This window comes from Brachyistius frenatus, unplaced genomic scaffold (genome assembly GCF_029030835.1).
Source record: "Brachyistius frenatus isolate BFR_SWC_R1_liver_20210118 unplaced genomic scaffold, ASM2903083v1 Contig_74, whole genome shotgun sequence".
Lineage (NCBI taxonomy): Eukaryota > Metazoa > Chordata > Actinopteri > Embiotocidae > Brachyistius > Brachyistius frenatus.
In genome coordinates, this window is record NW_027210673.1 from 1,722,366 (window position 1) to 1,778,995 (window position 56,630).

At 40.4% G+C, this 56,630-nt stretch overlaps 3 protein-coding genes across 5 annotated transcripts; all 3 read right to left on the reverse strand.

Annotated features, from left to right (window-relative positions):
- Positions 1-738: 738 nt before the first annotated feature.
- morf4l1 (mortality factor 4 like 1) lies at positions 739-7,824 on the reverse strand. 2 transcript variants are annotated; one of them, XM_069708303.1, is made up of 12 exons: positions 7,700-7,824; positions 6,369-6,415; positions 6,194-6,261; positions 6,011-6,097; positions 5,539-5,616; positions 5,412-5,437; positions 5,100-5,191; positions 4,742-4,843; positions 4,526-4,614; positions 4,182-4,354; positions 1,322-1,406; positions 739-1,233 (listed from the first exon to the last, which is right to left on the reverse strand). In XM_069708303.1, the coding sequence occupies exons 1-12, from the start codon at positions 7,737-7,739 to the stop codon at positions 1,149-1,151; spliced, it is 972 nt and encodes a 323-aa protein (XP_069564404.1). In that variant the 5' UTR covers positions 7,740-7,824; the 3' UTR covers positions 739-1,148. The 2 variants fall into 2 exon arrangements, with proteins under 2 accessions (XP_069564404.1, XP_069564403.1); XM_069708302.1 differs by lacking the exon at positions 7,700-7,824 and having other exon boundaries at positions 6,369-7,693.
- Positions 7,825-9,050: 1,226 nt separating this feature from the next.
- pias1b (protein inhibitor of activated STAT, 1b) lies at positions 9,051-19,604 on the reverse strand. Of its 2 annotated transcripts, none has more exons than XM_069708306.1 (14): positions 19,538-19,604; positions 17,017-17,449; positions 16,750-16,834; positions 16,491-16,538; positions 15,617-15,707; positions 15,402-15,536; positions 15,157-15,262; positions 14,222-14,295; positions 13,799-13,959; positions 12,993-13,126; positions 12,732-12,891; positions 12,485-12,624; positions 11,708-11,745; positions 9,051-11,063 (listed from the first exon to the last, which is right to left on the reverse strand). In XM_069708306.1, exons 1-14 carry the CDS (start codon positions 19,559-19,561, stop codon positions 10,725-10,727), a joined length of 1,968 nt encoding a protein of 655 aa, XP_069564407.1. In that variant the 5' UTR covers positions 19,562-19,604; the 3' UTR covers positions 9,051-10,724. The 2 variants fall into 2 exon arrangements, with proteins under 2 accessions (XP_069564407.1, XP_069564406.1); XM_069708305.1 differs by having other exon boundaries at positions 12,732-12,906.
- Positions 19,605-20,423: 819 nt separating this feature from the next.
- Positions 20,424-50,018, reverse strand: skor1b (SKI family transcriptional corepressor 1b). Its single transcript, XM_069708304.1, has 9 exons — positions 49,974-50,018; positions 27,757-28,019; positions 25,624-27,371; positions 25,197-25,290; positions 24,984-25,088; positions 24,797-24,856; positions 24,140-24,214; positions 21,868-21,942; positions 20,424-21,203 (listed from the first exon to the last, which is right to left on the reverse strand). Exons 2-9 carry the CDS (start codon positions 27,989-27,991, stop codon positions 21,106-21,108), a joined length of 2,490 nt encoding a protein of 829 aa, XP_069564405.1. The 5' UTR covers positions 27,992-28,019; positions 49,974-50,018; the 3' UTR covers positions 20,424-21,105.
- Positions 50,019-56,630: the final 6,612 nt, after the last annotated feature.

Below are 56,630 nucleotides of genomic sequence, written 5' to 3' on the forward strand. Positions count from 1 at the left end.
GATAACACAGCTGAGCTGAGATCACCAGACAAGCTTAATGTTACACATAAACGATAAAATATAAATGGCAAGGAACGAATGAGTGGAGTCGCAACTAACTTAATGATGCAACAGTTCAAAACAATAGGTGGAATTATTTCTACTAAAATATCAGCGAGTACGTTGGTAAAAGTACCAATACAACAAAGTAAAAAATACTCCTTTACAAATAAAACTCTGACGTGACAAATACGCAACCAAATACAGTTAAAGTATTTAAGTAAAAGTTTTGCCCCTCTGACTTATGTATGACATTATTAGATCATTAATACTGAAGCATCAGTGTGTAAGCAGTCAAATCTTCATTCCAAAAAAATTGTCAGAAGTGTGAAATAAATGTAGTAAACCAGAAAGTACAATATTTCCTCTGTAATATAGTGGAGTAGAAGTGTAAAGTACCACCAAATGGATAATACTCAAAGTACAAGTTTAAATTGATACACATTTCACTTGAAATCACTAAAGATAAAAAGGCATTTTCAGTCTTCAATTTAAATAATTAACTCCTGATTAAGTGAAGTTCCTAAACGACTAAAAAATACAGGTCCTCTATGGAGCAACTTGGGTTTAAGAGAGAAATGCTCTGCTTAGAACAGTATATAAACAACAACAACAACAACAACAACATAATATGAAGAGACGGACATCAGATTCGATCTTGATATCGAATTATCTTCAAAGCAAAGTCGGACCACCTCCTGGAGAATGAAAGACTTTTATTAGAAAATGATGACAGCCTACAAGACAAATTTAGCCAGCATCTAAGTCCAAACAGGAAACAAAACGATAACCATGACGAAATCCTTTTTTCAGAAGGTGTTGGTGAACATCGGACAAAAAAAATATACTGTATCATAGAAACTAAAAAGTGGTATTCAAAAACATACCAATACAGGAAGAGCGTACTCAGCAGCTTTCCACATGAAAGAAAATGAATTTGTCCATGGATTAGTGTGACATCTCGCTCTGATTCTTCCATAATAAAATCGACAGATCTCGCACAATCCGTTCTCCAAAGGCGTTTTTGTGAAATCACATCCTTTCGACGGGTAAAAGTGTCGTCTCCGAACTTCAACACGCAAAGGCTTCGGATCTGAAAATAAAAAACCTTAAACTGCTTTGCGGTGGTACTCTGGAGGGGCAACTTCATAGTCACTTGCATTGAAGAGCGATGCAGAGTTCTTTACAAGATACCTGGAAAGGAGCAACATTTTTTTTTTTACTCATTTCTGCTGCGGATTAAATTTCCAGGAGCCTTTTTCAAAGAAGTGCGAATACTCACTTGAGAAAGTCTTGTAGATAACTGAGCAGCAGCGCAAGGCTCTTCTCATCCAGGGGAGTGTACGCCAGCATGGCTCCGATTCTCACTTTCAAAACCAAACAATGACAGAATTTAACAGACCTTCGTGACCACCGACCGCCTTCTCATTTCTAATAACCTTGCAAAAGCTGAAATATTCCCACTTCACGGATACCTCGCGGGAAGGAAACTTCAAGCGTTTAAATTAAAGCAGCAGATAAGAAACTACTCTTTGTTTTTTTGAGTTTTTTTTTTTTTTGATGCAGTTCTGGTTGACACTTGTAAGAATATTTCTCTTTTAATGCGCGAGGGTGATGTAATCGAGCTTTAAAGCAGGTGAAATCATATTTCGCGTCTACAACTTCTGAAACGAGTCACAGGGGAGACCCTCACATCGGTGTGCACACCCTGCCTTGTTTTTGCTCGATAAGCAGGTGCTGCGCTGCCTTTTTAGAGGAGCCGCTCTTTCCCGCCGTGCAGTCGATTTTTGTTTCGATATCGATTTAGTTTTAGCCGTTTTACAGAAAGGTGTGTGACTTTTAGTCAAATTTGATCATTTGATTTTTATTAGTTTAAGTCAACAAAAGCTGAAGACGCCGTCTCGTTTTTGCCAGTGACGGTCTTATTTTTATCTCTCGTTGCCATGGATACAGGTGTCGATGCAAATGATCCCAAATGACAGAGCGAGATTAATGGACAAACAAAGCGGCATCGCCCAGCATGCCTTCTTCCTGGGTAACTTCTGAGAATACATCGACCACGTTAAATAGGCCAAGTAATGGGGAGAAATACCAGCCTATTTATAAAAAAAAAAAAAAAAGTTTTGGAACATTTCAATCAAGACAAATGTAGTTACTTAAAAGTAGACAATGACTCAAAATCAGAAATGTTGTGCGCAGGTGGAAAGATGGTATATACAGTGGGTACGGAAAGTATTCAGACCCCTTTAAATTTTTCACTCTTTGTTTCATTGCAGCCATTTGCTAAAATCAAAAAAGTTCATTTTATTTCTCATTAATGTACACTAAGCACTCCATCTTGACGGAAAAAAACAGAAATGTAGAAATTTGTGCAAATTTATTAAAAAAGAAAAACTGAAATATCACATGGTCATAAGTATTCAGACCCTTTGCTCAGTATTGAGTAGAAGCACCCTTTTGAGCTAGTACAGCCATGAGTCTTCTTGGGAATGATGCAACAAGCTTTTCACACCTGGATTTGGGGATCCTCTGCCATTCTTCCTTGCAGATCCTCTCCAGTTCCGTCAGGTTGGATGGTGAACGTTGGTGGACAGCCATTTTCAAGTCTCTCCAGAGATGCTCAGTTGGGTTTAGGTCAGGGCTCTGGCTGGGCCAGTCAAGAATGGTCACAGAGTTGTTCCGAAGCCACTCCTTTGTTATTTTAGCTGTGTGCTTAGGGTCATTGTCTTGTTGGAAGGTGAACCTTCAGCCCAGTCTGAGGTCCAGAGCACTCTGGAAGAGGTTTTCTTCCAGGATATCTCTGTACTTGGCCGCATTCATCTTTCCTTCAATTGCAACCGGTCGTCCTGTCCCTGCAGCTGAAAAACACCCCCATAGCATGACGCTGCTACCACCATGTTTCACTGTTGGGATTGTATTGGGCAGGTGATGAGCAGTGCCTGGTTTTCTCCACACATACCGCTTAGAATTAACGTTAAAAAGTTCAATCTAGGTCTCATCAGACCAGAGAATCTTACTTCTCATAGTCTGGGAGTCCTTCATGTGTTTTTTGGCAAACTCTATGCGGGCTTTCATATGTCTTACACTGAGGAGAGGCTTCCGTCGGGCCACTCGGCCATAAAGCCCCGACTGGTGGAGGGCTGCAGTGATAGTTGACTTTGTGGAACTTTCTCCCATCTCCCTACTGCATCTCTGGAGCTCAGCCACAGTGATCTTTGGGTTCTTCTTTACCTCTCTCACCAAGGCTCTTCTCCCACGATTGCTCAGTTTGGCTGGACGGCCAGGTCTAGGAAGAGTTCTGGTCGTCCCAAACTTCTTCCATTTAAGGATTATGGAGGCCACTGTGCTCCTAGGAACCTTGAGTGCTGCAGAAATGATTTTGTAACCTTGGCCAGATCTGTGCCTTGCCACAATTCTGTCTCTGAGCTCCTTGGACAGTTCCTTCGACCTCATGATTCTCATTTGCTCTGACATGCACTGTGAGCTGTAAGGTCTTATATAGACAGGTGTGTGCCTTTCCTAATCAAGTCCAATCAGTTTAATTAAACACAGCTGGACTCCAATGAAGGAGTAGAACCATCTCAAGGAGGATCAGAAGAAATGGACAGCATGTGAGTTAAATATGAGTGTCACAGCAAAGGGTCTGAATACTTATGACCATGTGATATTTCAGTTTTTCTTTTTTAATAAATTTGCACAAATTTCTACATTTCTGTTTTTTTCTGTCAAGATGGGGTGCTGAGTGTACATTAATGAGAAATAAAATGAACTTTTTTGAATTTAGCAAATGGCTGCAATGAAACAAAGAGTGAAAAATTTAAAGGGGTCTGAATACTTTCCGTACCCACTGTATAGTATCGTATTCCAATCAGACTGAAGTTACGTTGTTGAATGGTTTCCCTAAAAACTGTGCGATGAGCAGAGCGCGACAGTCTCGCGTCGGGCCCCCTGACATCTTCCGGGCTCCACGCTGTCGACAGTTACGTCCTCGGTTATCATTCCCAAAACCTTGAACAGAACCACCGTCCGTTTTAACACTAAGATCGAGGTTGCGTCACATCGGTCTCATCTTGGCGTTTTAATTGCCGCGGCTTATTTCTACAAGACGCTACAAAAGCGGGATGTCGTGCGAGTGTTTTTACCAAAGAGTCTGAGTAGATGAGGAGCGCCGTAGATCTGAGACATCGACGTATCTGGGTGGTTGGCCAGGACGTCTGCGTACTGAGGCCTCTCAAATTTGTAGAGAAGTTGTGTCCCCAGCATAACATTGAAATATTCACGGATACCAGCAACCACTTCGTTCACAGCAAACTCCCTGAGCAGGGACGAGAACAACAGTCGTTAGGAAAATATATTTATATTATATATATATACACACACACACACTTTTATAACAAGCATGTCTTTTTTTTTTTTTTTTTTGCATCGCATGTTTCATCAACAAGAGCTTTGTAAGAGAAAATGACAAGAAAGAGTTTTTTTTTACTTGCTGTCAGAGTTTCCTCTTGATTTCTTGTAGCTTGCATAATCTTCGAGGACTGCGTCGACATTCTTTTTGGCAGGTAGGTGGAAAAGCTGAGGACGGACAGCAGAAAAACCCAAACAGGCAAATAAATAACCGCAAATGTTTCTCGTGTGAATACGTGTGAAAATACGAATGAATAAAGTGCTGCGAAAACGTGGAAACTCCAAAGTCACTGACCTGTTTTTGTCGCGTGATCAGGTCCCAGTCGTCCACGAGCCACGGTTTTAACTCCTCCGGGATTTTCACTTTAACCTCGACTCGATTTATGAAGGTTTCCTCCTGCGCGTACGAGAACAGATTTAAAAACTGAGCAACACCGAGAAGCTCTTCACCAAAATGTTCGCCCGCCCGGTCGATTCCGTCCGAGGCTCGGGCACGTCGCAGGAATCGGAGCGTTGTGGTTTTCGTCGTACAGCTGCGACCGCCGAGTGTTCGACTTTTTACTCGGTTGCCGTCGGTGCAGCCGCGTCTTATTTGACATTAACTGGCAAATCAAAGCAGGAAAGTCGTTCCTGAAAGCACTTCGTGAACTCACACTTTCCACAGTTGGATCAACACGTGCTCTCTTCTTTCGGGGTGGATGGGTTGGATCTCCTCCTGAACTCGTTCCTTCTCCTGCTCCTGGAGCTGCGCGCGCACGCACACACACACACACACACGCACACACACACACACACACACACACACACACACACACACACACACACACACACACACTAATATGTCATTCTTGACTATTTACAACTTCTATGGTCAATGTTGACACAAAGCCTGCAGTCATAATTTGAAAGAATTAAGTTCATGGAATTGAACATGGTTAGTTGCGTAAATATCGTGATATACTCACTCTTCTGTTTGTTCTTTTTGGTTTTCCTACAAAACGAAAAAAAAAAAAGGATTATAAGTCAAGACATTATACGTCGTAATAATTTAAGAAAGCGGTTTGGCAGATGGCATGAAAAACAAGCACCCACACATCATTTTTCTGCGATGCAGCAGGTATCTTCTTATTCGGCGCAGCTCCCCTCATTCTTCCTTCTACATAATGGTCTCTAAAATAAGAAAACAAAATAAGTTCAGTGACTTAAGAATACATCAATTATACAGAAGTCAGTCAATGTGTTTCCAGGAGAATTCAGGACACAGGCTGCAGGGAGTTTATTATTCGATATTTTTGGAAACCCGGCATCTGTATTTTGTTCTCGTTTCAGGAGTGCCGTCAGATTATAATGACAATGAAAGGTTAGTGTGCAATAAGAGCAAAACGTCTAGGAATGCATACCGTGTTTTTACCATGTAAAATAATATGTTCCATTGATATTAGATGATGAAAAACTTTGCCGAGGTGTGCTCTGTCTGCCGACTTTGGTCATAAGGAATTTGAAAACAGTAACATTGTCAAAAAGTAACGTGATAAAAAAAATAATAATGAGAGAATGGACTTACTGATTGGCCCTCTGAAGCTCTTTCTGTTTTTGCAGATTACTGTCCACATACTTAAGTACTCTGCTTTCAGGAACCCATTCGTCCCAGCTGGAAGAAAAAAAACACCAACAAAGACAAGTCAAACACTTGTGAAATATTTACTGCACAGATGTCGATCTTGATGCATCCGAGACGAACACTTACTTCTTATTCCACCCACTGTAATGAATAAAGTATTTGATCTGTTTGTCCTTGATGTTTATCTTAACACACTGCAAAGGGAGGCAGAATTCATTGTCAAAACATGGACAGATCAGAAACACAGAAGAGGATCACATGATCAGAGAGAGAGAGAGACAGGCTAACTAAGGCAGCCTACCTTAGCTTCGTAGAGCAATGGCCCATGAAAACACAGCACTCTTTCACCTGAACAGAGTGTTGGTCGATTAAAATCAGCATGCGAGTAGTCCATGTACAACAATTAAAAAAAATAAAATAAATAAAACTTTAAAGCCAATGAAAAGATCAGCATGCATTACTCTGTGAATTTAAATGATTGAACACTGATCTCTCTCAGATATCCAACAACAACAGGGAAGTTCAGATTCATGAATGGCTTTTAGCAGCAGGTGGGACTTCACACAGGCTGATGGGAGTGACGTGACTTCATGAACTTATCCCGGCGTAAAGCTGGGCGATATGGACACAATCAAACACCGTGATGTGGATGTCATAAGAGACGATAACTGGGGGCTTTTACAAGAGATTTACACGAATAAATCGACGTGAATAAATCATTAGCAAACGTGGCAATAACGACTAAGCGGGTAAAGGCAAATTATAGAGCAGGTAGATAAGTATGGTAAGTTGAGGACACGACATCACATTGCTGTGACGTGGCCTTTAAAACCAGGACAAAGACATCCAAAACACGAGACAAGTGGACAGTCTCGTGTCACAGCGTGACAACATGTCAACATATCGCCCAGCAACACTCCTGCACACTTTAAAAAAAAAAAGAAAGAAAAGAAAAGGGGGGGGGACCGAGTTAATCCTCTCTTCTGCTTCAAACTCCTACTCAGCTCCATCATATCGGGATGTGATGCACGTTTAACTTCACTAAAAAAAAAAATTAAAAAAAAAAAAGCATTTGACAGTTATAAAATATTTACTGATGAACTGACAGATGACAACACGTGACGTATTTTGGGAGCAAAAAAAAATTGACACGGTCCCACACACACACACACACACACACACACACACACACACACACACACACAGAGAGAGCTGCAGACGTAAAGCACACGATGACGTAACGCACACGATGACGTAACGCACACGACGGTTGGTCAACACAGTCCGGCTTGGCTAACAGTTAGCACAGCTAGCGCTGCATGAATGAAGCCGCTGGTTTCAACGAGCTGAAACGCGGCTGAAGTTCAAAACCACAAAACGTCGCGGTCGCTTTAAATGAAACGACGTCGACAAAAACAAAACCGAAGAAGTAACTGAACCGGCAGACGGGATGGACGGAGACCCGCTTTTTGTTTTTCACAGCAACAACAATGAAAAGCTAACGACGCTAGCTGACAGGCGGCGGCGTTTGTTTCGGATCGACAGCTAGCTAACATGGTTGGACCTTTCCAGCGGCTCCAGCAGCGGCTGCAGCCGCAGGTCCGGCGCAGCGGGAAACATGCGGCGTGTTACCTTCTTGAAATTTAGGTTTCGGGTCCTGTTTCGGCGCCATTCACGGATTAAACTATCAAAATATGGGAAAAATCGCCAGCTCCCATTCCAATCTGCAACGGCGCCGCTCTCTAAAAACGTCATGACCAACGCGGTGACGCTGCCTACCAACGGGGGTGACGCTACTTACCAACGGGGGTGACGCAGAAAGGCTGCGACCAAGCGTGCACTAAATATATATATATTTTTATACATTTTATTGCAAATGTGAACAATACATGAATACATGGCTGTGGGCACTTTTTTGTTGTTTTTTTTGTAAAGAAAAACAAGCACTTCGGACAAATGTACAGTTAAGGTGTTTCATGCTTCGGGGGTTTATAGAGTGTGAAATAATTTGTATGTATTGGAGCATTTCATCTATTAAAATTTTGAATAAAGGTTTTCTGTTATAAAATTTACTTTAGTGAATGTAACATGTTGCTGAGATAATAAAAGATATTCATGATATACTATTGTTTTTGTTCTGATCTGCTGACATTATAAAAAAAAACAAAAGCACACACTTTGAATAGTTAAAATATTGTTACAATGAGTATTATGGGAAAAGTCTTTCCAACAACTAACAGTATAATAAAAGCCCCAAAACAAGTCTATTGTTGCTTCCCTACTAAAATTGCAAAAGGGCAATTAATATCAATGTCCTTTCTTATTTTTTTGCAAATAACGTTTTGATGGATCGCATCGGTGGAGAAGTCTAAAACAAACATCTCAAGGCTCGTTTGTAATGAATGTATCCTGAAGATAATGTCCATCTTTTTTTTTTTTTTTTTTACACTGGATATTTAAAACAAACCTTCCAGTCCAATTAGTGACATTGTCTCGTTTACCTTCCGCGTTTCTGTCTTCTGGTCAAGTTTTTTTAATCATCGGTGTGCATTAAGAAAAGGAACTTCCTGGCAAAACAAAAAGCAAAGAGTTGCGTGGAAGACTTGGGCGTTTGCAGCATCAAATATGACTTGCTCTCACAACAACACTCCTAATTTATCTATCGAAGTGTAAGGTGTAGTGTAGGTGTGGTGTTTACGTGTCCACGCGTAATAGCCGTAGTTTAGGTGTAGCAGCTGCTGTATTCGCCGGCTGAGTCGTGAGACACCTAATAAAGAGTCCGCAGCTTCAGAAACTTCAGCTCTCCAGGATTCACAGGTGTTAACGTGTTTGCAGGTGCACATGTTGCAGGGTCGGAGTATTTTATTGTAGTTTGGGGAACGTTCTCAAAACTGACCTGTGTTTAATGCTCTTTGCTGCATCCTGTAACAGAGGGACACGTGGAGCTGAATCAGGACTGTCCTCAGACCAGCTACGAAGAATGCACTTTCTTGTATCGGTTTAATTCTTACAAATATCAAACAGCACAATAGACCTTGTAGCCGTTCAAAATGATCAAAGCTTCTATTGAGTTATTGACATCATCTGATAGCAAAACGGGACAGAAACAGAAAATGTTACAATGCATGTCAAGCAACAATGACATCTTTAAATAGCATTAATCATATAATTACAAAAGAAATATCACATACAATGACAGCAATGCATACCCACGAATCAAACAAATGCTGAAAATAGATATGATAATAAATAATCCTAATCGTAAGCACAGGTCAAAAGAAATCAAACAAAGGGAGGAGAGGCATCAATAATAACTTCAATGGTTTTCAACTTCTGGGCCAAAATGCATGTTGTGATTCACTCAAAGACGAAGCTATCACAGTTATCTTAAAGGCTGTTGCAAATACACGGAACACCAAAAAATAAAAGGCTGTGCGTCCTGTGGCCTCACTAAGATACAGCATAGCACTCAAGACAGGTGAGCTTCCAGGTAAGAAGCCGAGCCACGCAAATCAGAGAACTACTCTTTAAGTGCGAACCGTCGCGCTCAACTGCTCCACAGACTTTATGGAGGAAAAAAAAAAAAAAAAGCAAGTGCTAAAATCAATACAATAAAGACATAATGAAATGTAATTAACCCACTTTTACTCAGTGAACACTTTTAAGCCTTTCAATTAAAGGATTAACTTCAAGTGGACCAGAAACTAGCCTCGTCTTCATAGTGGAGCAGAAATGTGTCCGCTGGACACTTCTCTGTGAAATAAAACAGCTCTACTTTAAAAGAAAAATACATAATACTGTAAATCTTAGATGTCCATCAATTGTGGGTGCTTCCAGGACCAGTGTCATTGATTCACACACTGGAAAAGGCTGATCTTACCATACTAACATATTCCCAATGTATGTGTTTCAGGTACGGTCTGAATAATAAAATATTGTTCATATTAATTTAGCAGGAAAAAAGAGTGCAGTTATTACAACAAAAGGATCTAGGATTTTCTTTTGCATTTCTAGTGGCAACAGTTCCTAGAGGCATAGGGAATGCTTCTTTAAAAAAAAAAAAAAAAAAACACACATCCAACATAACTTACATCATAAATAATTCCTTAAAAATTATGACCACAGCATGAATGTCTTACAGAATAACATCTACAGTGATGGCAGAAATGGCCAGATCTTTCTCCTGTCAAAACATCTTGACAGAAATGATGCCACTTAGAAAATAAAGAAAGTGTTACATATCTTCTGTTTTGCTGTGACTTGTCTTTTGTACATCTGTAACAATGCCCATTTTCTTTATATTCTAAATATCATGTTCCATAATGTGTCACCTCATACGGTTCTGTGCATGTATACTGAAATAATGCCATAGACATGAAATATTGAAACAAAACTGTAAAAACCAGGTACAAAAGGTACAATATAATCAAAGGACCACATGAAGAGGCGTGAAAAAGTCTTCAGTATTCACAGAAAAATATCAACTGAAGTAACTCACCGGACAAGAAGCGTCCTAAGTTTATATACATATGATAAGTAAAATTGAAAATAGATTTTCCTCTCTGTACATAGCACTGTATTCTTTCATCTTCCTCTTCCTTATTTACAAAGAACTCCCGTTCTCGAGGTCTCCCTTGTCTCTCAGTTCCGCACGGATCTAGTCAAGAGAGATAACGTCAGATATGGAGCCGTAAATGGCTGCTGCTGCTGCGGCTTCCACCGAGGACCTCGACAATCCTAAATTGGCGTGGGTGTCCCTGTCCCTGTCTCTGTCTTTGTCGCGGTCCCGCAGACTGCTGGAAGACACCAAACTACTGGTGCTGCCACTGTTGCTGCCTCCGTTGGTGGCTGCCAGCGTGCTGCTCCCAGGGGTTCCCGGCGGCTCCCGCAACATCGGAGAGGAGCCGTAGGGGAGGAAACGGTTGAGGAGCAGGTCGTGGTCCTCTGAGGCGGACGCCGACGCAGCTGCTGCGGCTGCCATCACCATGTTGTAATGCTACCAAGACAGAGAGGAGTGACTGTTACTCAACAGCCTAACATACCGTACAGCAGCACAAGTTCAGGGGGCTGTTTCGCACAACATCATGTACACTAATGGTCGCTGGTAACTGGCTGAGTTGGAAGAACCTCTTGAAAATAAGAGTCGGTCTGAACTTTAAGACGTTGGCCGAATAATCCACGAATCATTTGAGCTTTAAAAGTAGCATAAGACTGCGAGAAGTTAGAGGTGTTGAGTATCTCAATGACGTGAGAATAGAAGTGCCATTAAGTCATCAAGTGTACATTAGATGCCAATAACAATAAAATACCAAACACTTACAGAAATAAATGCACAAATATAGCCAATTCTAGAATTATACAACCATCAATGGATGACTTGGTGACATTTATCCAATCAAAGGAAGTAGATACAAGTTTTTGGAGAAAACATATCACACTAAAGATATGCACATTGTGTTGATGCCAGGCACCACCATGTTTTCTCTAGAAAATATTTGTCTACATGAGCTCTGTGACTTGCTCTTACAAAAGAAACTTGTTTTCTAGATTTCTAGAAACTTGTAGAACTACTTAGATGGATTCCTGGCAGTAGGATAAGATACTTGACGAATAAGACTCCAGGTGTCGGAGTAACTGTACCTGATTGTCGCCTTGGAGGAAGGAGAAGAAACTTAGATCTGTGAGAAAAAGAAAAAGACTCCATTTAGTTCCTCCCGGATAAAAATACATGACAATATTCAGTTACAAAGTGATTTATCGAACAAAGAACACCTGCGTTCAAAAGCAGGTTTGTTTGGATTTGGTCAAGTTTGTCTTCAGACAACACCTGCATGACTTGTGTACACAGTGAATGTCTGGTTAATGTGATCATTGTCCACACAGTGAAGCATCTCCCCTTTTAACTACACTGTACAACATCAGGGACAAAATCCAGAGTCATGTTTCAATGCTAAAACGCAGCTTATGTAAAATTGGGGCTTCAGCAGAAAGGCCTGGTGTGCGTGTTCATCCTGGTAGTCAGGTGATATGTTCATTGCAGGTGTTTTGCCTCAGCAACGAACCTGCATGCAACTATCGGGACATAATCCCTTCAGCACATCTCAGCAAGCAAACACTGTTTGTGGAAATAAAGGGAAGGAATTTTGTGCTACACTGACTGTAACTTTGATAGATAACTAAATATGTTGGCTAATTCAGTATGCTTAAGTATCATATTATCTCCAGCTAAACTTTAGAATGGATTATTTCCAGAAATACACACTGTGGTTAACAGACACACACTTTTTTCTTCCTTTCAGTGTGGCTGCACTACAGAGATATGGCTTCACAAGTCAGTTTGAGCAGAATGCCAAAGAGCTATTAATGCTTTAAAAAAAAAAATCTGAACCTATCCTTTATGGTAACTGACAGGTCTACCTGGCAGGTCACTGGTTGTGTGATAGTAGTGGCGGTAGTCCTGAATAAGAGGTGGAGGGGGAGGAATGTAGCTGGTCTCCACAGACGGCATGCTGGGAGCTCTGGTCACAGGCGAGTCCTGGCTGTGCAGGTTCAGCACTCTGAGAGGAAACAACGCCACAGGAGGTCAGGGATAAAAGAGGCAACCCAACAGAGCAGAAATAAATGAGTTTATGGCCCCTTCCTGTTTTGTAGTTTGGAGACATACCCCTTGCTTGGAGGTGGAGAGACAGGCGACAGCGAGGGACAGGGCCTTTTAGGAGGCGACTCGTCATCCAGCTCGTCCTCCGAGGAGCTGTCCAGTGTCAGATCGATCACGTCCACTTTCTGGTTGTTGTCATGAGATGACCGTTTCTGCTCGTGTGGTTCTGTTCGAGACAAATCTACAAAATAACAGGAAACTCACACTGTGCTCACAGATCCATCTGAAAACTGAACTGTAACAGTGCGAAACCTGCGAGCTACATACCGCTGTCTACACCATTGTAGGAAGCAGACACCTCTTGCACCTCTTTCTTTGACCTCATGGGCGCCCAGCTTCCGCATTCTTTGAACTGAATTTCATCACAGTCAGAACAGCTATTCAAGATTTCCATGAACAACCTGTGAAAGCACCAGCAGTCGTTTCAATACTATTCACATAAACTTCAGTACTTCAATATCACTTAAAACACAGTACACATCAGACTTAATGCCACCATGATATTATTAGATTAAACAACTGATACTGTCCTGACATTTAGACCAGAAACAGCACAGTGTCAAACAGTAGGGGCGTATTGCTTCAGGTGCCCATCAGACAACAATATGATGAAAAAAAAAAACTGTTTGAGGCAAGACATCCAGAAATTTGAATGCTTATCAGATGGCGCATTTTTCATCTCGACAATTGGCAAGTTGACTGCATAATTATCCTGTTAAAACGTGATCTACGGGTAATGTGTGATGTTAAAATTAAGCCAGGTTTTACTTTTTATTCCGACGACCCCATGTGTTTTTGCTGGGGCCTTCTGGTCAGTAACATAGAGGACTTAATCCAACATCGAGGATCTGTGAGGGTTTTTTTGGGGTCACAAATAAACATTTCTAAAACGCAGAGGAAGGAGAGCAACTCTGACCACATTCCACGATAACAATGGACACAATAAACACTACAATAATAACAAAAACATCACATATTTCAGCTGTAAGGGAACAATACACATTTCTTCTGTCACATTTGGAAACCAGACCATCTTAGGAGGAGAATATCCGATAAATCAGTGTTGTGCTCACCCGTCAATAATAAGGTGCTCATACGGTGCCTTCTTGTCACAGACTGGACACACCCAGGTCGGCTTCTTCTCATTCATTTGGATATAAAGTGTAGCATCGAAGCACTGAAGGTGTGAGCATGTCAATGCCCGGCAAGGGATCGTCAGCCTCATCTTCCCCAGCTTTAAAACAAAAGACACACAAGACACATGTCACTACTCGGGACTGCAGGAGAAAGTCAGTATTCAGTAAGAAGTATGACCCCGGAAGAAACAGTCCCCAACACTGTATAACCTCTTTGACTTTTTGTTGTCTCTCTGCATATTTAAATATAGTTCCTGGCTACTGAAAAATTTGGATTTTACTGGAATGATGATTTAATTTCTTGATTGCAAACTGACTTTTCACAAATAACAAATTATGACAGTGGTAATAAGTATTTACAGGACACAGGAGAGAGACTCGTAGACTTGTGGTGGCGATCTCACTCTCAGGATCAGCCGTCAGCTTCTCTTTGACTGTGAGAGGGAAGAAGCAAAACACAAAATTGAAATACAACTGTTACAACTTTTTAATACAAGCATGCAGTGCGATTTGTTGAACATTACACACCAAGTGTGTTTATTTGTTGAAGATGACCTCCCAAAAACTCTATAACTCTTTTGTGAAACACACCGAATACAACTTTTGTAAAGAGAAATATCCCTCTGCGATTACAGTAGAGGTCTACATACAGTGAACTACACAAATATACAAAGACGAAGGAAATATGAGGCGTTAGGGGTCAGGCAAAACCAAAAAAACTGCAGTGGAAGGAACAAAGAAACATTTCCAGGGACGTCCAAGGATCTATGCTGTCCTTTTCTCTCTCTGCTCTCCTCTCACCCCAACCGGTCGAGGCAGATGGCCGCCCACCTCTGAGCCTGGTTCTGTCGGAGGTTTCTTCCTGTTATGAGGGAGTTTTTCCTTCCGTCTGCTGGAGGTTTTTCTCCCTTAAAGAGGAGGGTTTTTTTTTTTTTCCCTCCTAGCTTATGTGGGAAGTATTGAATTGTTGGGTTTCTCTGTATAATATTGTAAAGTTCTGCTGGAAGGACTTTAATGTGTTAAGTGCCATGAAAAAAACCGGTGTTGTGATTTGGTGCTATATAAATCAAACTGAATTGAATTATGGAGCTTTTTAGAACTTAGTTCCTTTTTACATCCTAAGTTTAGTTCCTTAAGACTTCTGATTTGCTGTGACTATTACGAGAAAAATGCCAAAATTATGTACAGGAGCTAAAATACAAATTAATTCATATGATAATCTTTAAAGTTTCCTGCTCACAGACAGCAGCAAAGGAAGTTCTATCTATTTACAACCAACTGAAGTGGTGACTTACTCAGGGCTCTCGAGTGGTCGGGGTTCCTAATTCCTTTGGCCCGTAGTCTTTGCAACAACACTGCAGACGACTGCTGTCTCACCAAATACACGGCCATGGAAAAACTCTGGCAACAGAAGAGATGAAGAGCAAATAAAGTCAGCTCATGACCTCCTCACAGCGTCAGAGGACATTTGTTAAAACAGGCTCTGACACCTGTTTGATAAAGTTTTTTCTTTTATATCGTGATCCAGTGCTCTTCTTACCCTCCCAATTTCTGATGTCCACGAGACCACAATTGTGTTGGGGACTGTGGTGGAGAGTCGGACAAGAGACGTTATGTTAATGGAGCGACTGGGCCTTTTTGGTTCAACTCCATTTTTGGTGGGAGGAAGATATCCCTGCAGACAAAACAGCAAAAAGGATCAGTAACGTATAATACATTTAAAATATGACAAGACACCAGACAGAGTGCACTCACCGGGAGATTACAGGGCTTTCCATTCACCTTCACACACAGATTGGGGGGGAAATGGTCTTCCTGGGGACAGCTTGTCTCCGATAAACAAAATCTGAAGACGGAGGAAATGAGTTACATAGATGATACGCCCAAATGTTGAAGGGCAAATGTCAAAAGCAATGTGTTTCTGTTAAGTTATCAGTTTCACAAAAAGGTTGGCTTGCTTGCTTATTTTACCATTTCAGTTGTGTCAAGTACAGCCACCTCCATCTATGATATAGGAGAGCATTGCTTAAAGGATGTCATTCATCACTTTTTATGTCATTAGGTATTCTTTCTCAAGTTAAATAAAAGTGACCCTGTTAGGCAGGAATGTTTAGGTGTGAAACTGATCTGAATCAAGATTTTATCTATATTGTACTTTGCCCCGATTGTTCGGTTGTGTCCAAATTTGAACTGTACTGTAAGGCTTTTCTTCTCTTCTTCTTTTAAGTGTCTCAAGTTCAACGTGAATACAAACAAAGCCTGAGCAACTGGGTGACAAACATGCCCTGCATTCTTCCTTTTATAATTCAGAACCTGTCCTCCCAGTAATGCGTTTGAACTCTTATCTTTGTCATTCATTATCACTGTAAGCTAACAAATGTTGTATGTTCAAGTTAAAACGTAGGCAAGGGTTTTTAACTTCTTAGAGCCTAAAGAGACATTTCTAAAATATGCAGATATGCTTTAAGACCAAAAGAAAGTGAAATGACAAGAGAGTGGTATTCAAAGGACACTGCTATTTCTGGTTGCTTCAAAAAACAGAAGCTAAAAACAGACCCACTATTCACTTAACAACAAAAACACTGATGATTTACAGCAGATGCTCAAACAAAGAGTGTGTAACACATACCTTAGCTGGACTTGAACTACAAAGTCACATTTGGTCCCAGATATGTCCCTGAAGAATTTAAAGAGAAGTCAGGTCAGGCTGGTCAGAACAGTTTAAGTATTTATTAATACCTCATTTTACTCAGTTTCTGTCTCATTGTATTGAGCAGTTAATCGTCAAAGTGTGCGAGAGTGACAATGCTTTCACAGTACGAGTTCTTCTTCCCCCTCATCTCTTTGACAGCTGAAGACAGAACACACCAGGGAGCTTTTTCACTTACATGGAGCTGCTGATCTGTTGAACTTGCTGCGGTGTTAATGCAAAGGCGTAGCACGCTTCCTGGAACCGCTGACTGTTGTCTGAAGCTACGAAAGTGAAACCACAAACAGAGAGTCAGCGGGGAGAACTACAGATATTACTCCGTACTCAACGAACTTTTACCGAGCATGTCGTGATTCAGGTGGTCACAATACTTCATCGGTATGTGCACAAGGGAGAAGAAGTGTTGTCATTGCACGCACAACCAAGCACGAAGCTGTAGACTCACCCAGGCTGGTTGGCTTAATGAGCTCGTCCAGCACGTCGTAGAAGGGCAATCTCTGGAGCTTGACATCGGGGTGTACGGGGTGCAGGGCGGAGGGCAGGTGAGGCAGACTCAGCTCATGCTTCGGCCCGAGTAGAGAGACGGGCAGCAGCGGTGACGGGGAACCGTGGCTGTCAAATCCCAGCTGGGCGAGGCCAGTGGGCAGACTGGATGGAGAATGAACACTGGGAATCGCTAAGTCCACTGGCGAAACCATTTTGGTCGGGAAGCGACGTCTGTAGAGCTCTTTGATCTTCATCTGCACTGCGGGACTGCAACCAGCCTTGAGTAGGTGGAGAGCTTTGGTCAAAAGTTCATGTTTGCGCCCGTGCTTATTCCGGCCTGCATATCCCAACAACACTTGGAGCTCAGAAACTCGAAGGCTCATTACCATTTGCTGGTGAAAAACGAAGAGTGGAAGAAAAATGGTCTATAACAATGTGAAAAACACATTTTACTAAACCGATATCATTAAAAAGCAAGGTTTCTTTTCTCATTTCGACCTCGCACTTTAAAAGATTATTATTAATGCATGTCTGCTTCAAATTTTAAACAGGAAAATACTTCACGAGCTCGCAATTTACCCACACCCATAACAATTTCATTTCTCACACGCGCTTGGAACAGGAAGACTAAAAAAAATAATTTTTTCTTTTGTTTTTTTTGTTTGTCTGGCTGCAATTGATTTTCAATCAAAACATAAAACCCAAAACATCAAAGGCCTCATCATAGAATATATTTAACAAACACGGCAACTCTGAGATGACTTTGGCAGAAACAGCCTGTTGGATAGAAGCAGAAATCCACATCAGGGTGTGGACAATATAACATGGTTATTTTTTTTTTTTTTTTTATAAAATAATGGAATACAGTGAACCCTCGTTTTTCGCGGGGGTTACGTTCCAAATAGAAACTGTGATAGGCGAAATCCGTTAAGTAGTAACCTTTATTTTACAATTGAAATAGATAGAACTGGACATTAAATATATCTACGTTACATATAGTCGTAATGTGATTTCAATGCACGATGCAAATCCGTGAAGCAGCGAGACCGTGAAAAGTGAACCGCGTTATAGCGAGGGTTCACTGTATAACACCAGATATTTCTTCTTTAGGCAGCGTTAGAGAGTCGTTGATTTGACTCTGGCGATGTTTAACCAAGTAGTTTGCGATATTGTGTTGAGTTTGATACAGATATCGGACAGACTGCATTATTATGTTGTCGGAAATCTTTGAACACGGTACGGTCTCATGACACAGGTTTTCTTTATGTTCTCAACAAAATAAAAAATAAAAAAAACATCCTACAGTACACTCAAACAAAGTCTTATCGACGTCAACAGAGTTGAATAAACATCTCTGCGACACGGAGGGATTGAAATATAAACATTTTCAATTCCACAAGGGGTAACATCAACGGATCATGTCACATTACGCTGTCCAGATACTTGGGTTCTTATGTTCACTCTGTGTGGTAATCCGATGTCCCTACTTGCGGATAGCTGTAGTTAAATGTGCGGTGTGGCGTCAAACACACATTGAGCAATGTCAGCATTAAAAACTCCCCAATTATGAAGCCAATGAACTACAAAAGTAAATATTTTGGTGACTGTAAACATCCTGCTGATGCGTTCAGTCTGGCCAGTCAACACGTGTGGTACTCCTCAATACAATCAAGAGACGGGCTGAACTCTTTTCATGAGTTTAAGTTAAACACCGGTGAAGCTTCACAACTATAAAAAAAAAAATCAGATTGACTGTGGCAAGAGAGGAGAGTCCGTAGTGCAGATATTTAGTTGAGCAGGAGAGCAGATCAGAAATGAAAACGCTTTAATAATTAATTACAATGCCAAGTGTTGTTTGTCAATTAGCAAGTAATTACCATTATTAAAAACAGAAGCAGGTGAAAGGAGACAGCCTGCGTTCAGATTCACTTTATCTCGTGTGTTTGGACGACAACAACAACAACAACAACAAAACAACAACCTTCAACACGGGTTACATTAGACCTCCAGTGAGTGCGGACTAACATCACGTGTCGCAGGTAACGATAACACAAGTTAAAGTGCTGGTTGTGTCCCAGAGAGTAGACACGTCCCGTCAGGAGAGACTCTGTGATCCGGACCGTGAATCTGACGATAATGTCACGTGACTGACGTATTAGTGCAGTCGGGTTTCTAACGCTGCCAATGACGTGGGGTTTTTAATCTTTGATATAAGATGTACACGGGCTCAATCTGCAGGTTGAGCCGCAGAGACAAGAGACACGAAACGTCGGCAACAATAACAAAGCTAATGCTAGCGAGCTAGCCAGCCAGCTAACTGTTTGTCTGGTCTGTTCCGCTCTGCTCTTTTGTGATTAAATGCTTTGATAACAATAGTCTACGGGTTTCTATGTCAAGTAACCTCCGCGCTATCGATTTGAAAGTCAAATCTCAGCGTGTCAAACCTCTATTTATCAAGCTAATGTAGGGACTAGCTTTACCTTCAGTTCCGTACTTTCCGCCATCTTGTTACACTGGGTGCGCACGCGCAACGGCCACCCTCAGGGGACAGAGGTAATTCAAATTCGCGTCTTTCTCCGCAGCGTACAGCAGGGGGCGCTGCTGCAACACAGGAAAAAAAACAACACTCCAATTAAGGGCCATCAAGGGTGTCACCGCAGAAGCAAAGCACTCACTTCCCATTTCATTTGTTTCAAGTATTCTGTTTTGCTGTTACCAAAGTATACCAGAAATAAAAGGGACCGCTTGCTCAAGATGTGAAATACTTCTGTTCTTTTTTATGATTTTTTTTTTTTTTGATTGGTGAACTGACAGAATGAATGGCCAACTATTTTGATATTTTATAAAATGAGTTATAATGTCATTTATCAACCACAAATGGCAAACATCTGCTTGTTATTTAAATGTGAGAAACTGTCACAATGTTATCTTCTTATTAAATAAATCTAAGAGCCGTTAAATAATTGATCATTTCATGTCTCCTTAGGCTCTGTGAACTTAAAATGAGCTGTTTCAGATATCCTGGACAATCTATCGATTCCACAGAAAATATCCACAACTTGCATTTTTTTCCCTAGATGGTTGTGTACAGGAAGCGGTTTTCTCATGTAGGCTATATCATATTAGTTATAGTGATAATCCAAAAAGAGTCAAGTACAACATATAGTTTCAGCCATTCAACAGAAAAAGGAGAAAGTTGCACTCGCATGAGGAGAGCGATTCTTTGCTTTTCTTATAATAAATGGCTAAATTAATAGTCTGGCTAGTGGGATCATATTTAGCTGTTGGATTGATTTATGAGTTTTCAGAATAACTTTTTGAAAGCAAAACAATAAGGAAGGGAAACATGCCTTTTGACCACTGAGGGCAAGAATTCACATTTCTTTTAATAAAATGATTTATTCATTAGCGATGAAAACAAATATTACATGGACAAATAGGCTACTCTCAATAGAATATGTCGCTACTTACAAGGTCTCAGATGCACTATTTTAGCCCACTGACTCCTGTATTTCTCAGGTCTTCAAAAACAAATGGTTTGATGGCTACAAATAAATATATTGTAGGCTTATTTCAATGCAGGATTTTTATGGTAATTCCCATCACTCGTTTAAAGTGCATAACATCCAAAGTAAGCTACCGGACTGCAAAGAAGAACACAGTAAAAGTAGTAGGCTCATTTACATTACTGAGAGGATAAGGAGCAATGAATTGGCTAGTCAAAGCTGCTGACAACAAGAACAACAAAAAAAAACCAAATAACAACGCACCATTACAAGATACATACATTGTCATTGCACTTTGCCACAAATAATAAATATAATCAATGGTATAATTTCAGTAAAACAAATGTCACCAGATGCAAGATGGTTACATAAATGCTGAGGGTGGAGATACACATTTTGAAAATATTACAAGTAAATTACAATTGAGTCCATCAGGTGGATTATTCAGAGTGTCTGCGGAGGTTTTCCATTTTCCATGTTTTGGTGTTTGACAGAAGCTGTTTGTGTCCTTTGATCTCTTTTGTCATATGAATATATCTGCTTCATGGTGGCAGCAGAGGAGATTTGAAGGAGCAGGATCCGCTGCAGTGGCGAGGAGTTAGCATCTTACAGGAAAAATGGTGTAAAGCGTCGTGAGCTTCTATGAAGAAGGAGATCAAACAATCAATAGTGTACGTGCATTTGAGTGTAAGTCGCCATTGAAATGGATCTAGTCAGCTGTTTGAATATCTGCTGCATCAAGCATGATTCACTTCAACACAAAAATATGCTGAAATAATTCAAGGCCGATCAAAATTAAAGTGAAGAACATTTGGAGAATGTTTTAGGGGCTGTATTCTGCATATATGACAGTTAATCATCAGTCTGCGAGCATCTGGGTACAGAAATGTGCAAAAAAACATCATTTAAATTGTGGTAATGGATGTTTTTTTCTCTTTAAGTTTAAAAAATGTACATTCCTATCTGTATTTTAATCACAGACCTAAAAATATATAAAACTCCGGTGCAATTTAAGATAATTTTCCAGGCTCCTTTGCATATCAAAATAGTATAAATAAATATTTTTTAATCTATCTTATTTCTGATATCTTATACATATTTGTAAATTTGTTCATGTTGCGTGCACTTTTTGGTTTTCTTTGCTGCTGTGACGACCGAATTTCCCCACTGTGGGATTAATAAAGTCAAATCTAATCTAATCTAAATAGGAGATGATACCCAGACATACTGAGCAAATCTGTCATCAATCATTTACTGAGGTCGCTGCATTGCTGTATCCGCTCCCTCTGCTTTATTTTTCTCACCTCTGACGATGTGAAGCTGCTGCACCATCTCCTCCCTGTAGGAAAGTTCCCTTTTCATTTGATCCTGAAAATTATCTGAGGAACAAATGGCACATATAGATATTTGAATCAGGGATGTGGTAGGTGAGCCTCCATTAAATACAAAACAATAACAACACCCCCACCCCCCCAAAAAAATCCACCATTTCCATCATTAAAAACCTAATTTCACAACCATAAAAGCATTACATTAGAGTCATCCTCAAAAATGCTGACACTGCTTTGTAATTTATATGAAATTGTAACTCACATTCACATGGATATTTTGCATATATATCCACGTGAATCCTAAAAACAAACCAAGGATGAGATGATTTAAATGAAAGTATCCCTTGGCTTTATGAGACTGATGACATTTATAACACTTCCAACATATTAATGTCGGACGGTTAATCAGGCTATAGAGGGCGCTGTTCCCAAGACAAACCAGACAAACTCACAAACCCAAGGCTCTTTGGAAAGACTCTGATACCATGCAGTGGAAATACATAATTTCATGTTTTATCGGGGAGATAAGGAATTGGTATTTGTATGAAAAAAAAGCAATTTTCTATACTTTTAAAACAATTGAATTTAATCTTACCTATTGAATTAATGGGGCAAAGAGAATTACCATTTTTTTGTGTGTGTAAATGACAATCGTTCACTCAAGCAGGCCTGCCCCTTTTATATTTAAAAAAATAAAATAAAATAAAAATCTAAACATTTTCTAAATGAGAACCTGTTCAGACATTTTGTTGATGTTATAATAAACAAGTTTTTGTTAGTATTTTAACTGTTTAGTTTGCAGACAAGTTTTCATCAATTTATTGGGAATAAAAATGTGAAACACGTGTATATAAACAGATTTGTTTACCTTGTCACTGGATCAAACTTCGTGTAAATTAAATTCAAATAAAACCAATAAGTTCATAAATAATATATTTGTGGTTTCCAGTGTTCAGTGTTTACCACAGTGCTTTGCATTTTAAAATGACACCTCACCATTAATTCATATCATATTCACTGATATTGAGATGAACAAATATTTCCTAAATAGCATTTTACTGAGTCAGAGAAGCGCACACTTTACAGTAATTTTAAACATCTGAAATTTGTCATGTCATCTGTACTTTGACATTTGTGATGTTGCATAAAGATAAATCAAATTTTAAACAATAAACAACATGTTGAGATATTTTTACTGAAAAAATTATCCAGAGTATCCAGAAAGTATTACACCCCCCACACTGCTGCTTAGCGGAAAAAAAATTCCCCTCGGGGATTAATAAAGTAACTACCTAACCTAACCTAACCTAAAGTTTATTGACACCCAAACCAAACTGGATTATATGTGTTGGTCCTCAGTGATGTAATAATTTTAATAAACTACCCTTCCACAACACTACCCTTTGTTTTACCTTCTTGGAAATCTGAGATTTTACACATTTAAAATGAATGAAATTTTACTGACAACAGTTTTTCCGACATATATCGAGGGCTGCTTCTGCTGATATTACAGTCCTGAGCATCACACCAAATCTCCATCTTAATATGAGACTCTCCTTTCAAAATATTAGAATAAAGAGTTAAATGAGTGGGAAGTTTTTAAAGATTTAGGAAAGAGGATAGAGGTTGTTTCTGATTTTTTTTTTCTTTTTTTCCCCCAGTTAAATATACAGCAGCAGTCTGAATGTGAGTGCTGGGGTATTTTGTGTTGTATTTCACCTGAGATTCAGTTGATTATGAACCTCCAGTTGCTTCTTCTGGGCAGGGATACAGTTTTATTTTAAGAACTTTGATCTTTACGGCACCAGTCTGGAGTTTTAAGTGTACGTTATCCAGATGGTTCGAATGCAATGCAGATGGACATTTTCTTTCATATTTTTCATTGTGGTGTAGCCTACTGAAAACAGTCTTACAGTAAATCATCATATTATTCAGTTTGGTAAAAATTACATTCTCAAAGTGTCATTGTTTGTTTACATTAACCTTTCCTTATTAATTTGAATTAACCTATTTGAACTCACTGTATCAATTACATTGCAGCAGATAAAAGCTAGTAAATACATAAGTGTATAAATATTTTGGGATGAGTTTCATCACAGTGCACCATTGCTGAGGTGGCATGACATGTTTTGGCATGACTACCAAAATAAGAGAATTACTTCACATGCATTTTGGGTCTATGAAATCACCACTGTGGTAAAAGAAAGGCAAAATTAGTGGGGCACGGCTGCAGAATTTAGCTTACCTTTCAAGTGTTGAAATTCACGTTCCAGCTTTTTCCTCAGCTCAACTTGCTCCAACAACTGCTTTTGTAGATCCTCTAAAAAAAAAACAGACAAAGTAGAGGATGTTGAAGGAGAAATGATACAGGCCTTTGGATCAGCTTCCATCTGGGGCAGTTTTCTATTTTTAATGACAGTGATGAGGACATCATCATTTACAGTGAAAATTCAGAGCAGGTCTTCCTGGACCTGTAGTCAAAAAAAAAAAAAAAAAAAAATGCCCAAACGTTCAAGGCAAAAACAGACCAAATGGAAAAAAATAATAAAATTCAGTTTAAATTCAGGAGGAAATTGTTTGAGCTTTTGTAAGTGACGGTTAATTAAAGGTCGCTCAGAAATACTGGTGTTTACAGGGGTTTGGCCCCAGGGCTTTAGAAGTGAGCGATAGGACGTTTTTATAATAAAGCCTGATGAAAAGTGTTTTGGTTTGCAAAATTACAAGACAACATTTAATAATATAATGTAAGATAATACTTTTTTTAGTTATATCATTTTATATAAAATATGTAAACACATAGGTGAAATAAAATAAAAGTCATAATAATAATAATAATACATACCAATAATTAAAATATTATTAATATCATTAATAATAATAATACTCTGTCTACCTGTCTTACCTTTTGCCAGACTTTGAATGACTCCTTGTGTTGGTTGAGCTCTGGCTGGCGTGTCCTCACCTGAATACACACATAATAAATACAAAATGTCTAACTGTATACAAATTATAAAAATTATCTCTTGAAACAGAGGTTATCACACAGAAGAAAAAAAAAAATCTCTTTTCCTGACCTCGGTGTAATTTACCTTCATCGGGCTCTCGCTGGTTCTCCTCGCTGCTTTGTTCATTAAAAGATTTCGTTTCGATCTCCTCCACTGTGGACGACGGCTCTTCTTTACTTGCACTCTCATCTTAAAAGAAAATAAATCGATAGGATTTTTCCCTCCCTTGTCGTTTTCTTTTTTCTTTCTTTTTTACAGCTAAATGTTTTTAGAAAAGCAGAGAGAAAAAAGTCTAACCATTTGTTGTGAGCACTCCAGTCAGGTAATTGGCAGGTCTGAACTGATACGGACTGTTCCTTTGTTGCAGCTCACTCCTCTCCGGTGTGTAAACCTAAACAAGAGAGAATCACCGCTTCTTTGAGAATTGGTAAAATAATTACAAACGAGTAAAACAAAATAAAAGTAAAATCTAAAATTAATAATTTAAAAAAACTTTGAAATAAATATTTTTATTTAAATAAATATTGTGGGAATGTTTGTGAATGATGTGCACATGCTGTTTGTTGTTACACTGCTTTAACATAGAAGACAAATGCCCCCACTGGGACACATTTATCGAATAAAAAGTACACAGAGGAAAGAAAAGAAAGCCACTTGCAGAAAACTTCAGGGAAATATTACAGCTTGTATTATCGCCAGTGTTTCTCAGTTAGGAGTCACTCACTTCAGTAAAAGACGCAGCTATGTGGGGCTCTGATATCTGCTTGCTCTGCAGTTCTCTTTCAGAGGACTGGGCCACGTGCAGACTCATTTTCTGGGAATCAGCCAGACTGCTCTCCTGCATGCCTTTGGAGTCTGAGTCGTTTGGTGACACCGTGTGTGTCAAACCGGAAGGAGTCCGAGGACACACCGAGGACAGAGGCCGGGAGTCTTCCTCCTCCTCCTCCTCCTCTGGTGTTTTGTTTGTCTCCACGTCCACGTCCGGCTCGCCCTCACTGTCCACGCACGGGGACATGGACCGGTAACTTGAGCTCTCGCTTAAAAAATCGGGCGACAAATAACCGGTTCGACACCCATTGTAAACGCTCCTGTTGCCATACAGCTTGGCGATACAGTCAGCGTCTTTAATCACGGGTCTGAACGCGGAGACGTAGCTGATTTTCCGGGGAGGAAGTGTGACCCCCTCCATCGGCCTGCCCTCGTCCCCTGACTTGTCGTCTTCGTTGCGCATAGACTGCGTGCTGGAGCACCGGTCGTTATCAACCAGGCTGTCTTTTGACGTGTTGGTGCTGCGGTCACTGTGCTCAGAAATGTCCATGTCAGTCTGTCTCGGAGGACACAGCAGCTCTACTGGGGGCTTGTGTTGAGTCTGGGGGTACGGAGGCATGGGCAGCGCGCCCGCCGCGGGCCAGAACATGGGGAAGGAGTGATAGGCGCTGTCCTTGGTACCAGGCCACAGGACGCCCGGGAGGCCCGCTTTGCTCTGCTCGCCCGTCATACCGTCTTCTTTCTTCTGGCACAGGCCGAAAGCTGGGAACCCGTACGGATGAGGGAAGAGCGGCGGGGGGATCTTTTGCAGCATCCCAAAGCCTTTGCTGGGCACCGGGATGACCGGGTAGCTGCGGGTGCTCGTCATTCCGCCCCGGTTGTCCTCGCAGCTCAGGATTTTTGCAGGTATCTCGGGTGATTCCCGGGGTCGACTGGGCCCTTGTGACTTTAACGGAGAGCAGGACGTTGATCTGCTGCCCGGCAGCGTCCTCTTGCGACTGCCCCCATTGAACATGGCCTTCACGTCCTCCCACGCGTGTAATATATCTGTCTGGCCGGTTTTATCTGTAAGTTTGAGATGACGCCTCCAAGAATTAAAATTAGCTGCATCTGGCTGCGTGTACTTGGACTCCGGCGTGCGATGTGAGTGAAATATGAATTTATTGGGAGAAAAATACATGTTGCAGTAGAAGCACTTGATGCACTTGGCCCTTGAGCTGTTGTATCTGGCCGGGATGAAGTTGCCTCGACTCCCCCAGGAGCACTCGTGGGACACATCAAAGGCGAAATTTTCTGGAAGTTTAGGAGGCGAATGAGCTCCTATAAACGATTTACAAAGTCTCTCGGCCTCGCGTTTAGTGATCATCCCGCAGCGCCTGGAGGAGATCGGCATGGCCCCGGCTCTACGCAGGATCTCCAGCTGAACAGGGGTGCACTGGACGCAGGTGATCCCCAGCGCCACGCGCCGGTTGTGGATCTCGTTGTAGCTGTAATTCTTCAACAAGGTGTTCGATATCTGTGCAAGGCAAAGTCTCTCCTGGCCATCTATCACCAAAGACACGATGGGTATTCCGTACAGCACCGTTTCCCCGACCTGGTTAGGCTTTAAGTTGGTGCTCGGGTAGGAAAGTTCTTGTTTGGAGCTTGGCGAGGAGCTGGAGTCTCGCCCCGCAGGTATGGAGTCCATCCTTGGAGGCCTGTAAGCTGGAGAGACAACGTTTGATGTAAACGGGAGTCAAATGAATAACAGCATGAAGTTACTTACATATTAATTCTTTACTATGGAGATCAGTTAGAGGCCTGAATTAAAAAAAATGTATAAAGTTGCATGAACGTGACTTTTTTATTTTAGAGATAAATCCTTAAAATAAAAGCAGATCCTTATTAAGTAACTAGGCAATTATTCCATACACAAACTCAACTAAAATGTATTTTATTTGCCTGAAACTTCAGCTTCAGCGTCATTCTGAAAAAAAAATCTTGTTATAGCTATTTTCACGAGTAAGGTGCGCACAAAACGTTAACAATATCCTACAGTCACAAACACAAACTGCATATCTGCAGTCAGAAATCTGTTTCCAAAACTCACCTCTAACGTCCGTGCAGCTCCCCTCTTCGGTGAATGCTAGAGCTGCGATCAAGTGAATGTCGGAGCGAAATCTGTGAGAAATCTGTGTTGAAGGACGTAAAGATGGTTGTTTTAGGAGGAGTTGTCCGTGCAGCACCGCCTCCCTCCTGCTCGCTGTCCTCCTGTTTCTCTCTGCTCCGCTCTCCGTGCGTGCGGACCGTTTGTGTTGCGCCACCAGCAGCAGCAGTGTCCACATGGCAGGCAGACTGTAGTACAGCCCCCCTCTACGACAACGACAGCAATCAAGTGACGGCAAAACTTATGGCAAGGCACTCCCACTCACACAGGCAGTCTGCGTTAACTATGGATTCATGACCAATGAAGATGGTTTGATCTTGAGTGTTTGTTCTTGTCGCAGCCTGAAGGCCTGTATGGACAGGTGTCTCCGAAAGGAGAGACATTATTACGAAAAACTAAACATTCAATTTAGAGCAACCTGTGAGTTATGTTTAAATTAATTATTTTACAAATTTAAAATATATATTACGCTATAGTGTCCGTCATAATGCATATAATTAATTCTTTTGCACTTTCTCAGCGTTATTGAGATTATGCACGGAGGAGGCTGTAGGGGGATTTGGCATTCCGCTAAAACAGCAGGGACCCAGCGACACATTGTTTTGTGCATGGAGTCGGGTCCGCTGATGAATACGCCATGCCGGCCGTCATCATGTGCTAGGTTCCCACGGATGCACCGTTTACAAGCGATTTGGCCCATACACGCGTTATGACAATAAGCAGCTGCTATAAAGGTCAATCTGTGTGATCTGCGCTTAGTGTTTTCCCCAGAGCTGAAAGAAAAGGATCAGGCACAAGAACAATGTGGAGCCCTGCGCCATACGCGACGGTCATTTAACTTTTAAAAGTCAATAAAGGTTTGGGTTAATCATTTTCTTCTGGCACACGCGCAGCGACAGGCACTGATGTAATATTGATGAAGGTAACAGGACACGTCAATGGGGCCAACATTAGAGGCTGTTGGCCCCATTGACTTCATTGGGACAGAGCTGTACAGCGTTTATGACAATTTGTCCGCAATAATCCACTCATTTTAAGAGAGCAAGTTGCACTGTCAAGAGTATAGGTCTATTTAAATAATAATAATAATAATAATAATAATAATAATAATATTCATATAATTGTTTGCTTTATTCAGGTTTTTTTTTAAAGAAAATCTTAGAACATTTTGGTTTGCATTTGGCAGATGACTAATAGTGAATTCATGAATTTCACATGTTTATGTCAGATTATAGTTAGAAATAGAAGTAGAGAATATGTATAAGATTGACTTAATATCTATTTATTCTTTTTTACATTTTAAAATCGACTTTATGAATAAATAAATACATTTAAAAAAATGTGATTCTTAAATGAAAACAAAAATTGGTTTGCCAAGGAAAAAAATGTGAGCAGGCGGTGGTCCAATTTAGTTTGAAAAACTCCTTCTATCGATGATATATTGATCATTAAAGGTCTGTGAAACACATTAACATAAACATCTTTACAGTCGGATAAGTTATACATTTATTGACGGTGAGAGCCAATTCAAAGGCGAGTTGCTTGCTCAAGTGTTAAAAAAAAACCTGCAAATAAACCTTTGAAATTATTAACCACCTACTATCAACTCTACAGATTTATTTGGAGACATATTTTCAGACTGTATGTAACACTCAGACTCACTCCCTGCAGGAAAAGGTGTGTAACAAGTTTGTCTCAACCAAACCGACAGGCGAAGAAATGAAAAAAGCAACCAAAAAAGTCAGTGAGGTCATCATCCGGCTCATGCTTACTCTACCTTTTTGTGCAAGGGAGAACAGCTCATTTAAAATTGTGTCTGCATTAATCACAGTGCTGCATCAAAGTATGATAATCACCTGAACACTCTATTAAAATAAAAGTGCCAGCCCCGGGGAAATCTTACCTTACTCTTTAATTGTTTTGAGGCTTTGATAGGCTTTTTAATCTAAGATTAATTTATGCATTCTTAAATAACTCTACATATGATTAATAAGCTTGAAAATTAAAAGGAGACTGAAGCAATTATAACAAGTGGTTGGTCATCACCTCATTAGATGGTATTAGAAAGATGCAGCTCGTGAGTGTGTGTGTGTTTTCCTGATTGGGTATCACAAAAATTAGCAGAGCAAAATGTGGATAGACTTTTCGATGAAGATCACTGGAAAAAGGGCTGCAGGCTAATTATTCTGGATCTTTCCAGTTTGCTCTCTGTGAGTGAGTGAGTCACAGTGATTTATTAAAAAGACACAGGATTCATCAGTCGTAGCAGCTCAGATAATGATTAAGATCAAGTTTAGGACTGTTAAGATGATTCCACAGTTTTGATCCTGAACAACATCAGCTGTTCGAGAGGCCACCGGAGAGACGCAGTGCAAACAGTGAGACTTACTAAATGGTTGCTAATGTGTAAACAAGACATCACCCTTCTCCTGCTCTGATGTTTATTTGTCTCCTAAAAGCCCACCCCTGGGTCTTGACCCCCACATCCTCCACCGCTAAACGGAACATTTCTTCTCGCAGGAGGTGGTGTGTTATGTGTGTGTGTGTGTGTGTGTGTGTGTGTGTGTGTGTGTGTGTGTGTGTGTGTGTGTGTGTGTGTGTGTGTGTGTGTGTGTGTGTGTGTGTGTGTGTGTGTGTGTGTGTGAGTGTGTGAGTGTGAGGGGGGAGTTCATCACTGCATCAAATGAGGCTGAGCGCAGGGACCCTTTTGTCACAGTCAGGGACTCATCTGCCAATGGTGAGCTGTGAGGTCCTAGGGGAAGGGAGGAACAAAGGTGCTAAAAGGCTGCGTGACAATGAGGGTGCTCCGAGGAGAGCCTTCAAGTGTGGGACACAGGCTGCACGGGACAAGCTGTGCCAATCACTCTGCAATTACTTCTTTTTTTTTTTGTGTGCAATCCAGGGGCCTTGTGTGGGCATTCATGGAGGGATGCAAGGACACGAGCTGCCATGTCTCTCTCAGATTTTCTTGTAATATGGAGCTGACCTGAAACTCATCATGGAAGAAACATATAGTAAATCACCTGGTCGAGGAGAAAACCTGTGACGAATTTAGACCCCTTTTCATGACGGACTCCACACCCATCAGAGAAGAAATTTTACATCAGAGGTTTATTTGTCCCACATTCGACGTGACATACTACTAAAGCATTCACTGAAGATAATGTGTATCATGACTGAGGTTATCAGAAGATCAGAGGACGGAGTTCACAATCTTGATGATGGGGAAACAAGCTTTGTCTTCATCCAACTATGTCAGAAAAATTAATCAATACATCAAAAACAAAAAAAAAAACAAGGTAGCAGCATTTAACTTTAATCTCCCATTTTAGAAAATGTATGATAAACTATACAGAAAATAATCATGTCTGTGCAAAATGGAATAAAATTTGTTTCACACTGTTACGTTCGAGAAAACTCCTCACTTATATAAAATAATAACTAATTGTATTGATTTTATTCTTTACCTCAGAAACAATATTGAAGAAAAAAAATCTCACCAGAAGGTCCCTTATTAACTAATGTATTTAGTTTTTTTTTATTCAGTATTTGATTAAAACAATCAATTAGGACAACAGCGTTTTGCCAAAATAACACAATATGATCAAATTGTAATGATACAATTACAAGGAGAGGCAATATGAAATCATGTTTTTTAATTATTTCCTCTATCTACAACGAAGTTCAAATGAGCACTAATATTACAGCACACAGGCCTCTGCTGTTAATCCATGACAAGAACTCTTAAATTTAATTGTCATTAAAGCGACTGCTTGAGTATTTAGGGACTTTAAGTTTTGTGTGCTCCCACTGTATGCTACAGTGTAATAAAGGAAGATGCAGGAATTTGTCTATATCCAACCTCGAGCAGTTTCAATAGTGTAATGAGGAGTCAAGTGAGAATGGGAATTATCGTAATGATAACAAAGGTCTATGCACCATAGCTTGGGGCTGTATTGTAGGGCATTACCATAAAGATGCGATGTGCTTGTATTGCAGGGTTTTTGTGAGGGAGCAGGCCAAAGCGATAATAACTATTAGTAGATGACAGTGCTTTGTGGGATTCCAGCTGTGGAGCCTAAATTTCCATACAGATAGAATGGCTCTGGGTGGATAATATGTGTATGTGGGGGGAAGGGCTGGGTGACTCCATGGACTCACACATGTACACACATACACACGATCATGGTCTGGAAGCGGCAAATCTCAGAGCTGGACTCAGTGTGGGTGTCCCCAGTAGGGGGGAGGTGTGAGCCTCCAGTTCGAACACCCTGCAGGTCTCTGTGGAGCGACTGTCCACAGTCCTGAAACAGCCCGCTGTTGCTCTGCTGACAGCTTTCAAAGTCGGGAAGTGCAAAGTGTGTTTGTGTGTGTTTGTGTGTGTTTATGTGTGTGCGTGTGAACAGAGAACCAGAGATTTCCATCAAGATCACATGCAGGTGAGGGGGTGTGCAACATATTTGTCAGCACCATGTCTGACAAAAAATAAAAGCCCCCTCTCCTAAAAAACAACCCCTGCATTTTCAAGGTTACAAACTTTCAAAAGCAAACACATCCCAGAAATACACAGTAAATCCAACATGAAGTGGAACCGTTTAAAGCAGGGGTGTCAAACATACGGCCCGCGGGCCGGATCCGGCCCGCCAGGGGGTCCAGCTCGGCCCGCCGGATGACTTTGCTCAGTGTGAAAATTACAGAAAGACATAAATTGCATTTCTATGAGAATATGGAGGTTTATGAGTACAATTTTTTTAATCGATCCAGTAATTGCTTCAAAAACAGCGTAAATGTGACATCTTTACTGGTCTGGCCCACTTGAGATCAAAGTGAGCAGTATGTGGCCCCTTAACTAAAATGAGTTTGACACCCCTGGTTTAAAGGAACAGACCGACATTTAAAACAGAGACTCTCATCAGACCGCTATGACCTGCAGGGCAATAGTCACATGACCAACAGGTTGGTAGTGAAGGATGGTGAGCTAATCTGAGGGCATGTTTACACTGACTGCATATTTTACGATGTTGTTTTAAAATGATTTTTTTACATTACAATAGCAACTATATTTCAGTGTATATTTTATAGGGAAGTTGTTTAATCGCACGAAGGTGCTTGTGCTTCATTATCTGATGTTCTTCAACACTGAATAGAGTTTGTGGAAGTTGTTTTTCAGACTCTAAAGTGAAAGATTCTTTAATGAAAATTCAACTGTATAAATGGTCAAAATCGGTTGTTGTATCTTTGCTGTAATATTCATTAAGAATTTATATTTTGGAGGGAGAGCAACTTGCTAGTCATTTATTGATTTCTCTTGTGATAACTTTTACACCTGACATTCAAATTATAGTGATAAGAGACTGTTTTGTCATCGATAGCCAGAGGTGAAAAAATAAAAATAACTTTTTTCACTTGCTTTACATTTTTTTTTTTTTTTTTTTTACACGCGTCTTCACGTATTAGCGACAAGTTGGCGAGTCATCCGAAAAACAGCCTATTTATCGGTGGACCTTCACCTTGCAGCTGTCCAATGAGTAATCTAGCTCTTTACGATCTTTATGCGAAGCTAAAATAACTGGCTGTAGTTTCATATCTGAAGGACAGACATGGAAGCGGAACTTGAAATAAGAAAGCAAATGTGCGTATTTCCCAAAATGACAAACTATTCCTTTAAGGGTCAAAACTGGAATTGGTTTTACAAAGTAATTAATTCAAGTTGAGCAGCAGCTTGCGAGAGTTTGTTTTATTATGACCCAGAAAGGACATGCAGATGTGAGGAATCAGGGCTCAGAGACAGAAAAAGATGTGCTTTTGGAAGGTAACTGTGATGAATTATCTATGCGAGGAGGTGAGGTTAATAATAGCAATGCATGTGGTGGTGGAAAACTTAAGTCTGCTGTCTCTTGTGTTCTACTTAGTGCGCTGGTGTAAATAAGTACACAAACATCTGTAAACAATGGTGCATGTTTTCTATCAAACAAACACAGCTGTTTTAAAGTGGGCCCCGGAGATGGAGCAGGTAAGAGGGCCGGGATCTGGGGACTGAGCAGCTTTTTTTGGTTGACTTCCAATGCCAGACATGCTGTGTGCGTTTATGTAAGGGCGAGGCTAGCAGGGAGGAGACAAAGATAGTGAGAGCAGAGAGCGTGAGGACACCAATCACCCTGTAATTATCCCCCTGGTGTGTGAACTGCCCAACTCTCTGTCCTTGATAGATTCACCTGACCCAATAACACAACACACAGCCACAGCGGACTGCAGGCACAACAAAGACAACACCATATATCAGCCAGGGATCAGCAATGAGACAATGAACTAACATGTGGGAGCTGTGGTGAAATTAAAGAACTGAAAGACTGAACCAACCCTGTTACAGCTTTCCATTAAAAGCCTGGGAGCTGCTTGACAAATGGCAAACGTGAAGTAATGCAAGATTCAATTTCATTTGATATTAAAGAAACACCCCTTGGCATCACTCTCATGCTCTTTCCCTCTGCTGCTCACGTCACTCTGTTACCTTAGAATGATGCATTAAGCTATTTAAATTAACAGTGGAATGACTTATTCTAATATGGCCGTCCCAAAGAGAGCCTGGGATGCCTGCTGGAGTGGGACATCAGCACCACCTTGAAACCTCAGGCTGAGCAGTGATGCATATCGTTTCTTCCAAAGAGCCCAAACAATCTGGCCGGTACTCCATCCAAAAGACAAACATTCATATAGACATTATGATGTGGCGAGGGTGAATAACACCACTGAGCCTGTCATTACTGGACGACATCATCTCCCCAAGCTGGGTAAATACACGTAGTTTCTGAGGTGGAACAGAAAGAAAAAGAATCAGTAAATACACCAAAGTCCTATAAAGGAAATGACTTCTTTTGGAGTTCGAGGCAGCAAACCAGTCGCCGTGATCTTTATGAACTTCAGCAGCAGCGTGTAAAATATCACATTACCACCTCTCATCCCATCTATGTCTGATATAAAGACGTCTAAATCATTCATACTAAGGCCATGGTCAGCTGAATACAAATGAGGAAACAGTGGGTGCTTCGTCTGTCCCTGGGGGGGTGTACAGAAATAGATCTGAGAAAAGCACAGTTTGATTGATGCTGCTACACTCTGAATAATGATCGGTTCAGAGGTCAAACTACTTCAGTGGCATGCATTATATCATTAATTACAGACATCAATAAACAAAAGGACACTGTCCATATGTTTTAAGTGCGCTTATACCTCCTCTTTTCCCCACTGGATCATTTCACAATCGGTAACTGTTACACTGACCTTAAAAATGCAGAAAAAGACATCTATCGGTTATTGATTGCATTCTGTGAATATCACAGTAGAAAACTGTGGCGTAGTAATTACACGTGATGAGAGAAGCACATTTCGATCTCACAGTTACATATGCAATTAAAATATTATTCATTACCTCTTAAATAAAAGCTTGGTTCTGAAATCCCATTAAATTTAGGATAATTGTGTGTGTTTAATTATAAGCTGTGGCGGGAAGGAAGGAAGTTTCGGAGAAAGTAACAGAATGTGCTGTGACCTAGATAGCAGAGGAGACATTTTGTTTTAAAAGTGACCTTGCTGTGAAACCTCAGCTCAGAATAGCTCAGATTTTCCACATTCTCCGAGTGCACAGACCTATTGCTTCTTCAGTTCTGGTTAAACAGAGCTTCAGCAGGGAATGGGGCCATCAAATCCTCAATTATTGCTGATACAAATCTGAATGGATGAATCTCCACTTTAACACTGGCTACAGCTACAGAGACTGTTTGTTGCAGTTGGATGTGCTGCTGGATTGTTTTATAAGAGCGGAAGAAAAACTACAGATTTTCAGTGGTGGAGCAGATATACCCAAGAACTGTACAATTGAGAGATAATTGTACTTCCCCCGTAAGCTACTTCCGCTTTCCTTCACATGGCGTTGTTCTCACTTCCCTACATTTATGTGACAGCTACGGCTACTAGCTATTTTGGAGATGAAGGAAACAATTCAACATTTTGAGATGGCATATTCATTAAATAAGTGAGCTTTAGAGGTGCTGTTAGGCCAACAAGGCCAGGCTATTTCCAGGCTTTATGCTAAGCTAAGCTAAGCTAAACTAAGCTAAGCGGTTGCTGACTGTAGCTTTATATTTGAAGGAGACCAGGTTTTGTATTTTTATTCTTCACTTGAGTAGCTTTGCATGATTTGCAGTTCCAAAAAAAAAAAAAAAAAACATAACTTTTTATAGTGGACTTTATGCAGCCTGTCAGTTTATCCTCTGTCTGAAGCAGTTTGAGCTCCTGTCTCTTTAAGGTTCCCCTTCCTAAAAGCCCACTCTCCTCTGATCGGCCAGCTTCCACGAACCCAGTGCTTATGACCCCTGTCTCATTCGCTAAAACTCTAAACCTACTAACCAACATAGTTTCTCATTCTTTATTGGAAATGGCAATTTCTCAAATCCATCCGAACCATGTTCAAGCCCGGATTTGATCAAGAATATCAGAGTGACAGTGTGAACATCCGCAGCAACAAAGATTACCTGTTTGGTGAATATCACACTTATTACTTGCTATTTCTGTGACATATTGGTGGATTTAGTCCTTTAAACACAAACTATGTATAGAATGTGTTCTATATATGCTTCTGGTTGGTAAATGTGGGAAATGCACTTTGTAGTTTTGTGCTTTTGGTTTGGTAGACAGACTCCATGCTTTATCTGTGCCTGGAGCTGATGACCATTTAAAGTAATTATTGACGAGCTGACGTCATCTCATTAAGAACTGGACAGTTCCGAGCAGTCTTACAGCTGAGCTCTTTTCTCAAAGTAATTACTTATACATACATTTACTGCATTATTTGAAACTTTGGCCACATTTAATATGAACATCCAACATTGGAACATTTTGTAGCTTAGCCTATGTATGGCATTAAAATACACAAAAGTGATATCAATCTTTTATAACTCTTAGTGAGAACGCAAATAAGCCTATTTCTCAAAAAGGACATTTTATAATACAAAACCATTATCAGTTTATAAAATATGATGCATTATTAAAGATTAAACTCTCTGAGGTCTAGAAAATAATGTACTTTCATCCAACTATAACAAAGTATGTCAATAATTAAAATATGTGCTGCATATTAAGGATGTTGACCTCTTCAAATTAGGTATACAATATTTGCTGATTATAAGGTTACTTAAATAAAAATAATGAAAAAAAATAGCCTACTTTAACTTGAAATGGAGTATATTAAATTGTAGTATTGCTATAGTTTTTAATGCCTCTTCTACCTCTGCATTTTAAAAAAAATATTCTATGGCAGTTTTTTTTTCCACTGACTTTGTGTGGCCCGTTTATAAGTTGATGCGTAGGCTGTCTGCTGCTCTGGCCCAGCATCCCCTGCTGGCTCCCTCAGAGCAGCTTGGCTCGGGCCGGTGGCTTCAACCTGCAGGCAGCCATAGGACAGCCCAAGCGGAGCTGTCTGCCACTCCTGTGCTTCATTAGGAAACAAAATATAAGGTTTCCACTCCATTAGGAATGACTTTAGGAGTGAAAGCACATAAGACGCCGACTCACCTCATCAACAATGCATTGCAATAACGGCTGAGGATGAATGAGAGTGAGCAGAGAGGGGAGAGAGAAAACAGCATTAGCCTGTATACAATGCCTTTACAGCAGAGTGGGAAGGGAAAAAAAATCATTAATGCAATAAAATGTGGTCAGATTAATCAAATGCCTCAAACTCTTATGAAAATATTACAGGGAGAGAATTTTCTATTACATCTAATGGTATCTAATCTAATACTGGCAGTTAAGGGCTTGGGCATCTATTTATTGTGAAACACAATTTAGGAAGTTTAAAGGGAGGCAGTGAAGCATGCATGCAACATAGCCGTCAGGAACACAGGCAGAGATCTTTTGCTGCTATTTTCTTTCCTCCAACTCATAAAAGCTTACCATTAAAGGCTGCAGGTCGCTTGGAGTTTGGGGGGAAGAATACACAGAGGGAAGCCGCAATATGTAATTAGCGTGTCATAATCAAAATGACCCACTCGGACACTTTATGATCAGCAAGACAAAATTACTGCACCACTGGTGGCAATCTGTGGCCATGTGTTAACACCATTAACATAATGAAAATACAAAAATGTTAATAGGCCGCCTCTTCATACGGACGAGGAGCTGAGGCACAATGTTAATTTCACCGTGGCTTTTCCCTAACCTGGAGGTTGTTGGGAAACGCTAAGGAACATACAATGTTTTTGTAAATGGCTCGGTAGAAGAGGGGAAAAAAACTGTTCTTGTGACTTAAAACAATCTGTGAAAAGTATCATTCCCCTGCTGCACATCTCCAGTGAGAGACTCTACTGTATATGGAAGCTCTCATTTTCAATTAAAATCTCATTTACTTGGAAGTTGAAATGAAATCAAGTTGTGAATTAGTACATGAATTTACATACTGGGATGGCTGCCAGTGTGCAGGGAGACTAATTTACCTTAAAGATGGATTTTTCGAAAAGGGATTTCAGTGATGGCATGAGAGCAATGATGCATACGTGAGATCTGAGAAAACATTTACCAACATTCAGCTGCAATGAAAAACTGTATCGTAAGATAGAGCTAGAGAGGAAAAACAAATTTGGTCTCGACTGATACACAGTAGAGAGCTTGTCTTACAGGGAAAAAGAGTTCTTATGAAGTTTTACCAAGAAAAAAAAAATGCTACAAACTTCTGAAACCTTCACATTTGAGGATTGTTTGTTACTGTTAAAGGCTACATCCAAATAGATCACTTAAAAACAAAAAAGACATGTTGAACCTACTTGTACTTAATTATGGTTTTAAAGATATGTATGTTTGTCAAGATATGACAAGTGACAAAGAGGCAGCTCCTCATCATCTGGTGAGGACAAAAGACAGCAGTCACAAACCATTCCTGCCACTCCTCATCAATAAGAAAGCTAACATCCATGGAAGTGCTTGTCCTTGTAATTTGTTAAGTTTTGAAGACACCCACCAACATCTCGCTACACTTGATGGTCTTCCACCCAGATTACACTCCTTCAATCAGCTATCCACTCGGCCTCGGATTGTCCACATTAAATTACTTGCTCATTTCGCAAGGCCTTCTCTGACAAAGCGCCGCAGCTGTTATTGATTCATTCTTTCAATTAAATAAAGCTTTGCTCTCTCCACTCCTTGTAAATACCTAGAGACCCCCTATCCAACACAATATCCATTCTTCTTACACTGCTAACATTATCAGTCTGCACGCAAAATTAATTCCCCCACTATTGCTGAAATAACTATAATTGCAAACTACATTGAGAGAGAAATTGGAAAGGGGTTTTAATATACATTTCCAGGTGTATTCTCCATTTGTTCAAGTCAATAACATTTTTCATTAACATTTGTAATAAAAAAAAGCAAGTTCTGTCCCCTGCTCATTTCCTTTTTAATTCAGAGATGAATTCACAACACTCCCTCCAAACTGCTTTGAGCTCCACTTTTTCATTTAATTTGGTTTAAGACATCCAAATGAGATTAATGTTGGCTATCAACTATAAAACATTTTAATTTACATATTTATCAGTTGAATGAGCCATGACTCACAATAGGTAAGATGTATTAACATGATTGCATGTTGATGCAACACTTTAATATAATAGAAAATCAATATGTGGATGAAAATAGAGCTCGTTTTGTCATTTTAGATATTTATTGAGTTATTTCTTTGATAGACTTAAGTATTTTGCGAGGATTCCTTGAAAATTCCATTTGCTATCTCTGAAACATCACACTGTTATGTGAACAGCTGTATTCTTTTGAAGAGAGATAAAGAAAAAGCAGAGAGACAGTCAGTGTGCAAGGACATACAGGTTTCTTCAGACACGCCAAAAAGAAAAAGAGAGAAGAAGAAGAGAGAGAGAGACCCCCGATCTCTCCCCTCAGCCTTCATTGTTACCCCACTGACTATCCAGCAGGTGGGCTGAAATCAGTGTGGATCGGCCTCAGCTGTACTGAGGTCAGCTCTCCGCTCGTCTGTGCCGGAATTATGGGCTAGCCTTTCGCCCATGGCTCACAGATTTAGCTGTGACCCTGAACACGGCCTCCCCCAGAGGCTGACAAATTTTATCTCCACATTTTTCCAACTTTGCTCAGAAAACTAACCCGACTCGCCAACCCACAGCCAATCCAGATCCACAAGTAGCTTCCCCTAACCTCACATCTCATCTCAGACATAATGGGAAAATCAGACCTCTGTGAACAGGAACCCTTTAAGATTCATGGAAAATGAGGGCATGTGCAGGAATGAGGAGGGACAGCGAGAGCTCACAGCGTTTACTGCAGTAAATTAGTACAAGGACTCAAAGAATTATCAAATAGTAGCCAACAAATTGTCACCTCATTTAGAAAAAGATGTCTAACATTTTTCTAAAATAATTAAAAAATAATTCTGTAATAAATAATATAAAATCCTATTAACTTTGATTATAATTTAGCAATTTTCTTTTTTGCCTTTAAAAACATGTTTTAAAATTTAAATAAATTTGAAAAAAAAAGTTGTGAGAAGTTTTCTTATTTTCAGAATTATATAGCTTATCAATGTCTTAAATCTTACATTAGATAACCTGTTTGATAAATTACCAAAACACAAAAAACAGAGAATATGTCTAGACAATACAGGGACAGTATATCTCCTGACACACAAGGTTTTGATGTAATTAAAGATAAAGTGAAAACTACAATACAGTTATATTAGAAATATGCATATCCATTTGTGGTGAAAATTTCATCTGTAAGATAATCATTATGACAAGTATATTGAGAGTCTTCACACCTGTCCTCCCTCCACAATGTTTAAAAAGTCCTACGCAAAGACAAGGAAGAAGGAAAAAAAATTAGCTAACACAAGAGACCTAATAAATCAGAAAGCTCTTTGCTAGCGGCTGCATGCACATTAGACCACATCTTCAAGATTTTCAGAGCAAACCGTGGAGCAAAACTCCATTACCTCCTGACACAAAATGCAAATGAATCACAACATGGGGTGGGAAGGAATTAAAGACCCTTCTCTAATCAATGACAAACCAGGATGAAACCCTCTCTTCCATGCCTCTGCCATAGGCAAACTTCAAGTCCCCTGAAAACACACACACACACACACACACACACACACACACACACACACACACACACACACACACACACACACACACACATACAAGTGTGCACATATGCGTGCACATGCACAAAGACAGACTCATATGCACACGTTTGGCATGATCTCTCTGGCTATTTTCCAGCTTGACTCTTCCAAATTGGTAGTGGGGACGTGAGTCGACGTGATCTTGTCTGCCGCCATTATCATCTTATGTTTCACTGTATTTCACAAATAGAATCAGATTTTGTCAGGTGGATGGTGCCGGACTCAGGCTGTGAGGTGAAGGGAAGAGCTGTCTCTGTTCGGTTGTGCTCTGCTCTGCTCTGCTCAGACAGATGCACGGGCCTGTGTAAATGACAGGCTGAGCCCGAGGATGTCTGCTGCCTGCCGCACGGCCTGCTACAGCCTGCAGGTGAAGTGTCTGTGGCGCCATATGGAGCAGGGAAAATTAACAACGAGAGGAAATTCTCCACAACAGCGGGAGGTCTTGCTAGTCTCTCCTCCAAACAAAATTTAGAGACGTAGAGAAACAAGAGAGGGGGAGTGATAAAATTAATGGGGTTCAACATTTTAACACAACACCGACGGCAATGTTTGCACAGAAAAACAAGAATTCCCTTTACAGTTTAGTCACATTGCACTCCTGCTTTATAAATCAGTGCCTGGCCTAAGTAGTTTGACCTGTTCTATAAATGTACATTAACCCTGCTGGTGCTCCCTCCCAGGTTCTAGCGTACTCCACAAGCCCAGCACAGTGGCTGTTAGTGCAGGTGAGCTGCCTCCATCCCTGGTGGCTCCTTACGCTTGCTGCCATCATAGCAGAGGTGCCCCCTGTGGAGCCTCTCTTGGTTTGGGTCATTGATTACAAAGAGCCTCCTGGTTTTGTCTGACAGATGTGAATCCATGCTATTTAATTTGGAGAGCTACCCTCAAAGGGACCACCATTAGCTATCCAATCTGACCACAAATAGTGTTCCATTAAGCAGAGAGTTTGAGAAGCTCTGGTGGTGTGTCTCCTGACAGCATGGAGGACGCCTTGGCATATTACACTGAATGTTAAATGCTTGATTGTTCAAACAAAAGGGAGATCTTACTTTAAAGAACGTCTTTGTTTTAGAGATACATAAAGAGTCCTCTCAGCGGGATTCTTCAGGCATATTAGAGCTGAAACTGTCCTTGTTTAGTGTCTAAAGAGGGTGGGGTTGGTAGTTAAAATGTTAATAAGTGCAATTCAGTTTTAATTTAACAGCCTTCTGCATTCCTAATTACTCCACTAGCTGTGAATAAATGAGGAAGAGAGCTCATCTCTTGCCCTCTGCTTTCAACACAAAAACACATTCCTACCATTTCCTATATGGAGCTAAAGAGGACTGCGAGGAAAGTGATCTCAACTTGTCCTCTCTTCATGAACAAAGCACCATGGCTCAGTTAGAGATTTTGGCTATTATTTTCTCAGTAGGCAGAGGCCTTCAAAGCTTTGCGAGAGCTTTTACTGTTTGCGTTGATAAAGTAACAAGACAAGTGTGAAAAGTGCAAGAAAGTAAAACAGATGAGAGAAAATAAAGTGAATGTGATCGTGAAATGCTCTTTCTGAAACATTCAACAATAGGTGTATGCCTCTCTGTGCAGCCATGGAATAGAAGTGTGCATAAATTACTTTATGTAATCATACAATGTAGATTAGCATGATAATGGTGAGTGTTAATAGATGCCAGGAAGGAGGGAGTGACAGCACTTTGAAATGAGACATGCTTGGGGCAGCGGGCTCACACACAGCATTGGGGAATAGCCAGTGAGGCTCTCGTGCCATTACGACAAATGTGAGTGACGGGGAAGAAAGCCACATCAAGCTAGCTGCCTGAAGGCTGCTACAATATTTCCACAAGTCTATAGGCTCCCGGTCTCATGGGGAGCTCTATTAATTGTGAGCAAAATGGTCCACCATTAGATCTAAAGCTTTTAGAGACCAGAGGACATCTTACCCAGCCACCAGGGCCAGATTCAAAAGCTTGCAGAAATAATGCCATCCTAGATCAGCCAAAATATCACAGATATTTTTTTAATATTTTTCCAAGGCTGGGATTAAACCTCTGCTGAAGATATTTTTAGTGGCTGCTTCCTCTGAATTTAGTTTTAGTCTAGAGATATAATTCAAAGTGAGAGAAGTGAATCGGATAAGAGTAATAAAAGTGAAGAGAATATGATCAAAACAGCCATCAGTGAGATGTAAGTAAGCAGATCAGGTGGACCACATGTCTAATCTCCTCGTGGAAAGCCAAGGCGAAGGTCAACCAGCATGATGACAGGGCTTTGAAGAAAGCTCTGCAGTCTCCCCAAAACCTTCATTTCAAACAACATAGTAGCCATTAGTTAATCAGACCAAATATAGCCCCCTATGGAGAAAAGAAAGAGGGGTAACAAGAAGACGGAGAGATAAGAATAGGTCAAGGGCACTTATTTGAAAAGCCCCCCTTGAACGCAGTTGGCACATTCAACAAAAATAACAAGTCTTACTTCCTTTCATCCTCCAAAGCCCCGACAGATCACAGAGCACGGTGGGGGTGCAAGGTGGAAACATAAGGACCTATAGATTTACAGACCAAGCGGGTGTGACCACTCCTGTGAAGTAATCCAAATCAGAATGGCTTTAAGACAACAGCAATTTGATCAACTCTGATCCGGCTTATCCACAGGCCGCCCAGATTTGTACCCATGCATGGCGAGCTAGAGCAGGACTTAAAGCCCTTCTCCGTGGGGTCTTAATGCAACATTAGGAAGTGACAATATATGACATCCTTGTAAAGGTTAATAGATTGCTCTGACAGTTTTGTCAATAACTGATGCAGCCAAGAGACAATTGCCATGGCAACTACCAAAATAAGGTTCACAACACCACTGAAAACTACACAAACCCTTGATGTGAGATATTGAGAGTCAACACAGTTTATCATGTTTAGCATGTTCTTAGACACGCCCGAGTGTATTGCCATTTTCCTTACTGACCTTTAACACATGCACATTCCTTGATAGGACAATGGTCACAGCCTCCTGAGTCTGGGACTATAGAAAATGGGGCTCGTGCTCAGGGAGCCTCCACTGCTGACCTTCTGACAGCCAGGGCTGAGGAGAAAGCTACATTCAGATCTACATTCAGATCTGGGGGTCAACACCACCACATAAGCACTCCGTGGAGAGCATGACTGAAAATTAATTAAAAACGTTAGTGTGCAGTGAATGACGGGCCGCTTTTGTTGGTAGTCTGCATTGACAGAGGAGGGAGGACGGTCCCGTGTCCCTGGTGCTGCAGAGCCCCTGGTGGCCTCAACCATTGTCTCGCTGCCAAGCTCTTGTCTTATCAGCGGCAGCATATCAATGAAGCTGCTGTCTTGTTTGTGCAAATGGTAATTACAACATCCATATTTCTGTGCATTAAAACAATCCCATCTTAGTCAGGAGTAAGGAGGATTTGAGGAGAATGGCGGATATTTAAACAGGCTTTTGGGAGATGTGCCAGCGTAAACAAAGAAATCTCATCTTTGTTTCTACCCATGCAATAAATAGACACACAAATCAGCCACATATACAGTTCAAATGACAATCCAACAATCTCCTGGATAAATCTTCTACAGTCTGCGCTCTTCCCACAGTGATATAGCCGAAAAGATTTAGTGTTCAAAAGCATTTAAGCAGGATGAAGCTCAGAGTTTAATGTGGTCCATCAATCCCATTCACACAGGGCTGCCGCCGCAACATCTGTCCTGTGAGACCATCAGAGTAGTTTAGTGGCATGTTGCAGTTTAAAGGTGCAACAGAAGAGTCAGGTAACAAGGGACAAAATAGTCTCGCCAACTCTCAGTTTTAACTACCCAGGTTCCCTTTGGCCCACACTCATTAAATGCAGAATGCATTTGTCCTTGTAGCTTTTCACACACACGTACACACACACGTACACACACACACACACACACACACACACACACACACACACACACACACACACACACACACACACACACACACACACACACACACACACACACACACACACACACACACACACACACACACAAACACACAAACACACAGTTGTTCACAATTCAACACATCCAAAGGCAATGGCCATTAGGTGTAAATGGATGGTGTTCTGCCCAAGTCTCAGCTGAGCGCATGTTTCAGGAGAAAAGCAAATGCAAAGGCTAACAGATCCATTAAACTCCATCCAACAACACCGGAACCTCTCTCCACCACAAAGACGATTACTTTGGCAAAATAACATAGCGATGAGGCTCAGTCAAAATATCTCAACAGAAGAATGTAAACGCTGTTTGGTACAACAGGAAATTCTCTATTCCAGCAATTATTAACTTCTATTCTACCCAACGGAGGGAGGCACACAAAGAGAAGACAAGGAAGTGGGTGGAACATTTTTGTTGGAGAACCAAACCCTTGATTCATCAGTTAGTCAATCAGACAAAATTTTGATAATCAGATAAATGTTTTAATAATTTTCAAGTAGATATGCCAATGATTATCTGGTTCCAACATCTCGTATGCAAATATCAACTGCATTTCCCTGATTTTTATGATTGTAGAGTAAATTCTTCAGGTTTTAAACTGTTGTTTGGACAAATATGACATGTGAAGATCCTGTCTTGGGTTCTGGGAAAATATTATTTGCATTTTCACTTAATGATAATTAATCAAACAAATAATCAGCAGATTAATTCATATAGAAAACAAACTGTTAGTTACAGCCCTATTTCATTGTGCAGATTATTTTTCTATGGACAAAACAAAGAAAGGAGTAATGGAACTGGATTCATGAATTATTCATCAGGACACTAAAGAGGGCCATCAGACTCAAGTGCCAATGACAGCACTGATACCACATTAATGCTTTAAGAAGGATAGACATACCGTAGAATAAATGGGACTTTAAGACTTTAGACAAGTTACAGCACATACAGATGCTGAATCAATTTAATGGTCAAACAAATTCAAACTAAAGACTGCTATTGTAAAGTTATTCAGAAATTAAGAAAATAAAGTAAAACTTACACAGGCAGACAGTAAAGGAGAGGTTGACATCTTTTCAAGTCTGTTTTAATGCAACACTCACACTCCCAAAGGTGCATGGAAACAGGTGTTTCTCACTGCAGATGTCACTTCGGTCAATAAAAGAAATCCCTTGTTAATAGGATTCCAGTGTAAGTGATGAGATCAAAACCCATAGTCCTCTTTTTGTGTAAAAGTATGTCATGGAATTCAGTTGAAGCCAAGGTTTTGGCAGTACGAGTTAAACAAATCAAGAGGGCACTGTTTAGGCTGCAGCCTTTTTAATTACATATTTTTCTTACTGCCTCTCCACCACTGGACAGGTCCTTTTACCACAGACTGCTTTTAAAGTGCTATTCTAATGAAAACAGTGGAGCACTTAGAGTCCAATAAACCCATCTCAGATAACTGTAGATGTGCGTAAAAAGAACTAATAAACAAGACAATAATATCTTTTGGATGGCACAATAAAAACAGAGGTGAAAGAGTGCTCTGTGGCAGACTTTAGGGCAGGCTGCAGGGTCAAAGGAGTTGTGGTAAGCTCAATAGCCACAGTCAAGTGACTCAATTACCACATTTGCTCTTTGTGTTGACCCCTCAATTAGTGTGGAACTGTAACAATCTGCCCACCAAATACAGTCATTCATCACCAACTGCCCAATCCACCAGCCTGCTTCTCTGAGCCACCTCGCTGGAGAAGAGGGCAGGCAGAGGTCAAATTAAAGTCTGGCCTCTGTAACTACCCTCCTTAATATCCTCTGTTCAACAGGATGAACTCTGATAAGTCCACAGTCATTACACAACATGCCATTAGGCATTAAGGCAACACGGAGTAGAGATGGCTGCATGATTGTCGAGACGCAGCACTGTTTGTAAAGGATTTTCCATCATTCGCTGTCTGATGGGAACAAAACGGCTCATACAGACTTACTCCATGTTTTTCAGTAACAAGGAAGCGCTCCAGCGTTGAAATCTGTTTTCATTTATTTTATTTCATATTTATAAATCAGTCAATTTGCACTCCTAGATATTTATGCACTTATTCTTTCTTGTTTTGTTTATTTAGCACAAGTTTTATTTTTCTCACTTTGAATGGTCACTGTGTATGTATGTATGTATGAGAAACCTTATTTGGCAGTGAATCTGATTCTGGGTTTTGATGTTCTACAAAAGACGTTGGCCTTAAAAAAGTCGGTAATTGTATGAAGTTCCTGACTATGTTAATGTTTTAAGTTAGCTGTTTCTTGATAGGCGGTTCAGAACAGTTGCAATCTAGTTGAACGGAGGACATTTTAGCTCACAATGCCATTGTACTGACCTTATTTGGACAATTCAAAACACATCTTTAGTGCAGCTAATGGCAACACAAACTGTACCAAATACATTCCCAAATTTCCTTGTTTGTTACAATAGAGGTAGACACAATAGCCTTCTGGTAAAATGCTGCCCTCTATTTGTTTGGAGTGTGGAGTATGAATTTGGTCAATAACTTATATACAGTATAGGTCCTTCAAAGCAGAGTGCGTCATCAGGACTAACAGTACCCAAGCTGGCAATTAGCGCTGGAAGTTAAGAGACAAAACCAGAAAGGGAACAAATGAAAAAAAAAAGAAGGGGGCATGAGTTCACGAGGTTTAAAAATGTGCAGGTAATCTGCAGGTTAGTAACTAAATGTGCACCTTCCCTCTCAAAGGTAATGAACAATGTTTAAAAGGAGTGCGGTAAGTAAGGGTAATGTAAAAGTAACTAAGAGAGCGATAGCACAGATATCCAGATAAGGTCTAAGCGGGTGTTATGTGGGTGGCTGTTGCCCCACCGGCTCCTGCCATGCATGACCATTCAGCGAAGCTCCGAGCTCTTGGTTTTACTGTCATCACTGGCCCTCAGAGCCACGTTCCTATTACCCCTCTCCTGCTGTGGTTAGGGTTGCAGGCACAGTAAAAGCGAAGCAGTGATGATTTAATTATGACACTGGTTCATTCAGTCACCCAGGTTAGGTTTCCAGTCAAGGGTGAATTGATATGAGCTAAGTTTGGTTTACGTTTTCAAGAGCACATGTTGGATTCCAAGCAAATAGTCAAATAGTCAATAGTCAATAGCCAGAGGGTGAGGGGCATCCAGGGGGAATATGTCCCATCAGCCCCACAGTTCCACTCAGCTCTGTGTAGCAAGGCCTGTCGCTTCGCTCTCACAGGCCTAGTTTATTCATGATAGATAACTATCCACTGTCCTGTTGCCTGCACCGGTTCATCTCCTGCTTGGCAAAGTGACTGATGCACCTCACTCTGGGGGATTCAGTTACTCTTAAAACTGCTTCACAAGTCCCTGACTGACTGCTTTGATTAATGGCCGAAGTCTGCACCTGAGTATCATAACTGATATTCATCTCAACCTGGTGCTTACTTAACCCCTGATCTCATCATGGAAAAATGTTGCTAACCTGAGTAGCTGCCTGTCTTTTGTTTCACAAAGCAAATCCCTCCCCACACAATTGTTCAGCCTGTGATGACTCCAAGGTCCTTCTCTTCACTTTTTAGTTGATGGCTTGCTCTTCCTTTGGACTACAATCAATACCTTTTAAGCAAAATTTGCATTTCATAATTAAAGCAAGAGAGAGATATCAGTTTAGAGCCATTATGCACCAGGCCTTATGGTGTCTGACATTTAGTTGTGATTACACCACTGCCTGTATATTGTCATGGAAGTCATTAGACTGCTGTCATCTCAACATGTTTTCCTGGCCTCATTAACACTGCTTTCATACTGAAATGAGACTGGGACCTATAAGCTGAAATTTGTTGAAAAACAAAATTTTACTCTGTTGATTTTTCTGAAGAATTATTTTTGATGAAGTGTTTTTATACCTCGTAGTAGCTATTTTGGTGTGTCTATCGCTTTGGTCCTGAGTAAAATAAATCAAGTACTACTAAATTGATCGTGATAAAGTTTAGTCAAGTGTGTGTGCATGTATGGTCTACAGATGATGGTTCCTACTGACACTGAATATTTCCTGACTTTTCCTCCTTTTCCACACAGAGAGATCAAAACTTCACAACATCCAGTAGTTTTGTTTGACCATACCCAAGAAACTGGATTTCCATCAGCCATATCTATATTTTGTGTTTGGTGCTAATTAAGAAATGTTAGTGCACTATGATGCTAATATTTGATGGTGAACATGGCAAACAATCCCTGCCAAACATCACTGGTTCTGCAATGCCACCTAATATTTAATCCAAGTCAACTTTGAAGGCTGCAAACAGTCTACAGCAAAACTCTTCACAGTGGTTTACAGTTAAACAGGAATTTAGAAATTACAAAATGATTATCAGAGGAAAAAAGGAGATATACACCATTCACTTTACTGGTAATTTACCAGTGGTGTGCTCTTGCATGTACTGTATTTGATTGGCCCACACAGGACTTTGTGTTGCATTGTGTAAAAAGTTGATCGAGGTTTAACTTTATCAGATGACACTTCAGTGTTTGCCCACAGCCCTCTGCTGTATTGACAGATTGGCTGCATTCGGCAAAACAACAGGGCCGTGTTTTTTCACACTTTCTTTTGGTCTTAAAGTGGCTTTAGTTTTGTTTCTCTAGGGTGTACAGGGGATGCAGAAATCGCAAGGCCACATGAAACAGAGCTGTAGTGACCCTGATCCACGAGACTGTGTCCCAGTCTGCAGCATCTTATTTACATTCAAGCCTGGGCTGCAGTCAACACTCGGACATCAACTATTCATGGTGTTTTATACAGCACCCATCAGACGGCAGCCACAACCCCGGCTGAAACCAAGGGCCGTGTTACAAATCCAGGCACCAGGATAAAGAAGCTAGTTCTAAGTTTTCTGCTTCATGTGGCCACTGTTGTAATCTTTTTCTTTAGTGGAGCCCTTTGAGGCATCCTTTGCAGTGTCGGGCTATAAATAAATAAAAGCTGACTTACCTTTACTGGAAAGGAACACCATCTGCTCAACATTTATGGACTATACACACCACTCTGTTCAACACCTCTTCAACAAAAGCTGTTGTCTCACACTAACCTGTGAAAGAGAAAGCAGAAAACATACATCAAGAGCTTGACACGAATGCCAGACTGGGAAATAACGTTTAAGTAGCAGAGTGGTTCCTGAATGATTGAATTTCCTTGATAAATGTTCACTTGAAACTAACTTGTAAAATCAAGGAACACATTTGTTTCATCAACTAAAGCCACAACAGTACATATTTGTCTAGAAGCAGTCGTACTCCCTTAGTGGTTTTGTGTTGTTGCTTTAATTAAAAAGACAGATGAGTGAGCGTATTTGTGTGTATTCAAACAGTCTCTTTCTCTGTGTAACTGCGCGCGGTCCTGCCTGGTAGATACACAGAGAAAAGCCCAATAGACCACCTGGCAGACTTATTTTCTGGGAAAGCAATCTAATATGATATCCCACATGACACGCTCCACACAAATAACCCATGCGTAGCGGTCAGCCTGGTTGGGTTTCTTTACAGGAGTCGCTGCATGTACATGAGGTGGAGCACAAAACAAATTATAAAAGTAGGTAAATGGCCACAAGGCTGGGACTCTGCTACACCAAACACGCTGTCGCATACCTGCCGCACACAGTGGAAACATCCCACGCAAGCTACGTTGCTGTTCATAATCAATTCAGTGGGATTAGTTAAAAGTGGAGGACAAAACACAAACAAATCAGGTGGCGTCTTCTCAAACAGCACCGTAAAGACATAGAGCAGCAGAGCATATAGATTTTCCACAGGGCTCAATTGTGTGAGAAGTTGTTGGGCTTGCATTATTGACTTTCTCAGTATGGTGGAACCGTGGTAGTTAGGTGTCTTTCCTCAACTCTAATTATAGTGTCATAAACAGGAGAGACCATTAATGAAAACCACTCATGGCTTTAAAACCGCAGATAGGATTTGGAGAGATGCTGAGAGAGGTCTTAGAGCAGTCATGGTATCAATCACTGCAAACTACTGCTCTGTTGAGTAACGAGCATGAGAGGTGGTCAATAAGTCAGCCGAAGAGTTAACAGACTGTAATAGAGACACAGTGGAGGATGGGAAACAGAGGTATTTGACCTGAGACTGCTTGTCATGTTTGTGAGGCCGTGGTCATGCATCATCCAGGAGAAAAAGTCACTCTGCCATGTGCTTGTCTGCAAAAATCAATATCATACAATATCACTGTGACGTGTACAGTATCTCCTACAATACCATGATCAGAATAAGTCCTCTGAATGATCTGCTTTTAGATTTTCTTTTTGGATGATGGGGTACTGAACCTAGGAGTTTTTCCTTTTATGCTGTAAAATAACTGTTTTGAAAAATTGTATGTAACTAAGAAAATTTACAAAGGCCAAGGTGTATGATTGAAATGCCAAAGACACCCCCCCCCCCCAAAAAACAAAAAACAAAAAACAAAAAAACCATCTGAACAGCAAAAGCAGGTCACCTCAAGTTCAGGTGCTACAAGAGGCGGAAGATCGATACAACATTTGGTGTACAATAAAAACATAATACGAGCGAGATAAAGCTGATGGACACTCCTGTGACAGATTTGTTAGGTTTGAATCGTTTCATCTGATTTTGACAGAGGCTGTTAAGAGCAGAATCGTGAAAACAAGATCCTTAAACTGGTACTATGGGACAAGAAGGATACTGAATTGTTCAGATTTAAATGTCTTTCAATTTTTCTTTATATCTCTAGAAACTATTTGGTCCATCACAAAAAAGTGGTGCCTGTGGTGAGTTTTAAGTCTCCAGCTTTTGGTTAAAGGCTGTTTTATAGGAAAAGAGCCATTTCTGAATGTACTTCTTTTACATATAAGAAAATAGACGCCAATCAAAAGAAATGCCAAATTTGCACCATTCATAACTACATCTGTATCACATTTAGAAAATAACAAGAAAGTCATTTGTCAGTGACGAGGTATAAAAATTGTGACGGAGTCTTTGTTCTTGAATTCAGAACTTGTATTGCTGCTTTGCTAGTTATTTTTTCCTAGCTCTTATTGCAGGGGTGTAGCTAAGATTCTGGGCCCTATATATAGTCTCTGTGGGCCACTTTCCACTAAAGTCAGCCACTAATAAACTGTTTATACCACATTTAAAAAGTAATAATAACGTGTGATATGTGCTTAAATTGCAACACATTTTCTTGGCATTTCACTTTCCATTCCAGGATTTTCAAGGGCCCTCCCGTCATTGGGGCTCTGGGTTGGTATCACTTTGCTGACAACCCAGGAGGACATGCAGAAATCACCATTGTGATCCGTCCCCAGTTTTCTAAGTTTCCTATTTTTGTAAATTTTATTGATATAACCCAATATTATAAATTTGCTTTTAGGGATGTTAAAAACTGGGAGAAAAAAACCCATCATGGAACAATGGAAGAAACTTTAGAACATGTAACAGAAAAAGATCACTCTTCCAGGACAGACAAACAGTTGATGTAGCATGTTCAGAATAGACTAAAATAGCTTAATTATATTATGTAGAATCAGGATAACAATAATAGACTGTGAATATTCAGTTCAGTGCAAAAGTTTTAAGTAAAAACTGAAATGCAGGACCATTAAATGTATTTACTACAGTGCCATTCCATTAGGGTATTTCCAGGTTTTTTTCTTCCTGTTTGAGAGTTTGAGCACCTCTTCCACTGATGCTGTGGCAGGCAGCACGTCTACATGCATTTACAATATGATGGCCGCAGTAAAGCCATTTTGATTTTCTAGAGTGAGAGGCAATAAAATGTAATTACAACATGTTTTACTATTAACTTCAAGATGGAGTCCCAACAGCCAAAGCAATTTCATGCTGCCTGTAAAAACAGTATCCAAGAAGAAAGAAAAGCAGAGTCATGGTTGAGTGGGAGAGAGTGTGAGCGAGGCATTGATAGCCCTCCATGGGCTAACCACACATCAGACCACACACTAGCACTGTAGGCCTAAACTAGACAAATCTATCTCAGACACATATTAGATAAATATTTATATGCAATAAACTGTATCAATAAATCCCTTGGGGAGGCGAAGCAATTCCACAGTATGTCAATAACTGATCTCACCAGCAGATAATCATTTTTCTCTCAATGGTGGAGCTTGATATGACGTCGATACATGCTGTCAGAGTTCATTTTGGCTGTAGCAGTTAGAAAGAGCATCACTGAGAGGATATGGCAGCTTTCTATTCAGCCTCCATTGATTGGGAGGCTGTGTGTTAGTGGGGGGAGAAGAACAGGCTGTCATGTCTTATGTCTTATGCTGTGCGCTATATAAAGCTGTGTGGAAGGTCTGCAGCTCCATTTGACTGCAGCGTTAGAGGGGACACTGGGGAGTCAGGCCTTTTAATTGTCTCCCTGAGACCTGGCTGCATACAAGTAGCCATGATACAAAGGGGGGGAGAGCAAAGGAGGGTTCACGGGTCTGAAATGGCAATTGCACAACAGTACTCTGATACGATGAACATATACAATCAGTCAGGATAAAGATCTCACCCTTGGCGGCATGAAAGGGGGAAGTGAGCAGCGCTCAGGAAAAATCAATACAGAACCGCTCATTTTGGAGGGACATGTGTGTCACAGTCAATAGGAGTTAATAGGCTGGGTTGTTCAGTGAAGACAGGCGGCTTGGGAGAGCAGCCCACTCTGACAGCTTAATACATACTCAATGGCAAGCTGGCTGCATGTAACAGTCACTATGGACACATCAAGTGAGGAGTGGAACCTGATGGGCGCAGGCAAAAGTTAATTATAGAATAGAGCTGAAGGTCTTACACACAGAACTACAGAATTACCCATCCAGTAATCATAACAGACAGATGGAGCTGACCCACGGTACAGACCACACACATCTACTCATTATTATTAACAATGACTGGAATACACACTGTGGAGCAAAGTTTGCTGACAGCTACTGCTCTGATAGACATTTTTCAACCATTCATACTGTCGTGTTAAAAAAAAAAGGATTTTAGCATCATCTGACTGCAGAGGTTTTCATTTGTATTTGTACATATAAATATTTAATAATAGGATAATGGGGAATCAAAAAGCTAATATGAATAATTAACTGAAGACACTAAATCATCAATTTATAGCAATTTACATCAAAGGGATTTTTATTTTTAAAACAACAACTCTGATTTTGTTCTATTTCTTCATGTTAAAATGATCAAGAATTTGTATATGACAGCATTTTAATATACTTTGATACGGTTATATAATTTTGTTTAAAAATGCAACACAGCTGTGGTTTGTTTCAAAAGCAACATTACAACAAACACTGACAAATAGAGATTTCATTGTTTTTGACAAATTAGCATTTACTATTTAGCTTTTTTGTAAGGTTTTTTGGGGGTTTTTGGTCCCGTAGAGACAGACAGGAAGTGTGGTAAAAAAAATTTAAAAAAAAGAGAACAGCGATGGCATGCAGCAAAGGTTTGAGTGTCTGGGAGTCAAACTGGGGGCAATTGTATAAGGCATATACTAGTAGCCCATTGAAACGTCCATAAACATGACCATATATATGAAGATTACAACAGCAAACATGACATTGAGACTTCTTCAGTTTGGACCTGCATCACACTGTCTCAGATGACTCTACATAGGCAGTTCACTGTGTTTCAGTGAACACACAGGGATGCAAAGGCAACAGATAACAGCTAAAGTATACCCCTGTATCAGATCTCTTCGCTGCTCTAATTAATCAGCGTTCACCAACATCTCATCACAGGTTAATTGGCTCTGAGGATGGGTGTGGGACCTTGTGGTAAAACAAACCGAAACACATTTTCCAGATGTATTTTGCCGTCAGTTGAATGAGATCTATACGCAGGGATATGGCTAATAATAACTTAATTAATTGGGGTCTTCAGGTCATGCCGTTTGGATACATAAAGAAGGATTGTCCTCTTAATTAGTACCCAGTAAAACCTAATTTGGATTATCATCATCTCTTAATTTTATCCAGCTAATTAATAATTAATCAGAATTTCAGAATGCAGAAGACTATCTGCTACATTTGTATTTGACAAACGACAGGAAAACGGCAACTAATGGATTCATTCAAAGACACAATATGAGTCTGTGCCATTCTTTTGGTAAATAATCCTTGTTAGGACTGTCATCACAACAACACAGTGGGTTTTACATTAAATATGAGAATCAAACTCAGTTTTATCGTTCGTTAATGGTTTAGGGAAGGAAAGGCGAAGCAGTCAAACTGTACTAAGAAAGAGTGAGAAGAGAAGGGAAAGGGTTTTGCCTCCAATTGACATTTCAATAAGTGGAACAGAGCGCTAGCAATCCATTCCCAACTTTTCTGAAACAATTATTGAGATGGTACCTCCAGGCGATGTATGTTCCTGGTCCCTGGAGTCCTGCTGGCTGAAACAGTAATTGACTAAATTGTAGAACACATCAGGGCCATTTACAAATTTGCCAAAAATGAATCGTTTAAAATGAAATGAGGGTGACTCTCAAATTAGCAAGGAGTATGATTGAGATGTGGCTCTGGGAATTAAGGAACATGATTTAGAGCTTGGCAGAAAGGAGCATCTGTGAATAGTCCAGTGTTACTCACCACCCTGTTCTGACTCGTAGTTAAATATTACTGTAGTTTAACAGAGGTTCAGTAAAACATGACAATTCATATGTTGGATGTATAAGATAAGAGAAACAGAGACAGCTAGACAGACAGAGAGAGATCGAGAGATAGAGACAGATAGACAGAGACAGACAGACAGACAGACAGACAGACCAATAGAGACAGACAGAGACAGACAGACATTGCATAATTTACACATGCATACACATACATGCACAACTTTATATTCATAAACAAACACTTTTCCTTTCTCTGCCTGTGTTGTGTTCATTTTACTTTCTCCAGCTTTTTGTAATGCAGTCTTATACTGACATCAACTGTGTGATTGACTAGACATTAAAGTGAAAAACAAAGCAAAACAAATAATAAAAACCGCTGAGCTGTAACGCCGAGCCAAAAAACTGTAGAGGAATGTAACATTCAACCACGCACTACATTGTAGGAGGAAGTGACTTCAGGCTTGAGAAATTTGAGCCTGTAAAACACTTTCTTAGCTAAAAATAATAATTTTTCTCAGAGCATCGTGATAAATCACACAACACACAACTCATTGGTTTAAACATATTGCGCTGGAAGGTGTTTGGGAAAGTGATCTTAGCTACATTTTACAAGGTGTACTCATTTCTGAAAAACACCAGTGAATTACTCTGACTGTTGAGGGCCTGACAGATTTGATTGATTGTTGCACAGACACTGTGTTGATTGTTGCCTGTTGTGCCATTCCTGTGGCTCCCAGCAGCCACTGCTTTTATCTCACCCGGACTAAACTCCTCCAACCAGTGATGAGTAATTACTAAGTTCATTAGCCACGCTAGTGGCCTAGAGATTTATTAAAGCAAAATTTGTCATCAACTCTCTCCGCCGCTTTTGAACATCTTAACTGACTACATTTGGCATTTAAATAGGCAATTATTACCTCTCTGTAAATGACTTTACAGGTGAAACAACCAGGATAAGCAATTTCAGAAAATGGGATTAAATTAAAAACACGA

Bases quoted from the DNA above. Each gene is read 5' to 3' on its own strand.
- morf4l1 (XM_069708302.1), bottom strand. From the start codon at position 6,461: ATGGACTACTCGCATGCTGATTTTAATCGACCAACACTCTGTTCAGGT. The intron at 5,617-6,010 runs GTAAGTCCATTC...TTCTTATTTTAG, and splicing joins GAGCTTCAGAGGGCCAATCA to AGACCATTATGTAGAAGGAA. The intron at 5,192-5,411 runs GTGAGTATATCA...GTGCGCGCGCAG, and splicing joins CAAAAAGAACAAACAGAAGA to CTCCAGGAGCAGGAGAAGGA.
- pias1b (XM_069708305.1), bottom strand. From the start codon at position 19,561: ATGGCGGAAAGTACGGAACTGAAG. The intron at 15,537-15,616 runs GTGAGTGCACTC...TTTTGTCTGCAG, and splicing joins GAAAGCCCTGTAATCTCCCG to GGATATCTTCCTCCCACCAA. The intron at 15,263-15,401 runs GTAAGAAGAGCA...TTCTGTTGCCAG, and splicing joins GGACATCAGAAATTGGGAGG to AGTTTTTCCATGGCCGTGTA.
- skor1b (XM_069708304.1), bottom strand. From the start codon at position 27,991: ATGTGGACACTGCTGCTGCTGGTGGCGCAACACAAACGGTCCGCACGC. The intron at 24,215-24,796 runs GTAAGACAGGTA...TTTTTTTTTTAG, and splicing joins CATTCAAAGTCTGGCAAAAG to AGGATCTACAAAAGCAGTTG. The intron at 21,943-24,139 runs GTAAGCTAAATT...TTTGTTCCTCAG, and splicing joins TGAATTTCAACACTTGAAAG to ATAATTTTCAGGATCAAATG.